Genomic DNA, 60,948 nt, shown 5'->3' with positions numbered 1-60,948 from the left:
TAAAACTACTATACTATACCGTAACAGTAGTATTACTGTTGCTAGTATTACTACTACAGTACTATATTTTTTTTTATAATATTATTCTACGTTTAAATCACACACTTGCTACGCTCAGTTTGTCGACTATATGAAAACATATTATGTACACATCGCATAATAATATACATTAAAACCTATACTGAATACTTCGTAACGAATACTTTTGTTCTTAGAATTCCGTTTGATAGAAGTTTCTATAATTTTTTTCCGCTTTAATACTGAAAACCTGTACCTACACATTAATGTAGTACGTACCTAATTAAAATAATAATTCTATTTTGATAGTAAATGTAATTATTAAAATCGATCAATATTTTTATGAGTGCTTTACAATATATGCTAGCTCAAATCTGTCTTACTTATGCAAGAATGCAACATACATTGTTGGACCTATTTTTCTCAATATTTTTTACTAAGAAACCCTAATACTTCCAACACTTCAGTATAACACAATTGTTTTTAATATAAACGGATAGTTAATTCAACTAGTAAGATATAATAACTATAAATATTTTCATACTAACTTAATTTAGTTCAAATTGTTCAAACTATTTAATATCCGTTTGCGACAAAATATTTTATCAAAATCAATAAATGTTTTGAAGGATGTGGGCGTTATATGATTTTTAAGCAATAAATGTCGCAAATATTGTAAACGAATTTTCAAAATGTATTATTAAACTGATTAATGTTCTATATAACATATACGTATTGTGAAAAAAAATTATCATTATAATTTCAGGTTTCTAATATTATTATTGAAATTAAAATAACCAATATAGATTATGACGTATGGATAATAGATATAGTCGAATATACTGGATTTTTTTGGTATTAATGCAATAATCACATCCTGTGAATTGTTATCGCAATTATTTATATCCCTACGCATTTGTGAAGACGTGGTTTTACCATTACTAAAATTATCATTCAACATTTTAATTTCCTATTTCAACTTTTTTTTAAATACATTGGAGTGTATCTCTTTAAAATATGATAATAATAATAACTTTTTATCAAATAATAATACATACCTTTAATGATAAAATACAAGTACTAATATATATTATAAACCTATTTTTATTTACCTCTGTCGTTCTAACCTTCGATTATTACTGAAAATCGGCAAGAAATCGGATCATAAATGTGTTAATTAAATACAACTTGATAAAATATATTTGATGTAAAATTGTGTAACGTGCCACTACACTTTCGAGTTCAATTTCGACTTAAAATTAGATTTCTACAAATATATTATAATAGGGTGAAATAATTAATTTTGTTAACAAGATATGCATTATTGTCGAACAACTGAGAAGCATTCGATAGTAGGTAATATCAGTTTGATATTTAGATATATTAGAGGTCTCTTGACCAATGTAAAATAGACTCCATGTTTTTTTTGTCATACAAGTGATACCCGTTCAACAGAAATATCTGTTATAATTAATCATAGTTTATTATACAATACCGTACGGAAAGAAAATATGAGGTTTTTCCAAACGAAAATCATTGATTCGATGTACAAACTACACCTCCAGGACAGGTCCATTAGAGTCTTCATATAGGATTGTCAGATAGTATCCTGGGAGTTGGATCGAAAGAAACTAAAGAATGGTCGATTTAGGGCTAGTCGCTGACATGCAATTTTCAGTTGCGCAACAGTTTAATCGCATTAGTGAATTTCACAGCGTTAAATGACGATGAGCTCACGTGCAACTAATTAGTTTGTGTTTTGTCACAAATCGTTTGATTGCGCGATTACATCCTATGTATCATAATGTGACACGAGAGTACAGTTACATTTGTGAGTGCGGTATGATAAAACTGTTGCGCAACTATCGCACAACTGAAAATTGCATGTCAGCGACTAGCCTTACTTAAGGATTTTATGGTGGATCATTTTTGAATATTTTTGTGTTTAAAATTTAATGAAATAAGAAGAAAGGTTTTTATAAATTCTGAATGTAATTTATATTTTTCTTAACCATAAGATATTTTAAAGGCTTTGCAACAGCTGGTGTTGTATCAATTTTCCATATAAATTATTAAGAATTGATTGCTCGTCATTAAAGTTTTTCACGGAAGCTAATTAATGACGAGTCGTGACGGGTAAGTATGCGCTTAAAATAAAGTTCGCGTAATCCAAATCTCCAATGATATGAATTGAAATAAACGTATATTTAAAAGCCGCGATACACCTAACGCACTTTGTTTAGTTTTGAAACCTAGTCTCGTCTTGATACGAGAACACGTACACTCAGTAGTTGTTTAACGTTTTGTCGACAACGTACAGCGTTATAATACGACTCCGGTGCTGATGGTAAACAAAAAATTAAAGGTGCAGCGGTGACGCATGTTTTCGCGCGTGGATACTCGAGAATAATGCACATTTCGATGCCGCTTCGAGAACCAGTGGCTATTACAGCACAGAATCGTTTACGTTCACGTGATACCTACTGCTCGCAGAGCAATAGCTCAATTATTACGGCGTATATTGCGCGTCATCCACGAACGCGGGTATCGGATGTTCCCGGGTGCGGCACGCGCACCTCGAACGCGGTGAAACGGCGTCCCGAGTCCGCACGCGACCGCGTCCGTATCGAACACCCTGTACGTACGCGCGCGTATCGTGTGCCCACACGCAGCACGTACCTGCGCCAGGATACCGCCACACCTACAAACGTACGCCGAAGTCGTTACGAAGCGCAACACGCGCATCGGTGTATTTTACACGTACGCGCGCGCACACGCACGCGAAAACACGTGCACGATCATTCTGGTTTTTTTTTTTTTCTTTTAAAGGTCATCCGGAGAAGACGAAGAAAAATTTCAAAGAACCACCGCCTATAGTAACGACGAGGGAAGTGGATCGCGCGCGCGCTCCGTGTTCGTGCGCGCGCGGTGGCGTTAGTGCGCGCCGCAAGGTGCATGGACACGACGACGGCGATGGATATGCGGTACCATGATTATTCGCGTTCCGCGACGACCGTGCGCGAGAAGTGCACGCACGCGCGCTAACATTGTGTCCCCCGTGTGCATCGCGTCGACGACGGCTTGTGCAACAACTGCATAATAATAGTGTGTAAAATAATTATACGTACGTGTGTATAAATATATATATATATATATACGTACCCATTTACGTATATTGTATACGTGTGAAACTAGTCTATGCGGCCACGTGCGTGTGCGACTGGCTTTTATTTGTTTTTTATTTTTTCTCACGGAACAGCGTAGCGATGACGTCGCAGTCGCGCAGCACCAATCGGCTGTGTATAAATACGGCGTTAACGTTGAAAACAATGTCCGAAGTACATGCAAGACGACGACGACGTACGGAGAGGGGGGAGTGAGAGGTACAACGCGAAATGCATAAATATTTTATACTCGTACGGGTACTACGTGAAAAAAAAAACCACGCGTGCATTGTTGTAAAACTTCGTGCACGTTACAACATTTACCGTGCAACCGTGCAGGTGCACTACGGCGACGTTGGCCCAGTCGCACAACGCTGCAACGACATTATACCCGTTTACCTACTAACCGACCGACGGGTCGCAACAGGTACGCCGTGAAACTCAGCTGTTCGCGAACGTCGGACCGCAGCGTCGGCACCCGCGTCAGTGGAACGAAGCGTGCGTAGCGTTGCGTCATATTTACCTTCGCGCATCGACGCAGCTGTACAGGGGCGAGAAGACCTAAATAGCGATACCGCTTGAACTTCGCATAAATGTCGCGATTCAAGACGACCTCGCCTATATTCAGAAGTTATAAGACCTAGTGGATTCTCTGTCTGTACACCTTGGTCGGCGCCGCGTCCATTGAGGGGATGGGATCCATATTAAAGCGTGAAACCGTGCGGGATCCTCTGGTAGAACGAAAACTGATCTCGCAGTCGACTAGATGATATAGTTACACGTATCACAAATTATGACGTGGATTCGTAAATTGTACTAACACTTGTTAAACCGGAACCCTTTGTAGGAAATGGTTGATGGAATATTTATATTCGTTGTCGTGCGAATTCCATCAGGGGCGGATTTTTTCGTATCATTTAAAAACATTTATGCGTTTGTTAAAAATGTTACTCTTACCGCATTCAGTGGTATAAATTGTACAACTCCCTCTCCTTCACTGGTCACCGGATTACGAATTCATTACATACTCACCACGTATTAAAGTGCGATGTATAATAGTAATATACTATTTAATTTTTAACACAATAATTAAACAATGCACTCGAAATAAATGAATAAAATAAAACTTACATTTCAAATTCTATTCGACAAATGTGTTACTCGTGTGTGGTAACCTATACACAAGCTGTAAATATTATTCAGTACTCTTGTCATTTCTTAATTCAATCGCGTAACGATGTGATTTTCAACACGCATCTAGGTGATATGTTTGAAATGTAGTTAAATTTACCTTACTGGTACTTATTTTATTAGTAGTATCAATTGTTTTAAACTGTGCCTACTGAAATGTACGTTTAAATTATCGATAACTCATAGTATACATTTCTGAGCACAAAACCATAAAATACACAACCTTAATACATTTTTTAGGTCGGGGTACCATTTCGAAAGCAGTTGGATGAGTACTGAAAAGTATGTTGCACGTTATTTTCCATAAATATTCACCACGCCACTGCGATTCGTATTATATGTAAGTGGCATCCAAGTCAGTCTGAAGTAGCAGGGGCAATCGCTTCTCCGATCCGGAAACACCCCCTTTTCTCAAAAACTCGTAAAACTTGGCTAACATAAAATGGATCGGCCTAAGTACTTATAGATCAACCGCCTTGCATGGAAATGGGTTTCGGTGCTCCTAGTAGAACGGTATGTACCTGTTCACAACACGCCGATATCGAACCATAATACGTGTACAATAGAAAACCGCAATAGTGCATGCAATACTGTAACGTTCGTCCATAGGCTGAGGTTGAATCGCGCGAGCTGCCGCCGCGTTACCCTTGGGCAAGTTCAATAAAATATTAAAATAAATGTACATAATATGAGCATCGACGTGTATAAGAGTCCCGCCGCCTTTTCCCATCGTTGCTCCGCGGTCGCCGGATTGCATTGCAATTCAGCCCGCGGTGGCGGACGTACATATTATGCATTTCGTGGAGGAGATGTCGTGTACGGCGAGTGCACGCGTGCAGTACAATACAAAATATGCAATGTTATGTGTGCACAAATAAAGTATTACGATCGCGCGATGTCAATGTGTCAATCAATTTACTAGCCGGCCGGTCGGCCGAGGGTCACGCCCACTGATGGTTTCTATTATTGGCCATGGGAATAGCATTACGTGTGTAGTGTATACATAGTTCTATTATCATTTTATATTGTTGTCTTTGTTTTCACTATTATATATGTAGCATGGTGATGTGGTCGCACAGGGCTTAGCGAGAAATAACGTTTGCAAAGTCGAAGAAAACAAAAACGATAAAAACCGTATGAAATCGCGACCGTCGTGCGTGTGTGGTATGAGATTAACACGATACTACTAAGAAATCGTGGGTGGATATGTTGCACCACTTCTGTTTTATTGTTACGTTTAATGCGCTCCAGTGTGTCATCATTTGTAGCGCTAAGTCTGTTAATGTTTACTGTTCTGCTGTTAACGATTGTTGTTAAACGACTGCTAAAAGTTGTATAGGTTCTGACAGTATTATAATATATTGCATACTACGTGTAGGTATAGAATCTAATGAAATCCGTTTAAAAGCGTAGGCATTTAAAAGGAAAATTAATTCAGGTAAACGTCTTACAAAATGACAACTATAAAATAAAATGTTTTATAAAAGTATTTAGTCTTCATAAATCGTAAGGACCACAAATGTATTAGCAAATGCAAATGGTAACCATTAGAACTGTAGAAACCCGAAATCTATAAAATCATATTATAAGACATAATAATGATATTGATCTACCTAATTTTATTTATTTGTATAGGTATTAATGTTTTTGTTTTATATTTAATTTAAACAGTTTATTTTTATTTTTAAAAAATGTTGTCTAAAATTCTCCTTTTCATTTTAAACTTTTTTAAATTTTTATTATTTTATTGAAAAAAGTATTTTATTTTAAATATCTAAACAAGCTAATAGGATAATATAATATGTAGTATTAAAGAATGTTCTATTCTCCTGTGTTCTCCATAAATCCTATACGCCGTTATTTCAAATGCTTACTCTTCTCAAGTTAAAAGTGTTAATTTTATATATGTTTATTTATATACAATTAATTTAATATGCTCTGTTCAATTTCACGGAAACATCGGTACAAAAAGATCAAAACATATTTTAAAAAACTTGATTGAAATAACATTTTTAATTTTTTTTTTTTAGTTAAATTAGGTAGAATTTAAAACATCCTATAAATTGCTTTACATTTTTTAAACTAAATATTTACTCAATGTATAATAAAAACTGAAATTCTGTAAAAATGTACTTATTATTGTACCGATCTTAATATACTCACTTAATAATTACGCAAGTATAATTATTATACTTTAGACCTTATAAAAAAATCTAAATATATATTTATAGAAATAATAAAAATAACAGTACATTTAAACTTCGATTTAATGCAGAATTTGAGCTATATTTAATACTTTTAAAGATATCAATTTCAAAAATAAATTTCTAATTCATTATACCTAATATATTATGTTTTGACTTATAATTAAAGTAAATCATTTGGTATTGTATTTAAATTATAACTATATTCAAACAAACTTTTTTTTTCGGAGGTTCATAAATGCATGTTAAATACTGAATAAATACGAATATATAAAAATTTAAATATTTTAACTATAGAACTATTTCAAAATATCTTACAATTGTATGTTTATAAAGGGTATATTTACATTATATTTTAAACTGTTACTCAGTGAAATGTTTAATTTATTCCTTTTTGTTAATTGAATAAATTTATCAATTAATCAACTTATTATTGGAAAGTTTTATGCGTTTAATGAGGGATAACATATTTTAAAAAGTTTCCACTGACACTCAATTCTTCCGTTTCCTACGATGGAGATACAAGGACACCGAGTTCTTGTGCTGATTAAATTTGATGCTTGAGAATTGTGATTTGTGTCAAACAAGCGAAGCTAAATAATAGAAACATATAAAATTATGTTTTCATACTAGAAAAATGTACTTGTATTGAATTTCCGTGGCGTAACTAAAGTATGAAGGTAATGTAGGTAGATGTAATCGTGGGAACCTATAGTGATTTACTGTAAAGGTAATCAATACATTTTTGAGCTACATAATTTTTAAATTGAAATAATTCAAAGTAATTGTAATAAAAATCTTTGTAAATTATGCTATACAATTTTAAGTATTATAATTAATTGGATTTATTAATCCGATAGTTAAATGAAATTTAAAACTACCGATTTGTCACCAGACAGTTATTCTTAGAAATCAAATTATAAAAACGAAATAACATCGCAATATTTTCAGAATAATAACTGGTTACGGTTTTGTAATATAAATATCAAGATAAGACTAACTACTTACTATCATAAATATTATTCATGACTAAAAATATATTAAAACATGCAATTTAAAGCGCCATAATATTATTATGAAATTATGTGATCAAAATTATACATACTGCAGTTCATTTTTCATTATTATTATCCGAGTATTAAATATAAGTTTTAAAATATTCAATCAAAATTACAAGAAAAATTAAAATATATTGACATTTTTACTTTTTTAAAGGTTTAATAACCATGAATAATGTACGAATACTCATTAGATATAGCTTTGATTCTCATGACATATTATATAGGTATAAAAATATTACACAAAATCAATATAATTCAAATAATGAACTTCCATATTGTTATGTATAATGAAATCTATAAAAACAATCTAATATCAATTATGAAAAAGCTCAAAGAAATCTGTCAAGGAAAATATGTATGAATAAAACAGTAAAATTATAAATAAACCAAAAGTGACTTTATTCGGTGGTCACATCAACTTGACTTATATTAATTATAATTATGAACAGTGAGTCACTTATATAGTATATGAGGCTTACTTATATGCGAATAATATTAAAGAATAATTATCCAAATAATAGATAAAACAATAATATTTTTAGAGCACACATCACACATTACAAAATCACGAATATTATCAGTTTCTCTGTTTATTGTTCTTATTTCATTTAACAATTCGTTAAAACAGTACAAGACATGTTATTTTTTATATATTTTCATTAAAGTAATTTTCGAATTTCTTAATCGTTTGAAAATACGTACAAAAACTACTGAAAAATTGTAAAAACTATTTCATCTACTTTTCATTTACAACTAATTGAAACAAGTATGTTAAGATGAATTAATGACAAAAACATTTCATCTTAAAATTATTTAAATATTATTTATAAAAAAAAAAATCATATCTACTTTAATACACTAAATAAAATATAGATGGTAGGGTCTTAGAAAATAGATGTAATTATCATAATTCAATGGTTCTTAAACTATTTATCCGGTGCCTTTTTTTGGACCAATTTCAGCAACGGTTGCTCATCAGTGAATACCACAAGGAGCATGCATATTAAATGAGCACTAGTCCACCTCATAGTTTTATGTTTATATGAATCATGTTGGCTCTTGAATGGGCCCACAGTACAGAATTTAGGAACCACTGCCCTTAAGTATTAGTATTTAAATTATGCGTATTTATACATTTAAAGTAAAAAAACTGCATTAATTAATAATTGTTTGATTACTAATTTAATATATTATTTTTTATTCGATCGAAGTAATAGTAATATTAATAATATTATACACGTATTATAATCATATAAACATATTTACCTTTACTATACTTATTGACTATTATTTAATGATGACGGAAATTTTACAATTATCTTTATTTTTATTCATCGATTATATTATAAAAATAGTAATGCTGATAATAAAACGAATATGTTTATACACATGTCATAATTAAAAAAATATATACAATACGTAGCAAACGTATGTATTCTAATATTTCAGCGCCGAATATAGATGATATTGGAATAAGATAATCATACTCTATTGGACAATTGAGCAAAATTTAAAATAGAACTACTATGAATTTAGCATTAAATAATATCAACTTGGACTATTTACAGTTATTGAATGATTTTAAATCAACCCCCGGAATATTCCAAAACTTCAATTAATTTATTTAAATAATAAAAGACAATTACTATACCCTAAAAAAATGATATTAATATATATGCATTGATTTCTTAATTATTTATCTGATACATAGAGTATATTACTGTATGAACTATTATCATTTACAAGGCCGGCTAGAGCAGGGGAGGCCACAGATTCTGCTCATAAAATATATTGAGATATCGAAATATTACGGGGCCCCATAATATCTAGTTACTGAATGTAAAATTAATTTTTTCTTTTTTTCATAAGTACTTATAGAATACTTACTTTACTCCATAGGCGCAAATAGGGGGGGCTTAGGGGGTATTAGCACCCTCAAATAATGTACGTGTTTATGTATCAAAAACTTATTTTCGTCATCAGAAATTTGACTTAAACTTATATTTTGAGTATAAAACTGTAATGAAATATAAATGAAAACAATGTTACTCGACAAACGTCAATTCACATTTTGTCGAGTTCACCAAAACCCTAATTTAAATTAATTTTAAAACCGGAACCTTTATTTGTATTTATTTAAAAATCGGCTCATTAAATCCATATAGTTTTAATATAAATTAAATACCCAATAAATACAGAGCTTAAGCACCCTCAATTTTTTTATTGAAATTGCGCCTATGCTATACTCTATTAAGTATGAACATATGGTTGTATAAATGTTACCTTTGTTTTTTTATCAGTAAATATTTTAAAAATAAGTTTGTTTATTGTATGGCCTTCCCAAAAAATGAGGACCCATGATCTAAAAATGTTTCTAACCATTTTTTCTAAAATACAAATAAACTAATAAAGAAATTCAATTATTCGCATTATAAGTATGTAAATCCATACGTAATATGTTGTAGAGTTTTATATTTATATTATTATAATTTATAGAATACGAATTAAAAATAACTTTAAAGAAATGCCAAGAATAATAAAGTTTAGTTATAAGTTGTAGTGTAAGTTTTTAAACTGTTGTGAGTTTTAATTTATATTGTTTTTATACACCAATATTTACCTATTATTGGTATATAACATGCTAAATATTTTTAATTCTTTGTTTTTTTTTTACATTTTTGTTTTATAAAATAATAGATAGAATAAATAAAAATAAGGCTTCAGACAGATATTTATGTATTTTTTTATTGTAAAATACACACCTACAGTTTTTCTACTTAACTTTTATGCAATTTCTACGCGTTAATACCAAATGAACTTGACAATCACTACGCACGGGCACTGCACTCCAGTACACTATGTTCGGAAATTATATAATAATATTAATAATGTATATATACGTTTTATATTTGTCTATATATCATATCGATATATCATTATATCATAAACACGGCCAATTATGTAGAATTGAACGTTATTTTATTGACATTTCCAAGAACATTTTACGATCTCGCTTTTTATTATATAATAATATTGTAAATTTATTTAAAAATAAATAGCTCATCGTTCATGATTCATAAGTCTAAGTAACTTTATGGTTACTTACAATAATAACAATGATACTATACCCCGAAAGGGTTCTTACTAATTCGGCACTAAAACCTGATTGATAATTATTAGATGTATATATCACATTTTTATTATACTATTGTATTTCTATAGTTATATACTTGAGTACCGTACATTGCTGAATATTCAATTTTATTTGTATAAATTCGTTACCAATGCCCAATATAATAATAACAAAAACAGTTAATATCAAATTGTTTATTATATTCCATCAAAATATTATTATCAACCTTACGATATCAAAATGTGGTTGTTGATAAAAACAATTCAAAGATTAGGTGATTCAAAGGAAGTCAAACAGTTTTTTTACTAAAATTCATTTATCTGTAATTTTTTTGTTTTATATCAATTTTTTTTTGTTCTGAAAAAGTAGTTTCGCAATTAAATGTGATTTAATTACTTTTCAATAATAATACAATTGCATTCGTAAATTTTCATGCCTTTTTGTATTTTTCACAATATTCTCACAGTTCATTATTTTTGGTTTTTTCCTCAATCCCATCACCTTTTTGCATCCACATCGACAGTAAAGTTGACTGTAACATTCGCATCATATTCCGTTGCTTATATCTAGAGTGCGGATTTCTATGCAATTGCATATTTTCTTCCTTTCAATATTTTTGAATTTTTGTCAGTTATCTTCACGAATCATCATAATTTGAAGCTAATGGTGACATATTTTTTGCATATTTAGAGGTTATTGCATATTTTTGCATATTTTGGCAAAATTCAAAATTTATTACATATTGAAGTGAAAATTAAAAAAAAAATGTATACAATTATATTTTGTCAAGTAGAAAAATTAAAACTAAATTTCATAGTCACTAAATAATAATTTTAGTTAATAATATTTAGTTATAAAATAAATAATCGATTCAACGTAAACTTAATCGCTCTTGCTGTGTCAGTCGGTTATCGACATACCACTTGCTTCAAATATGCCCCAATAACTTCGGTTGACATCGAATGTTCGTTTTCAGCCTTTAAAGATATGTTAACCGATAAACGACACAGCTTCACAAAAGATAAACTTGAAATGCATATGATTATTCATTTTAATAATAAATAAAATTTTAAAAATAAATTAAGTTCAGAAAATTCCCTAAATTTTTTTGTATTAAGTATTTAAGTAATTAATTATTATAAGTTGAATTATACATTTTAAATAAATAAAAAATTCTTACATATTTTCATAATTTTAACTGCATATTTTTATGATTTTGACTGCATATTTTTTGCATATTTTCATGATTTTTACTGCATATTATATAGCATATTTCGATACTTTTAAGTGCATACAAATCCGCGCTCTACTTATATCTCATTCAAAAATGCATCCATTATTTTCCCTTCTCTCGTCACTTGGTTACTCTTCAATTTTAATCAAACTTATTTTGAATGTTCACTCAACCCAATAACCACATAAATTATTATGGAATAATATCATGGAATAGTTTCTTAACTTTAAATTGTCGAACTGAATTGTTTTAGAATCAATATAAAAATAACATTAATACTTATGTGACTATCTAATTGTATGATATTTGTAAACTAACAATGTACCATAATTTATAATTATATTTTTTGATATTTTATGTAATGATAAGATTTATGTATCCATAGCTATTATCTGCAAAACGGTACCTAGTTATCAACTTTTAATCTTCAAATAATAATATAACGTTATCAAAATGAATATTTTATTCTGAATCAATAGTTTAATGTCATTAATCAAATAATGGTTTATTTTAATAATAACTATTTAAAATAATAATTTCAGACTTATTTTGTTTATGTATTTATTGGTTAATACTGATTGATATACAGCAATAGAGTGAAAGATATATTTAAATGTATAGATAATAAATATGCATTTTTCATTCCACAAATTTCTTTAAAATTTTAGTGTTCAGTATTTATATAATACAAATTACAATAGTATCTAGATAATAAATAGTTAATAGAGATATAATATGGTGTGTAAAATTATGTTTTAAAAAGTACTCCTTTTTGAAAAATGATGAGAATACCATAGGTTTACCGAAAACGAATTGTTGGTGACTTAGTATGTATTAACAATCGATACATATACAGTTTTAACCAAACATGAAAAAGAAAAAGGAATTACGAAAATAAAGAAATATTGAATGCATATAGTTCTATTAATGATTTTTAAAATTCATACAAAAATGATAATCAATGTAATGTATATTATACTGATTGTGTAGAGAGGAAGACATGATGAGATAGGTACTATGTAGATGTGGATTCGAGTATTCGTATGTGTTACATGATATGAATTATAATGATATATACTTTCAATATATAAATATATACGCAATCTTCACCATAAACTACGATCTTAGTATTTATTATTTTACCAGGGAAAATTAATGTTATATACTATCAAACAAATGCGCTCAGCTTATAAATGTGTGGCGTTAATAGTTTTATCTAGTTGGTACACGTGAAAGTGAAACATACTACTTATTGCATGATTTAATATACAATGTAGACCTTGACAATGAAGAACCTATCCTATAAATAAAATATGTTTTGGCGCAAATATTGAAATAAAATGCATCATTGGAGATGTATGTTTTGATTATCTTATTATAATTTGGAAATCGATAGCCAAACATATTATTCTTAATGAAATATTATATACAAGATAAAAACCAATATTGTTTCTCGTAAAAAGTAAACCCATAATGAAGTATTCATACTTCACAAAGTATGTATTATATACATCTTATATACCTATATCTTATATATGCGACGGTTACATTTTAAAACATAATTTATGTATAATTCTAACAATTTAGAAAAATAACTTGGAATTAAAGTGTGATGTTTGTGTTGCTTTAAAATAATGTCTTCAATTTCCTCTATGTAAGACAATTACTGGATAATCATCTTCTTCTTAATCTTCGCTGGTTCTGATTTCGATTTATAGCTTATAGTGATCTACTATAACTTTCCAATCGGAACCTCCATCATTGCTTTCTACATGAGCAGGTATATTTGATTTATTTTTTCTTTGAAGATATGTTTTGAACTTGTTCAGCAATTATTAATTTAACTAATTTACGTTTAAAATATATAACTGCAAATTGTACATACTACACAACAAAGATATGCAGCAATTGTAGATTATTTTATAGCACAATCGTACATAGAAGTAGTTTCATTTTGTACATTTATGATTGTAAAACGGTTATTCTAATTTTAAAATGTAATATATATTTGTCACAACTGACTTTGAGTTATCTATGATCAAATAGTTTTACATTTGACTTATCGTGACGAATATTGTATTGAGTGTGTAGGAATCTCCTAGAAAAACGAAAAGTATTCGAGTTATCGAGACTCTACTGTATAAGGATTCGATTATTTGCTTCAATTTCATGTAGATATAGGTGAGTAGCTTGTATAAACCGTTGACATAGACCGTCTATTGTATAATAGCTATATATTTGTGTCAACTCTTGAAAATTCTGTGTCGTTTTGTTATAGAGATCTACCCATAGACCTATAAACTAAGATTATAAAGTTTATAGGTCTATGCATCTACCAAAGTGGAATATCAAATGTTATACATAGACAAATCAATGTTTGTTAACAAGTTCCAATCCATGGTTGATGTTTTTATTCTTCCTTGTGATTGATAGTATAGACTCTCTTGGTGATTGAACTGCGTCACCTCAATTTGATTTACTGATAATTGTATGATAAGTTCTGTAAAAATGTTGTGTAACAACACTGACGTTATCAACACGTATAATAGTCCGTTTATTAGTTCGAGTTTTATAGTTCTATCAATCATTTTCCTAGAACAATTTCAACATGAATATTCGAAAAATGGTTTAAATAAATTTTGATGATTTTGATGTTCTACCCTATTCCTTTTTTTTTAATTTTTAATGGTTGGTTTTTTCTAGAATTTCACATGGTTTTAGCCATTTGGGAGCTAATTTATTATTTGAGGATTTTTCTTGTAATCAATTATCAAATATATTATATAATTAATTATTTATTTTGTAATTTATTTATTTCCTACTACGTAATTCTAAGGTTTGGAACAGTGGCGTAACGTGGTAAAAAATCTAGGGAGGGCAATATAATACTTTTATTATTACCAAAACCCTGTCACCCCTCCCCCTCACCAGTTAAAACATATTTTTATTGTATGTATTTTATACAGTATATCTAATTGTTTGATTTTACATGTCTTTAAACTCATTTTATGGTTTAGATAAACATAAATTATAGGTAGCAGGTACTAGGTAGGTACCAATATTGTTAAATACTACCTATACGAGTTCATTAATAAAAGGTGATATTTGTACTGTTGGATTATCTGGGAGGGGAGCAAAACTATACCTTTATCTCTCAAAAAATTGTCAGGGGGGTATTTGCCCCCCCCCACCACAATTACGCCACTGGTTTGGAATATCTGTCATAATGTTCTTTGGATTTTTGTTTGGTTCCTAACAAATTTCTTTTGCAAGAACAAGTGCCTTTTGACCTTGTTTTTTGTTTTCTTATTAATAATCTTGGTAATTATATCTAGATTCTGATTTAATTTGCGAAACAGATACTGATATAGGTTGTCCGTTAACTAACTCGTATGGTTAACATTTTTATAGCTGAATGGATAGGTAATAGAATTGTTGAGGATTATGATGACTTTGTCAATAAATCGGAGATATTTCTCTAAAGTGCGATGACTGCTCGAAATTTCCATTGCTTCGAGAATGATACGGTGTACTTGAAGTTTGACGAATTTTTATTACATACTTCTTAAAATACGGTATATGTTTAGAAATTCTGTACTACGGTCCGATACGAAACTTCCGGGTAAACCATATAAACACACAAATTATGTAATAAAATGATGTGTTACCTTACTGACTATGTGATTTTCCATGGGTGTTGTACAAAACAATTTTGTTAAATCATCCTGTAAAGGAAAGAGAAATGAATTTTAACTCTTGTAGTAATGATCTCACCATGTCAAAAATTATTTTTTTAAAAGCTCTGGAAGTCATCATAGTGATCATCATTGGCTCTTTTTGTGTCTTTGTAAGTGTCTTATTCCTCTGGCAGCTCGGACACCTTTTAAGTAATCTCTGATTTGTTTCATCATTCCCTTCCATTGATACTAAAAATGTATGAAATAAAATATTCCTGTTATTCCTTGATGTCCTAACGAGTTGTTATGGAATTCTAGTAAGCTATCATTCATTATTATTATTATTAGTTAGTTAGCACCCCCTAAAATACAGGTCTGCTCACGCCTATGCCAATAGTGATACATTCCAAGGTCTTTTACTTGAAGCGATTATACTGTTCTCTTTAAGTTTTTGTACTTTTTTTTATCGATTTCTTGTATGTACTTAAATTATAAACGATAAGGTTGTTCATTTATAAGTTGAGCAACTGAGTTAGTGTTGATTTCGTGGTAAACGGTATTTTTGCAGGTTAACTTTTCATCTTATAAGTCGAAAATATCCGAATATTGTGTGAAAATGGTTATTAATGCTTCCCGTTCTTATTTATTTAATTGTTCAGTTTTAATTTCGTTTTGAGTTTGAAGATGAAATTTCTATTTAATGAAGTCGTAAGACTTACTTTAATAGAGTTTACTCCCTTTGAATTTCTGTACGTATATATAGACCTAAATTCTGTGCTAGACAACTTTACTATATGTTCTGGAGCATTGATAATTGATATTAATACTTTCTAATTGGCAACTGTATTGATAGTATTACTGCATCATACACAGCTCCACCGATAGTCGGTATTTAGTATTAAAATGTATCGTTCTCTTGACGACCTGTAATCGGAATGGTAATTAACATTTCCGTCCGAGCTTGTAGAAAAGCATTTATTTCAACAAGGTTCTGTGAAATTTCTGGTGGTTTTAAAAAAGTTATGAAGTTTTGAAATTCTGGATATTTCGAAGTTTCTAAATATTCTGGGGATTCATTCAATGTTGAAATATCCGTAAGGATTAACTCCTTATTTTTGTAATTTAATACTGTTTCTAATCCGATTGACGCGGCACACTGGTGACGGTGTTGTGTGCACGTGTCGCAGATGCGGTGGACACCGTGATGAAAAATATTATAATAATAAAAATAGTAATAACAAGTATGTCTAGGTAATTAAATAACTCGATATATTATGTGTTTCACTGGGTAACAACAAAGAACAGAATAATGGCACGGTAAAACAGTGTTAAGTTTATACAAAATGACACCGAACAACGATGAGTTGTGTCTCCATACACGGTATCAGAAAAATAGCACGGTTCAGATGGTGGTACCTGCGGACGTTGTCGCGACCGCGCGCGTCCCTAGTCCGGTGATGGATTGGGGTGACGGGGTGTCGCGGCGACGTTGCGTGCCGCGGACTGGTGGTTATTGAGAGAGATAAGGGCACGGTCGGCGACGGCCGTTTTGGTAACGGCTGCCGCACGGGTCCGCGTCACGATGATGAATGGTTTACCTAAAATTCCATTTTGAAGAACTGGAAATTAAGAGTATAACTTAAAATGTGTCTGTATGTTTCTCTTTTTTTCTTGCACTACAGGAAATAACTGGAAAATACCTCTTTCTTGTTTGTAAGTGATGTAGTATCGAAAGAATAATGGTGTTATATCCTAAACCGCTGCCACCAAAAATATTACATACACTTGAAAGTAGGAACATTAAATAATTGAAATCAATTCACAATAGTTATTGAAGTTTTATAAGGTTCTGTTATAATATTTTGTGTACATCAAAGGATTAACTCGTTAACGCTTGTGCCCAATTAGCAGTCCCACTGTCCTGTCAAAAGAGCTTGTCAGTATATAACTTTTAACGGATGGTGGTTTGTAAAAAATACAGTATATAACATACAATAATATATATGTATACTTAGCTATATTATCTAAAATATAATTCTATCATATTTCTGACCTAAAATTACTCGATGAAAATCATGGTAAAGAATTTAATTTTAGGTTTACAATATTTTTTTTATGTTTTCATAATTTAGTCAGTCACATATTTTGTAATTAGTTCAAATATATATGATTATTTATAAATATTTTTTGTTGAATAAACTGTAATTATACTGTTAGTTTTTTTATATACATCATCCAAAGATTCCCTGAATTTCAATATTTTATATACATAATACAAAATAATATTCTATAACACAAACCATATAATATATATATATATAAATATAATATAGGTAAATTTAAAATTATGTATTCAGAAGTACAAAAAATAGGGAGAACTTGAAATTGTGAAATTAAGTTAATGATATAAATAGCTTTATATTTACTATTTGTTCTAGTAAGTAGTAATAGTAATATGTAATTATAAACTGTGATTTATTACAGTGATTTTTCATTTTAAATTAACACATAAATACATACATACTACACAAAAAGAATATAAGTTTTAGTAAAAATTTTTATAGTGCAACAAAAACAAAAACACCATCTATTAAAGTAAAGATGTGTACACCTGTAAAGATTTTTTTTAAGGCATTGTTTAATTTGTTATAATTAGGGACCGGATTTATATGCACAAAAAATCCTCAAAATATGCTGTAATATGCTATAAAATATGTATTTATTTTTAAATATGTACTTAAATATTCATTCAAAATGCTGTTTAAAATTATGTACAAATATTATAAATGTAAAAATAATCATTAATTATTACGGTATTAAAAAAAGAATAAAAAAGCTTTTAAAATATTTTGTTATTTTTATCACCATTTAACATTCTTTATCTTCAATCTATAAAGTATAAATACCAACATTAATAAAAAGTGAAAACAAAAATTGAATTCATATTTTACCTTATTGCATTGGATGATATGAGTAAGTAATCTTATCTTTGGAAATAAGAACCGGTTGCAATTTTATCAATATTATGTGACTCTGATCGTGAAAATACGACGAAAACGAATATATGTGCTATTAATAATAATATGCACTATATAACTACAAATATGCATTTAATAGGTAAAAACGTTGAAATATGCAAAATATGCAAAATAATATTAGTGTTATTTTGGTAAGAAAGATCTAAATCGGGGACAATGCTCATCAGATTTCAAAAAGTTTATTTCAATACATATATGCATTTGCATATAAATCCGGTCCCTAGTTATAATTAATATACAATTCAAATGAAATAATTTTTGAAGCCTGAATTACGCAATTACTCAAACTAAATTACACCTCATATTACTAATATAATATTTGTAATAATTTAAAGTATTAGTATAAAATATAAATCTTTTTTTTTTTTTTGTATTAAATTTTATTAATAAATTAGAAAAAATATTGAATCATAAAAATATAAGTAATAACTAAAATCATGATGTATCTTTTCTATGAACTAAAGGAAAAATTTAAATATAATATGGCATCAATTAAATTCAATTTAAATGTATGATTTTAGTTTTTTGAATTAAAAAATATAATATCATCAGCAGCAATAGATGTTGTTGTTCGAGAATTACCAGATTCATCTTTCAATTCACCATACATTATCCTTCCACTAACATGTATACGTTGTCCTTTTTGAAGGTAATTGTATACGGTATCTCGTAATCCAGGTTTAAATACAACAATACGATGCCAGTCAGTCTTTTGAGTATTTTCTATCAGTTTAACAACAAAAATAAAATTAATATTAAAATATATTAGGTCATATTATAAAAATGATATATAAATGAAAAAAATAATTATATTACCTTCATTACTGTTAATATAATTTTGGTGTGTAGCCAATGAAAATACAACAACAGGATGATCATCTGTACCTCGTTTTTGTGGATCTGCCCCAACTCGTCCCAAGAGTGTGACTTTATTAATTGCTAAGTAAATAAATAAAATTATTACTTACTACTATTAACATTTAATTTATTTATAAAAAACATAATCATGTTTATAGTTAATAAATATTTCATATTTATATAATAATAATAAATAGAGCAGAAGAATTGTAGCATTAAAAATATCCTCTTACATTTTTAAAGTGATTTATTCAAAAAGTATATAAATCATTTAAATGTTGCGTAACATTGCATTTTTTCCGCATTCTTTAACATAAAAATGCTGATATATACTATACGGACTTCACCGTCAGTCGAAAACAAATTGACACCAAATTCAAATAAATAACTTTTTAACCTAATGTTTATCTTTTGGCATTTTTGTGTTAATAAAGTACATTAAGATGAAAAGTTGACACAAATTTAAAATTATGTACATAAACAGATAACAGAACTAAGAAAAAAATGAATAAAATATTAAATTATTAACGAACAGTGATTAACAAGTTGGACAATGCAATTTTTTAGTATCATTCATGAAAATTATATAATATAGTCAACGTGTTTACTGTTTATAAGTTAAATTAATCTAATAATGACATAAACATAAATAAAATTAGATGAAATAAGAACTTAAAATTTGTATTTATATACAAAATAGAATTTCAAGACTAGCTCTGTGAAAGCATGAAAGATATTTGTTTCATACTCAGCTATATTTGTGAATGAGCAAAACAAATTAATAATTTTATAAGAGTAAAAATAAAAATAGGTTTATGATTAAAAGTGAACAAACTTTTTTCAATTTTGTTAGGTAGAGAAGCTTCTTGTGTATAATTATTACGAGTAAATTGATTGGTAAATTTAATGTTTTTGAACATATTGGCTAGAACCTGGAAATAAGAATAACATATTAATTAAAAATTTTAAAGAAATTATTCAATTATATAAATTTGAGGCTCAATTTACTTCTTATACCAAAATGTAAAATAGATTTAAAGTTTTTATTATAGTTTTAAATATAAAAAGCTTAAAAACCATCTTAACATAAAATTTGGACGAATTCATATAATCAAAATTTTGAAAAAAGAATGATTATATAAATAATATTACATTTTAAAATATGGGACAGAATTTACTAAAATTATTTGATTAATTTATGATATAAGAATAGATATTAACTTCAAATTACATACACTAACAAAAAAAAATGTTATAAATACTAATGAAAAATAGTGCATTATACGCAGGGGCATCATTTAAATTTTTATAATATTTAAAAAATTATGGTTACCTATATATTTAAATATTTAATATTTGTGGACCATAGACTATCAATAAAATATTTTTTTCAGAACAAAATATGTAAGGATTAGTAATGAATAGAGCTTGGATTTATATGCATTTGTATGTTTATACTAAGTGTATGCAAGTCTATGGAGGTTTAAAATGTCCACGATTCATATCACACCGAATTTAAACACCAAATTTTATATTCCATATTTTGAGGGTTATTGCAAATTTGTTCACAGTGGTGCAACCAGGGGGGTCCTCGGGTCCGGACCCCCCCTTGAACATGTCATATCTTTCTAAAATAATGTTTGGAAAATGTAATACTTGATTCGAAGATTGGTTTAAGAAATTCCATATCAGAAAGGTTAGGTAAGGCTAACCATTGGATTAGCTACTCTCAATGTCTACTACGAAGTTAGTGTAACACTTGAAGAAGTAATACAACATTTAAGCTATAGAAAACATTGCTTTTATTTCAATTTATAACCTTGTACATACCTTTTACTTTTTTTTAACATAATACAATTAATTATCATTCAGTTTCACATTATAATTACAATATTTACATTTATCAAACTATAATTAAATTTGCTAGCTACTTTAAAATAATTTTTGGACTTCCTCCACCTTAAAAAAATGCTGGTTGTGCCACTGTTTGTTTATAAATGCATATAACATGCATATTTAATGAGTTTTTAATAAATTAACTATTTTAATTTAAAGTAAATTTTGTAATCGCCTCAAATATAGAACGAATAGACATGATAGGTATTAAGTTTCAAAAATATTTTTTTAAAAGATTTGTATTTTTATTAATTTTTCTATTAGTTTTTTGAGAGTAGGTAACTGCAAATTATCTAAAATATTTTTTTTATTTTTATTTTTTTTTAATTTGTATTTTCGTTTTTAAGTTTCCTAAAAGTTTTTTATTGATTTAATTTATTTGAATTTATTTTTTTAAAAGTGGATATTATTATTTTTTGTTGTTTTTGATAAAATAATTAGAATTTAATTTTATATAAAAATGTGGGTTTTTTTTTTAAAAAAAAATCACATTTTATAAAGTGTAACATAATGCATATAATTGCATATTTAGCCACTTTTTCTTTGCATATTTGCATCATACTTGACACTTTAAATGAATAATGCTCTAGTAATGAATAATGATGTCATGATGATAAACAAAGAACATGAAATGTTTCAATTTACCAATTAAATAATAACATTAATTTATTTACTAATCCTATAGGTTATATATTACCTATCAATAGGTTTAATGGAATAATAATAGAAATTTAATTAAATAAAAACTTAGTTTTATTATTTGCATATGTAATACTTTACAGAATTTATTTATAAAAACATAAATTGTATCTCAAATATAATGTACCGTAGTTTGGGGTGAATAGGAACAATTTTAACGGTTTTTTAAAGATTATGAGCTCAATTTTCATGGTTTCAATATCATGAAAACTGTTTTATACAGATTACATATATAAGAATATATAATATACCAAAAATAAAGTTTATAAGAATCGTGTAATAGCAATTGTCATTAACTGGGGAGGAGATAGCATTTCCCAACTTTTAATAAACTGTGAACGTGTATTTAAAAGAGAATATTATCTAATTTCTGAGTACAAAATAATAAATAAAAATTTACAATTAACTGATTTAAGCATTTGATCATAGGACAAAGAATTGCCAACTTTTTAAAATTTCTTAGAGTGGGGCATTTACCATAGTCTCCTCCCAATTATATGGTTCAGCTATTATTATCAATTTAAAAGAATTTTATAATATCTAAGAAATAGTTAAATAAGTTAAAATTTTGAAATTTTTGTAATTTATACTATATGTTTCAAAATGAAAATATCAGTTTTAATAATTATTAGTAATAAGGCAATAATAAAATATTATCTTATTAAAATACATTGGTTTACTTAATGCATTATACATGTCATACAATAATTATTAATGTATTCTAGGAATAATTATTATACCTAGAATGAACAAGCAAAAAATATATATATATGCTAATTTTACATGGAAAAACTTGATTTACATGCTGTTATTATTGCAATGTTATGTAAATTATTCATTAAGTATCATTATCATAACATGTTGCACACAGTGGCATCAAACCCAATATTGAAGTCAGGCCTTAGCTTGACATATTTTTAAAATTTTGGATAAGGATGTTTCATACTGGGATGAAGTTAAGGGGCCAAACTATATGAAAACTTCATTACAAAATGAAAGCCTAATATTAATATTTTATTGTTAAGTACTATTTCCCTTTCGTTACGCCATTGCGACGGATATATAGATATTGGGGCCTTTTAATATTTTATACCAGACTAAATTGTTTGGACTTTGGCGTTACTGGCGTACACTTAAGAATATTTCACACAATTTTTAAGTTGTACATAGTAAAATAAAATATTAGTATACTCAATTCATTTATAAAAACCTGAAACCTTGAAACCTGTCTTACTTTATATTTCAACATGTTTTTCTTTTTACAAATATCTGAAACCAATTTTCTTCCAATATTAATAAAAAAAACTGGTCAATACAGCAAAAACTGCAAATAGAAAATTATAGATAAATTTCCAAGTAATTAAATTTAAATAAAGAATAGAGTGTACACAAATTCTTTGTGGTTAATTGTGTACAATACATTTGCATAACAAATAAAGAAAATTAAGTATATTTATAATAGATTGTTGTACTTATAACTACCTATAGGTATTCTTTCTTCTTGATTTGAAAATATACTTCGCGATTACAAAAGATAACCTTCAACTTCAGGTGGTTAGCATTTATTTATAATAGTCGATTTTTAATATTGCATAACTATTTTAAAAATAAACTTAAAATAATATTTTTGTATTCCGGTTTTCACTTTTTATTTGGCGCACTTAAAAATAATTCTGGAAATTTAAATACTTGAGTTCTTTTTTAGGTTATAATGCCAAACGTTTCCTTTTTAGAAAACACTATTAAAAAAAATTAATTAAAAAAAAAAAAAATGAATAGAATTTATTTCATATTAGAACAAAAATGTTGTTTATAATAATGTAGTGAAACACTAATTAACCGAGCACGTAAAAATGAATTAAAATAAGTATAATTTCTTCGAAATCGATTCATACTAAAGTGCAAACGCAACCCCGACCACTACCGGCAACAGCTGTTAATTTGCCCTCGAGCTGTAAACCATAAGGCGGACTGGTCAAAAATCTAAGTTGTATATGGATTCCTACCAATTTTCTGTTTGGATCATGGGTGTCTTTTAGTTGTTAATTTTCTTTACGGTTATATGGGTGTCATTTATAATTATTATAACAATATAATATATGTGTTTAAATAAAATGTAGTTCAATCAATGAACTTGGAGTACGTAATATATTATTATCTTATCCGTTTTTGCGTTTTATTTTAAACTAACCATTTTGAAAAATTATTTTTTATTATTGGTCAACCTTGAATTACGTGTGTAATAAACTTAAGGTAATATTTACTAAATAATGTTTTATGATCGATAAAAAATTCTTATTGCACCACAGTTCACAGGATTAAGTGTGTATTGGTGTAACAATTTTCCATGCTTATATATTTATACTACTATTTAAAAATGAATTGCTATAATATGCCTCGCTGAAAATTACAAAAAACATTTGTAGAGTTTCTATAACGTAAATTAAGAATAGTGTTGATGTATGTTGTTTTATTATCTATTTATTTTCTGAAGTTTGCTGACTACTAGTAATTATTGATTGTTGTTAAGGTTGGTTATTAACAGTTAACATGTTAAAATTGAATAACATATACTCTAAATTTTCCTAAAAATCAACTTTATTTTTTAGTATTTATTGTTGTTTATTGTTTATAAATAACTAAGCAAGTACTTTCATGTGTATGAATTAAATGGATTTTTTTCTTAAAGTGTTTTAATATTTGATTTTTTATTTAAAATTATATATTGTTAAATATTATTCAAAAATTAATTAAGGTATAAAATGTATCTATATAGTGAAGGTTGAAAGGGATATTAAAAAATCATAGAATATTATATCATTATTTTAAATATAAATAAGTGTGATTATTTTCCACTTTATTTTGATATACTTATTGAAAACCAATTTATGGCCTAGAGTCAAGAGATACTAATGGGGGGGGGTCATTAAACAACTACTTCATATACATTTTTACTCTCATCTTATAAGCTTATTTTTCATATAATTGTATAAATTGTTTATGTAAAATAAAGAAAAAAATTTAAAATTGTTTATTAAAATTAATATTTCTAGTTCCAGGTAATAAATCCTTTAGTAAATAACTAACTCTATTAGATTATTTTGTGTATTACCTCCTTTTTATAACTAGAATATGATTTTTTTTTTTATTAATTTGTAAGTTTACTCTTCTGCATTATTGTAAATATAAATCCAATTCTGAATTTGGTTACCGATTTGTTCAATTTTAAATTTTTTAAAAATAATTCCTGTTGTAACATAATCTTTAATATTTTGAATATTTCATCAGTTATAGTTAATTATTACAAAAATATTTGACAGCGATATAGACACTTGAGTTTTTAATAATTTATTAATAGCGTAAAGCTGAGTAAATAGTTTTTTGATGAATTGTGGTCAATATAATTTATATGAAAAACTTCACTTTTTACGATAGTTAAGTTTTTTTTATTAGATGTAATGTTAATAAAATAAATACAAATTATAATTTGAGGTATAAATAACCATTAGTTGTATTATTTATTTTTTAAATTTATATGTATAAATATATATTTATAGAATATTCAAAGTTTGCAAGAATATAAGTTATCATGGGATTTATTGATGAACTTGTAAGTATTTAATAAAATAATAAATCATTTAAATTTAGCTATACATTATATTTTTCTAGGATGAATAATAATTTTCTATATACACTTTAAGTGTTAAAATTATTTATAGTTAATATATTAATTACTTTCGATTTATTATTTATATATTGTATTTATGTACATTAATTTAAACTTTTTTACCTCTAGGTAATTCTTTTCGAAGATTTAATTTAATATTATTTATTTAGTTAAGTTTAATAATTAAAGTTTTTTTAGCAAATCTATCTAATCTAATCTAATCTTGAAACGTTTCCATAATATAAGATAAAACATAACCTATAATTTCCTATGAAATTATAACCTATGAATTTGATATCAAAGATTACATTGCGCACTTAGATCGTAATATATTTGAAGGTTTATTGTATATTTACATTCAAATGTTATATAATCGAAGATATCATCCTGCAATTAATTTTTTTTGTCAATAATTTACTTAAAATTATTTGTTAATTATTTTCGCTTTTCTAAAAGGATGAGTTCTTTTTCAGTTAAAAACTTTTTATCCACATTTTCGGTAAAATACCATATTTCAGTTAATAAATATTAGTACTTAATTTTCTATTAAAATTTATTTTTTTTTGTAAAAGTGTACTATTTTACTTTTAGAGTGTTTCTTCAGTATTAGTTGGTCTTGGAATTGTTGTAACAACAGGCTTTGCCATATCAGCATTTGTAGCCAATTTTCAAAAAAAGAGCAAAAAAAAAAAGAACTTTAGTGGATTCGAATACTAAGATTCCACTGCCACTTATTCAAAAACATGTAATTAGTCATGATACACGAAGATTTAGATTTGAATTGCCATCCAAAAACCATATTCTTGGTAATATTTATTATTATTTATTGAACTTTTTTTATAGTATTAAACATTGTTAGTGTTTTATGATTCAAAAAATATGTTAATTAAATATTATTGAATGGAATCTAATTAATACAATAAAATCCTCAAAAGCTCTATAGTTGATGCCATTAATCCTTATTAATTTTTTAACATCATATAAATATAACTAGTTAATGGTACTTGATATTGTATTTATTTTGCCATTTTTCTCTTCTTGATTTCAATTATTTTATTCATTAATTATCTTGATAACACATTGTTTTTTTTTTTTACACAATTTAATTATTTTAAAGTAAATTCTATGTAGGTTTACCAATTGGGCAACATATACATTTATCAGCAAGAATAAATGAAGAATTAGTTGCACGTGCTTATACTCCTGTCAGTAGTGATAATGATGTTGGATATATGGATTTAGTTATTAAAGTAAATATATTTTAAGTATTGTAAAGTAAACCAAAGTTACCTTATTGAACTTTAAGGATATAATAATGTTAAAATATATCAATTTTTAGTTTTATTTCACAATATATGATTAATGATTATTTTGCGCATTATATTTTTGAAGGTATATTTCAAAGACCAAAATCCTAAGTTTCCTGAAGGAGGTAAATTAACTCAGTATCTTGAAACTATGGAAATAGGAGATACAATTGATGTTCGAGGACCATCTGGTCGTCTTATTTATCATGGCCGTGGAGATTTTGAAATTAAAGCTGTTAAAAGAATAGACCCTTCTCATAATATTTTTGTTAAAAAGATATCGATGATTGCTGGTAATTTAACTTGATAAATGTTTATATTCAATTGTTAAACAGTTTTATATCATTGACCTTAATCAGGTGGTACTGGAATTACACCAATGTTACAGTTGATAAGACAAATCACTAGAGATCCTAAAGATGAAACTAAATTATCTTTAATTTTTGCCAATCAGACTGAAGAAGATATATTATTAAGAGATGAATTAGAAGAAGCTGCTAAAAATCATCCAGATCAAGTTAAGATCTGGTATACTGTTGACAGACCTACTGAAGGTGAATATATGATATTTGAATAAATATGCATTCAATAGTTATTTAATAAATGTATGTAGTGCATAATGTTAGTATTTTATTTTATTAATTTTTTTTTTTTTTTTTACATACAAAACTATTCATTGTTAAGACTGGAAGTATAGTGTTGGTTTTATATCATCCGACATGATATCTGAACATCTTTATCCACCAGCTGAAGATACATTAGTATTGATGTGTGGTCCACCTCCAATGATCAACTTTGCGTGCAAACCAAATCTTGATAAACTAGGATATGATGTTAAGTTACGTTTTTCTTACTGATATGGTTTTTGAAATACATTTGACCATTCTTAACAGTTCAATATATTGTTGATTCACTTTTTATACTAGATTATGATCACTGAATGGGTAATTTGGTTAATAATAACATTTAAAATCTCTTTATTGTTGCTAATAAATTAATATTACCACAGTTATTTATGTATAAATTGTTCAATTTAGCTAAGCATTATAACATATGTTAAAATAAATCACTTAATTTATATTATAGGATGTAATTTCCTAACCTAACCATGTTGGCAGACGTCATAAGTGTATATATTTATAATGTGGATATGTTTAAATATAGCGTTTCTTTCATACATTTAGTAATTATGTTATTAAATATAATTTATTGTTTATCGTTACTTATTACTAGGGTTTGGAAGTTATAGGAGCCAAAAAACGCATAATATGCACGAAAAAAAAGATAAAATATGTATCAAAAAATGTAAAATATGCAACAAATAAAAATTATTAATTTATTAAAAGTTAATTAGTAAATTCTAAAAGTCTATATTTAAAAAAATTGTTATTGAAAACTAAAATATGGCGCATAAACTGTTAGAATTTGAGATTTGATTGAAAAATATTTAAATATATTTTCATTAGTTGTGAAATATGAAATAAATGTATTTTGTATAATACCTGTTGTTTTTGCGTTGAACCACTAATATTTTCGTTAAATGCATAGTAGACAATAAAAAAAATAAAAAATAACAATAAATAATCATGAAAAATAATATTGAGTTGTCCATGATGCACGTTTTCCGCGCTAGTACTGTTGTGTTATGTAACATTATTTAAAATAAATTGGTTAAGAAAGAAAAAAATAATTTTTTATAAAATAAGCAAAAATCAACGAAATATGCAAAATTTGCATTTTTAATTTTCAATTTTTAATCTCAACATTGTATAGCTTGAATTTCCAGCTTAGTCTGCTATAAATCGAGAGCATACAGAACAATATGCAACTCCTATAACATTCGAACCCTGCTTATTACTAATAAATAGAGGTTGGATTTTTATAATTTTATCAATTTATTTCTAGTCTATATAGTTAAATGGGAGTGAGATATCTTTACGATTCATGAAACACAGTATTTACAGATAAAAATTTATTTTGCATAAAAAGCATATTTTAGGGGTTAGGAAATATTCAATACGTTAAAGAATATTTGAGAATATTTTATATAAATTTTTATTTTTGTAGATATTTTTTAAGAAAATAATTTATATTATTTATTATATGTCTGCACATCCACATATTACTTACATCGGCATTTAGATAATACTATTCAACAAATACAATATTCACAGTATGAATTATTTTTATATCCTTCAAGATTGTTATAAAAATTAATTTATAGATATTAAGGATAATCCACGTACAGTTAAAATTTACATTAAAACTGATTTTTTTTTCTTCAAAAATGTTATGGTAAATCAAATTAATCATAATAGTAATTGATAAATTTAAACCAAGTAATTAAAATAATTTATTTTTTTTTTTTTACAGAATATTGAAAGAATATTTAGAGGATTTATTCCTTTTTAAACAACATAAAAACATCATTTTTTAATTTTTTGTCGCATTCTCTTAAGACGAATTAAGACTGATGGATTTCTAAGACTAGGAATAGAAACTACTACAGTATCTGGTATACTCAAAATTATATTATAAACATTCTCTAACATATCTCATTCCATTTTTTTCAAACTATTCAAATGATTTTCTAAATCTGTAATTGGTATCTAAATAAAATTATAAATAGTTTTATAAAAACATTTCTTCATATAATTATACTATAATTCATTTAATAAAATAATGGTTGGAAGGTCTATATATTACTCCGGTTCCCTTTTAATGCTAATATAATTTACTTGTTTAACTAAACCAGTGGCGTAAAGAACATAAAATTATAGAGGCAATTAATACTTTACTGACAAGTGACAACTATAGAATTGGAAGGGGGGGAGTATAAATATATTATTTGACTAGCAAATTTTAAAATTTTTAGTATAAAAGGAGTTTAAAATCATTCAATTTTATTTTAAGAAAAAATTTCGGAAGGGAACTAATCTCTAAGCCCCCTCCACTGGTAGCGGCCACTATATACTTGCCATATCTATGGTATATGAACAATTGTAGATTATAGAGCATAGATTATAATTATAAAATATTTATTATAAAATAATATACTATATTGTGTATTATTTATAAATACTTACATCAATAATTGTCTCAATGATTCAAAATTAATTCATCATCAAATTCATTAGCCAACTACTCATTGTTGTGGATTGAATTTCTTAAAACCAAAAAAATAAAAATTATAAATAATTAAGCTTAAAACAAAAAATAACTAATTTGTAATGTGGATAAATAAACATATACCTGTATCAGTAATAGAATCTGGACAATTTTTTAACGATTCACTAATTACACTTTTATTATTATGTACTGAAACAGAAGAAAGATGCCGTTTTTTTGTAATTATTCCAGATCTTTTAGATTCAGATTTTATAAGTATTGATAGACTAGCAGATGTATCATTATTTACATTGTATTTATTAGTAGATATGTTTTTTTTTTGAACTAAAAATAATACAGTCATCATCAATTCCAATAACATAACAACCATCATTATTTGTGAATTTTTGAATATCTCTTGAAGTTTCGTATGCATGAAATTGTTTTTTTTTTTTGTAAATTTATAATAATTAAATTGATTGAATTATTTGTAAGTGTCATAAATTACATTTAAATATTACAAACTACTACCAATAATGGATTGAAAATAATAGAAGGAACTTTGTATAATAAAATTTTAGTTAAAAAGTCTAAGCTTTACAATACGTCTTAATTATTATTTTTTTAATTAGTATGTCTAATAATTACAAATAATAGTTATATGTGAAGATATAGTATATATTTTTTAAAAAATAATACACATTTTTACTTCCCAAAAGGTTATGTCCTACATAATATCGACAACTTTTTCCTGAATTACATAACAATAATTAAAATTATAACTAAATTAATTTAAAAATATACTTTGTAAAAAATTAAAATTTAATGAAACATATTTAAAAAAGTATTAGAGCTCATTTTAAATTGTACTTAGTATGTTTGAATATTCATAATTAAATATTAAATTAATATAAGTTATTTAACTTTACTAACCTACTTCACTGAAAGTTGTAATATTGTATTTCATATTTTCCTCATCACTATTTAACAAACTCAACATAGATGATTTAGGTTTACTGAAAAAATTCATATATATTTATACATTATATGGTGATTCAGATATTGAAAAATATTGATAGATTAACAATAATACTACCTATAGGTATGTTATTTTATAGTAGACCATGAACCTTATAGCTCAGACATTCACCAATATAAGTTAATACCTAGAAATTAGCACCTTATAGATATTGTAAAATTATTAAATCATGAACCTATACATAGATTAATTGAGTTAGTAAGTACCTAATTTATCATGCACATACTTCATAGCCATAATCCAAAGTTATTTTATACACATATTTTACAATACATTATAATACACAAACTTACTCGTAAGAAATTAATGTCTAGCAAATGAACAGATCACATTATACATTTTCCGAATAACCCCATACACAGTCGACTATTCCACAATATTTTTATATAAAAAGAGCTCTTACCATTGATTTTCTTCAGATCGGAGTTTAGAACCAAAACGTTTTAGAACATAACTAGGTTTTTTTTAAAAAAAATGCCATGCTTTTATAGATTATTTTAGAAAGATGATACGAAAAACTTGTGATCTACATAAAACGGAACGTAGGTAATACATATTTTTAACTCGAATAAAACCGAAATAGCTAAGTTAATATTTTGTACGTTTTCAATCACCTTTTAAATAGAAGACATCCACTCCAAAAACAAATTTTTAGCACAGAAAAATGTATAAGTCATAAGATCTTTTTTCTATGGTATAAGATATAGGTAAATTGCTTACGTCACTTGTAAAATATTTTGATGAATAAACCGGTAACGTTTCCACGAAAATTGCCAACTTCATTGAACACACGGAAAATACCCAAGTCTTACACATCTTGGATGTTCGACCCATGAGTACAAGATATGTTACGATATTTTTTTGCAATATAAACCTAACCAGTAGTTGGCGTTCAATATTATAGTTTTACCAAAAAATAATTTAATAATACCTATTTGACAAATAAACTGTTTATTTATTTATTTATTTTAACTGTTTATTATAAACAAATTAATAATCAATATCCTTTTCAACGACAGAAGCTACATTTGATATTCCTATCTTAGTGGCATTCAATCGTCTCTGCGATACTATTGAAACCGTATATATATGTATGGTAAACAATGTTTGTTTTTTTTTTAGGGTTGCCATACGTCCCGGAAAACCGGGATTGTAATTGGTTTTGGATTTCGCGTCCCGGTGTCCATATGTCCTGCCTTAGAGGAAATGCAGTATTGCTAAATTTTTAATTTCGACCATTTTATTTCAATGTACATTTTTAATCGTAATCGATTTACAATATATAATAAAAACATAATTTCTAATTTACACATATAAATATTTAATATATTTTATTTTACGAAAACATTTTTAAATATTATATTGCCGGCCATTAATTCTTCAGTGGAGTATATATAACTTTTGTATGGGGGAGGGGGGATTAATTGTAAACAAATCATTGTTTTTATTTTATCATTAATTTTTTTTTACGTTTCTAATGCCATCATACTAAGAAATTTATTTTATAACATTTAAAAAAAGGCCTAGGGGTGATCTGACTTCCACATCCCCAACCCTTGTGTACGCAGCTGGTCCTCTCAATATATTAAAAATTTTATAAAAAGTATACTACTTAATATTGAGTTAATGTTGTTCCGGTTTCGCCTTATAAATTTATGGCAACCCTAGTACCTAAACATACTTCTCAATGTGATCCGGAGAAGATATAAATTATCTAATTATTTTAATTTATACCGCGAATTATAATCTTAGTTCGTGATTTATACTATAATTTATTGCCATAGGCATCATACCTAATACGAGGTCTGTTCAAAAAGTTCCCGAATTTTTTCAATTTTTTATTTATGGTGCTTACTTACAAGCTATTGAGATTTATCACCCTCGAAGTATTCTCCCTCTTGGTTAATACACTTTTGCCAACGACGTTTCCATTGTTGAAAGCAATCCTGGAAAGCGGTTTCTGGAATTGCTCGTAACTCCGTTAGCGAATTTTCATTTATTTCGTCTATCGTAGAAAATCTTTGTCCTTTTAACGAATATTTTAGTTTTGGAAATAAAAAAAAGTCTGCTGGTGTCAAATCGGAAGAATATGGTGGATGAGAAAGCACGGTCATGTGATTTTTCACGCAAAAATCACGAATTAACAGGGAAGTGTGCGCCGGAGCATAGTCGTGATGAAGAAACCATGAGTTTTTTTTCCACACTTCAGGCCTTTTCCTCCGCACTTTTTCTCGAAGACGTTTTAATACTTCTTTATAGTACCATCGGTTAACAGTTTGTCCTGCAGGTAGAAATTCGTGATGAATAACTTCCAGGTTGTCGAAAAAAACTGTTAGCATGACTTTGACGTTTGATCTGACCTGACGATCTTTTTTTGGTCTTGGAGAAAATTTACCAACCCACTGTGATGATTGGACTTTTGTCTCAACATCATAGCCATAGACCCATGTCTCATTACCCATTATAATTTGCTTCATGCATCATCGTTAGCGCGATCTAACAATTCTTGACAGATTGTTACGCGGTTGTCTTTTTGATCTTGCGACATCAGCCGAGGGACAAATTTTGCTGCAACGCGGTGCATTCCAAGTTTTTCGACCAGGATTTCATGACATGAACCAACCGATATGTTACAATCTTCCGCGATTTCTTCAATAGTTAAACGTCTATTAGACCGCTCAATTTCATTGACTTTTGTCACATGAGCATCGTCTGTCGATGTCGACGGACGTCCTGAACGTGGGTCGTCATTAACTGATTCCCGACCGTCTTTAATACGTTTAAACCAGTAATTAAAAAATTACTTTTTTTTTTTCGAGTCTGGGTGACAGGTCATTTTACTAGTAAATAAATGTATAATTATCATTACATGTAGACTAACATAAACATATAAAATAACAAAACGTCATCAGGTAAATATATAAATACTAAAACAGGTGCATAAAATAAAATAAAATAAGATATAGTTAATGTACTAAGTAGATATTGGTAATTATCATAATGGTAATGGTAACAACGGGTGATTTTAGAGGTAACGTATGAAATTGTGTTTTTAAATTTCGTTACTCCAAAATTCTGCCATCCTTATGGCCTTGTTATTTGCGGTTTGTAAGTCTGTTACGTCACATTTTATTGGGCATTCATAGCAGTTTAGCAGGTGCGACATTGTCTGCGTCTCTCCGCATACACAGTCCGTGTCTTCCTTCCCATCGCTTATTCCCCATTAAGTTTCTTAAAGTAGGGAAATCTTCATGTGGAAGTTTTGAATAAAATTTTAAAATATCGTTTTGTTTCATTTTTTGAAATTCATCACAGTAAAATGAATTTGTTTACAACTCAATAATTTCAAGTTAAAGAAAAGTGTCGACATTATTTTCATCAATATTAAATGGATTTTCAAATAAACGATTTTTCGTGTAATTTAACATCGGAAAATCGAGATGAAAAATCGGTTTCCGACTTCTTTAACATTTCTACAAATCGATTTGTTGAACATAACGGTTTTGTTTCATTTTTAGACATTTGGCAGTTTTCAAAATGGCTAAAGTCACTGCGCTCAATTTGATCAATAAATAATTTTAATATTGCATCAAATGCTTTAACAGTATTATACATGTCAAATATAAGTTTTCCAGGTCCTTATAATTTTAAATATTTAAATGTAGGTACTTAAAATAACGTACTGATAAAACTAATGTGTACCTACAATGTATACCTCAATTCATAATATTTTCAATGGACAATAAAAGATAAGAAAACAAGCCAATATATAAGATTATTTTTATACTTTTATATTTTGTGGCCCGTTGGAAGATAATTGTTTACCAAAGTGGCCCGCCAAAGGAAAAAGGTTGGGCATCACTGTTTTATATGATAACTATTATACATTTTTACACGATAAAAGTTTTAAAAATGTTGAAAAAAAATTCATTTCAATTCAAAACATATATAATATAAATTGTCAAATACCATAAAAATATTTTTTTATACCACTTTGCATACTACAATAAAATCGTAGGTACACATTTCCGTAGGCCCAAAAATGTTCGTAGGCCCTAGGCACAGTGCCTATAATGCCTATGTGCTAATACAGCCCTGATGGTGGTCCTATGCGCAGGGGCAGATTCATGGCAAGGCGTTCCAATGAATTTACTTCTTACTCGAGGGAGAAAAGCACGTGAATGAACCAACGACTATTTTGTGGAATTCCTGTAATTTAAATTTGGTGATGTGAATGAATATAATGAATATAATGAATAATAATAATAATTAATTATCTTATTATTATTTATAAAGCGAAATGCTTTTGTAGATACTGAATAGTTATATTCATTATGATGGCCTAAATGAAAGTAAGGGTAGTGAAATTGTGCCAGCTTATTATTTATATAATTCTGTAATAACATAAAATAAATAACATAAAAATTGTGGAAAAAAAAAAAATATATATATATATATATATATATATATATATATATATATATATATATATATAATACCTATATAGCTTTATTATATTATAAAATTTAAAAAGTATATACAAATATTATTATTAATATGAATGAAACTAATAATAAAATTGATCAATGGTTATGGTAATGGTAATACATGGTAATTCATGTAATGGTCATTACAAAACCGGTTATATAGATTTTATAGATTATATTTTACATATTTATAGTTAGTCATCATTATGTATAAAAAAAATGCACATGACCACTCTATTTTTTAATACATTTAAGTTATTCATACCAAATGAATACAAAAACTTGTATATTATTTATGGGGATTCCAAATGGTTAGTTTTTAAGGGGTTCAGTATAGGCAATAATTTTAGAGCCTTACATATTTGTGAATAATAAGAAATCGTTAGTTAAGGGGATCGCATCACACATATTTCTCGTACGTTGTAAACCAATAAACGGTAGTAAATAACACATACTTCCAAATTTCCTATTTCAATTTTTAATATATGCATGAATTTTTTAACATAATATCTAGGATTTCTAGGGAGCCGAAGCCGATTTTCAATTATCAATTTTAAAGGACCTTAAAATTAAGATATATTTATAAAAATCTCATGCAATTATTGCATTACATTTGTATTTATTTTGGGCACATTTGGTTCTAAATCAAAAAAGTAATTCCTACAAAGCATAGTCAAGAAGCTTACGAGTATAATCATTTTTCGAAATAACAATCGAAGTTCAGGAAATATGTTTAATTTACTACCGCTTTTAATAGTTTTTATAGGTTATGAGTACAAGAATATATTTAATTTTTCACGGTTTATTGATATGTATATTGACATGCGCGTACGAGAGTTGCTTTCGTCTGCACCTCATCACATGTACCACCACCTTCCTCTATATCATGGCCGGATCGTTTCGTATACAAATAATATAATTTTAAAATACTATTATTTATCTGTATTCTGTAATCCTGTTATTGCCAGTGACGCATTTAAGGGGGAGGGGGCGAAAGGGACAAATGCCCCAAGCGGAAAATTTTTGGGGGCGGCAAAATATTCTAACTTTCATTATTGATGTGTTCATGATTTTTTTAATTTTCACACCTTTTTCAGTACCTAATGTTAAGTATTTCGAAAAATATTGTTGAGCATCTAATAACAAATTAAAAAAATTATGCTATACCTAGTTACCTAGGTATTACTGAAATAGCAAAATAAGTATATTACATTTATTATTCGATAAGATATAATATTTTCGTTCAATGTTTATAATACAGACTCGGGTACACATAACGTGGTATTCACTTTAGGGCACATTTAAAAAGTTTACAAAAGGATTAAAATTGAACCTATAAATGTTCAATGTATGTTATAAAAGAGAATAGTTTAGTTGAAGTATATCCTTATATTTATATTGCTCTCAGGATGCTACTATTTACACCTTCAAGTAATTGTTTAACGGAAAAATCATTTTCTAAATTAAAAAGGGTCAACACTTATTTAAGATCAACAACGGGAGAAAGTCGTCTTAATTCATTAGCAATCCTTAACATCAAAGCCGATTTAACAAAAACTATTAATTTTAATATTATTGAAACTTTTGCTTCTCAAAAATCAAGAAAAAAATTATAAGCTATCGATTATTTTATCGCAGTTAACAAGCTGTTTCCCCACAAAATTATTGGTACACGAGTTGTATCCAGACGAAAAAAATAACGATACACGAGTTATGTCCCAACAAAAATTTATATTTTAATAAGTTTTACTATTCGTATTATACTTTATTATCGTGCAGAGGATAAGGTATACATATGTCACGTATTATTATAGATTTTTAAACAGCGATTCATTTTGCAATCGCCAAAGTGTGGTCATCAATAGAAATTAAAGGCTGTTGCTTCCATTTTGATCAAAGTTGATGGCGAAAAATTCAAGAAATCGGCTTATCATCAAAATATAAGGATTAATCTTCGGAAATAAGCAAATTTTTAAAGTAAATTTTTAGTTTGCCATTTCTTGATCCAGATGAAGTAGAAAATGCATTTGTGTTTCATTTGATGTCATGTAACGTTTCAAATAATTACGAAGTTCTTCAATTTTAAACTTATTTAATGGATAACTATGCCATGGATTATTATACTATGCCGTATTTTATTCTTGTGAAAAATGTTATCTACGTATTATATGTGTAATAAAGTAAGGGTAGTGAAATTGTGTCAGCTTATTATTTATATAATTCTGTAATAAGAGGACGCCACACCAAAATTGAAACGTGTACAACGACCGAGAGAACGTTCTGTTAGATGTTTTCGTGCACCGCAAGCACGCGATACACATTATAGACACGCCCATTATTCGCGATAGCGAGGTCCGACAAATGTTGATTTGGAAAAGCAGTTTATTATATTATAAACATTCGTCGTAAATACTATATACTTAACACTATTTGCAGCGTGCGCGCGGTAACTTCGTTATCAGCAGGCCGGAATCGGCTATACACGTATATTAGGCCTACACGACGATAATTCATATCTTAATATTTTTAATATCGACCCTTTTACTACAGTATATATGTATTATAAAATCTTTCTTCCATTTTACCTTTATGTCAAACACAAATATAATATTATATAATAAAACTCGGAGCAGTTATTATACGTTTATACCATACATACACAGACCTAATATACATAAATTATAAATCAATTATTAATTTTTTTTTTTAACCAGTGACTTCTTAGTTTTTTGTGCATCTTTTATGTGTTTTGGCTCTCTGATGTCGGTTACTAGAAGTCTTAACTTGAAAAGTGGGTGAACAATTTCCGGCAACATACATTTTAAATAAAATCTGTAAAAATATAAGTAAGATATTGCTGAGAAATACTTTTACAAATACAGATTTAATAATAAAGAAATTAATACTTACAGTTTAAGTTTTTTCACCATATTATTTATCCAAAACTCTTTATCATTAACTCTTTATATTAAATGCGCCACTGTTTATTGCCAGAGAGACAGTTCTGGTTTGGTGGTGGACTACAATACTTTTTCAAATCTTCGTGCTTAATGTAAATTTATTTCCAATAATGATTACCAAAATTACATTAATAAAATTAAAAAAAATTTAAAGACTAAACCGTATCAATTTTGAAAATTCATTATCAGTAAATGCAAAAACCATTTTTTACCAAATTGTATATATTTAAACACTGATCAATTTAATACTTCTAATGATATTGTTAATGATTTTGCTAATTACTTCTCTAGTGTACATGAAAATTACGATTATGTCAATGTAAATTTTAAACCATAAACTCCACCTAAAATTCTTCTTTCTTCATTACACTCTTTTTGCATTGACTTAATTGAGGTATTTGAATAATTTAGCTCCATAAATTCTAACTCCATTTCAGGTTCTGATTTAATACCAAACATATTCCTAAGAAACGGAAAATTTATTATTTCTTCACCTTTATCGTACTTATTTTATTTATCTCTACAGTAGCGTATTTACGGGGGAGGGGGTTCCAGGGGTACTGGACCCTCCTCAGAACCTCTCCAAAAAATAAACTAAAATTCTTACATATTTGTAAAATTGGCTATGTTAAACATTCACAGGGAAGTTGAAATTACTGTTGATGAAGTAATTGAGGAATTGGCCAAAAAATCGAAACAACTGGAATTTATTTTATAACAATACTTTACAATATATAATGTTAAATACAATATATAGGTACATATATATATATATATATATATAATATTACATAAGACTATACGATTATTACATTATATATTTAGTTCAACTTCCTCCAAAAACTGCACAAGGACGTAACTATTACAATATAATATATAGTTTAAATTAATTATGTATAAACTGTGGACCCCTCCCCCAGAAAAAATTGAAAATACGCCACTGTATCTCTATATAGGTACCGGTATTTTTATTGATACTTGGAAAACTAGTTTAATTCGACCAATTCCTAAGTCTTCTTCTAATTAACCTAACCTACCTATATATTGTAAGTTAGGGATTTATCCCCGGGCGTAAGATTTGAGAGTGTATTTTTTGTAATTATTAACATCTAATTTGATATTTTTAACAGTGTGATTGTATATTAATTATTAGAAAATATTCATAAGAAGAGTATTTGATTATTGGTCTATGATAGGGCGTAATTTTAACATTTTCTCCAGGCGTAAAAATTCCTAGTTTCACCTCTGTATATATATCAGAAAATAAAGTAGTTAGCCAGAAAACTCGAATCCCAGTATGTCAAGTTAAAACGTAAGTTAATAAAAATAAAAAATGATTATTAAAGTAAACGACTTTTATACGATATTCACCTTTTATTATTTTGAAAACTCGAGCACGTGTACAGTCAATAAAAACTCATCGACTTTTTTTGACGTATTACTATAACGATTAGAGTTTGAAACCATTTATAGCACTTTATTAAACCGATAAGTTTATAGGTAGAAACGATAATGATAAAACGAGGTACTATAAATCGGCTATGATGCGTGGACGTGAGGTATCTTGTAACTTCTAAGTTTTAACAAAAGATTTGGATTTGGCATGGTTGAAATATTTTTACATAATTTCATCTAACTATTTTCCGCTTATTACTTTGTACAGGTTAGGAATATTTCATATGGAATTAGACATACACAATACATAGTTCATAACATGTTAAAAACATTTTTCAGAAAATATTTGTAAAATAAAATACATTTATTCTCAAACAAATACAATAAAATGTGTAGCGTGTTCACATTATAAGTAATTTGTGTATATGTATTATGTATTAGATATTTAATTTATATTGGACATTGTAAGTATACTGACGAAATAATGTTTACAATACATAACTAATTCAAGTATTCAATTATGCAATATATTAGATGTTACTCATCCCATTAAAATAAGTTGAATAAAATATTGATTATTGGTGAGAGGAAAATTTTATATTATTATCTGTTTAAATTGTTCAATATATATTTAACATTGGCGTTGTCGATGTTTACAGGTTTCACACTCCCATGTAATTATCATTTTTGTTAAAATATTACTCATTGATGATATAAATAATAATATAAGGCCAACATAATTAGTTATGGTCGTTGCTCTTTCATGAATCTACTCCGTACTCATGTACACAAGATGAAGATTGTGACCTGATAGGGCCCATTCCAGATAATTTTCATTAATATATACAAACATTTAAATATTTTTAAAGCTATCTATGAACAGTATATACTATATCACAACATATGTTAAAACTACGTATAATTTAGAAACTTTGTTCGATGAAGAATAACATAATTGTTATGTAGGCGGTTTGGTTAGAAATATATATTATTTGTCACTGAATAACAAATGTCAGATTGTTCTTTAAAAGATTACTCATGTGTAACTATATACTATTCGAGCAGGAAACGATAACCTTCAACATAAATACATATTCATTTCTTACCTCCCCCCACTCGTTCCGATGCGAAAGGGCAGAATAAAAACACATTGCCATGATGACATCGTAAGTATTATACACATTCGCGAATACTGAGTGAAAGCATTCACTATACAAAATTAGTTTTCATGCATATTTCAGTTAAAATGCAATAAATGTATTTTTTGCGATATTTTTCTAAAAATATCAAATAAGTAAATTGGAAAGTCGGTCTTAATTACCTTAGGTTTACTTACCTATACCTACACACATTAATATTATTATATTTGCACAATGTACACACATTTATGTTATGATTTTTGACAGCTAGTGGGTAGACACTATTACTATACTAGGTCTTGTTTGTTAGAAAAAAAATAAATATTATCTTACTAATACTATACATTTTACTAAACAATTTAATTTATGGTACGTATTGTTCATAATTTCACTTTAACGAATATATTTGTTTTTAACTGTGTGCACACTATGCAATAAAATATGATATACACACATTATACAAATCACTAAGGTTAAAATAATTTGTCAATTAACAACTCGCTAATAATAGAACATTATTATTATTATTTTTTTAGTTTATTGAAAAAAAACTTGAATATACACCAATTATTGTTAATAAAAACTAATGGTTATTAAGTTATTTATACAGTCATAAGTTTGTTGGTAACATTGATTTTCTAATCATCAAAAGCCCTTATAATAACATTGAGATTTCGATGATTTGAAGTTTTATTTATTTTTTTATGAATTCGTAGATTAACAATTATTTTATACTTAGCTCCATTAATAATTACAATATTATAATTTATACAAAAAAAACTAAATAATAATCATAATTTAACTATCGTAATTTCTTAAGATTGACTATTAATTATTTAACGTGCAAGTTTACGTAACTGCATAATTTGTCAATATTAAATTGCATTGCATTACAGTTATTTTTGAATGTATCAACCATTTTAAAACTGATTTACTCATATGATTATTATTTATATAAAATTTAAGACAAAACTTATTTATGACGAAAATTAAATTACAGATTTTAGTAATATGTTCGATATAATTATTAGAGTAAAATATTGTGTATGGTCGTACTATAATGTATAAAATTAAAAAAAAAAAAATTTGAATGCGATTTTAAACTTAATACGGATACATGTGTATTATGTTTGACTTAAAAATACAATATTGTAAAAGATCGGTCATGTAAATTTGTTCAATTTTTCCTTTATTGTAAATATTGGCAAGCCGTATATATTTATTTTACCAACCTTTTTAATGTAAAATTGATCGATCGAAGCGTGATAAAGTTTTGTTCTATGATACTGAATATAATAATGTATAAGGATATACGTTGCAGTCTTATAATGTTTTTTAATCTAAAGATAAGGTTCGTTTGACGTTTTTATGTATGCATGTATTGATATATAAATTAGTAAAGTTTATACACATACGTATAGCCAACGCGTACCAACTAGACAGCACACAGAGAATATAGAGTGCTCAAAAAGCTGTTGGGACATTTTTGCCGCATGTTTTCAATTCGAATCGGTTGCGAGCTCTTTTCAACACCCCGTACATAATGTTTCACTCGATTTACCGTGTTCGCACTCCATTGTTGTTACCGTTGTCATCGTTGTTGTCGTCTGCAGTGATAATGACCGCGGTAGTCTTGGTCGTGTTCCTGTTGAACTCGTCGCTCATATTCAGAAACTTGGCTAGCGTGACGGTCGGCGGCTGGCACACAGTGGCGTTATTGGCGTCACCCGGTACCAGCACGGCCGTGAACCCAGGTCGGCACTCGCACTTGCCCATCTTCCAGCCCCGGCCCCTCCTGGTGCCCTTGCCGCGATCCGGTACCACCCACTCACCCGGGTCGCACGGCCCCTGCATATATAGCTGCTTGCACGACAGATCGTTCCACGCGATCGTGCCCCGCCGGTGGCTGCACGGGTCCTGCGGCGGCATGACGTCCGCATGCTTGCCCGCCGCCACACTGCCGCCAAGTTTTCTGGCAGCGGCCGTTTGAGGCGGCGGCGGCTTGCACGTCAACGCTGGGTCGACGGCCACGTACGGCGACGACGCGTAAAACGACCGGGCCGCGGACGTCTGCTGCGCGGCGTCCGCGTTTGCGCAGCCGCACATGCCCAGGTACGAGACGCCCTCGATGGACGTCTTGACCGTGTCCTGGAACATAACTATCTGGCCGGCCGGGCACGGGCCCTGCGTGCCCACCCGGTGGCACCCCTTGCCGCCCGGGAAATACAGCTTTCCCGCGGTGCACGGTACGTCCACGCAGCCTACGGCCATGCCGGTGGCCGTCGTATTCACGCTGTACATGTTGCCCGCGGCGCACGGGCCCCGCGTGTACGGTCTGTAGCACGCGCCGTCACCGAACCACTTGATGTAACCTTCCTTGCACATGCACTCCGCTTTTGAACCGGCCGGCGGCACGAGGAACTGGTGACCCGGCGAACACGGGCCGATGCCCCCCAGCTGGTAACACTTGCCCGTGCCGTTGTGGAAATGCGGTAACGATGGGTCGCATCCGCATTGGCCGCCCGGCAGGAATATGCCACCGCGTTCCTGGCACGGCCCCATTGTGTAATGCTCGTGGCACGTACCTGAAACGCAAACCACTGTTCATACAAACAACGTTCGAGTACCACGGCACGGCCGCGTACACTAACTACACCGTGTGCTTCTCGTGAAACTTCATGCGTGAAACGCGAGTAATAGACATAAACACCGTGTTATACGTCGAAAATGTTCGATCGGTGAACTTCAAAAATCGTTTCTCGACAATTTACGATATTTAATCTTCGGAAACGGAAGAGGAGGTCATTGTGTACGAGTAATATTATCGCGTACAACGAGATGGAACAAGTGTAATTAAAAGTATCGAGTAGTATAAAATTTTAAATTTCAAAACCAAAATTAATCTTCGCAGCGAGAGAAAACAGGAAATTACCTGTAGTAAAATGTTATGTAGATCATTGTTTTGGTTAAGCAAACACCGCGTGTAAAAACATACAACATAACAATATCCTCTTATTGTTTAATTTTTTTTTTTTTTTTAGTTAGAACTGCTGATCAAAGTATTCAATTGATTAAACTATTTGTATGAGTAATGATTAAAATTGTTTTAATACATTTATCAAGTAATATCTAACCTGTTGACGCCCAATAGTATGTTGAAAGCTCTGGGACGTTTTCGCACTTGCAGTCACCAATCAAGTCATTGTAAGCACTAGATACTAATAAATGTCCTTCAGTGCATGGTCCCTTAGTGTATTTACGATAACAACGTTTGTCTTTGGGCCAAAAAAGTTCATTTTTCTCAGCACAAGGTGACGGATCCTCACACGTACCCCACCTTTCTCGGTCTTCCCTAAATATGATAGAACCGATATGTTTAATATAAATTGAACATTTTCTGAGCTTAATATTGTTTTTAATTACCTTTCCGGTCCGGGTGCAAAATATTGACCATCGTCGCAAGGATCGCCGAGTCGAAACAGTTGATGGCAACGCGAATCACGAGGACTGCGGACACTTCCGGGCGGACACGCGCATTCAGCGGAACCTTTGCGGTCTGGTCTTGGTACTAATTCCATCGTCTCCGGACATGGATATCCACGTTGAAAAATCCGATAACATTTCTTATCTTCTGGCCAGAAAAGTAGCTGCCATCCACCCGATGGTTCCGCAGCACACGGATTCTGGGATGGATCTGCCCAGGGAGGCGGCAATACCGCACCCATCACTGTGGCAGCTAGGCATGCTAAGCAGTTTAGAAATAGCATCACCTATAATAAGATATAAAAAAAGTTCTTTATTAAATATATATAAAGAGTATGATTAATTTCATTGTTTATAACAAAATAAAACTTAACTGATAAAATATATTGAAAATGTGTCATTAACATAGTGCAATAACATTACGAAAATGTACACGCGATCCATTATATACAATGGACCGACTTTACATTTTTCGAAATATTCCAACATGATTATATGCAGTATTATACACTCATGTTAGAATATAAAGCAAAAAAGGAATTTCAAAATACTAGAAAAAAAAACTAGAAATATATACGCTTTATATTATTATATTATTATTTATGACAAGTGCAGCTAATTTATAAATTAAATCATGTAGGTTATCCTATAGTTGGTTCATTACAAATTGTATTATGTAAATTATAATAATATATAATAATAACAGTGATTTTTCCACGACTTATTAATTTAAAGTACTAATAATTCTGTATACTGCTGTTCAACTATCATTTATACAAAAAGTTCGATTTAAAATATTTCCAATTATTGTGTATCATGGCCATTATTCATTTATTATTGTCAATGACCTTGAGAAAACAGTCGGAACCTTCGAATAGTTTTAGAAAAATTCAAACTTTTTAACACTGTATAAGTCTATACTCGTATAAGTGACTAATGGTATCGACAAAAAAAAAAAAAATTTTCTTTTTACCTGCAACACGCTATATTCAGTTTATGTTAGAAACTCTTTATCGCACAGTTGAAAAAAAAAATTTAATTGGTACATGAATACGGTAAATTTTGACTTTTGAATCATTACCTAAAAAAATATAATATAATACATTCACACAAATATATTGAAATGGAAATTAGGTTTTCACTTTCGTTCCGTTCGATAAGCAATGACGACGATGACTGTGTTATGGTTTGGCTATCAATTCTATATCGGGTTATATTTCCCTCCTGTCTTCTATATATCAACCCACCAGTCTTATTCATTCATGATGTCGACATTGTATTATAATTTTTTCTCCCATTCTTCTAGTTTAAATCACAACTATAGGGTCATTTTTCTTTTCCAACACTTCAAAACGGTTGTTTTATATACAATTTTAATCACCAATAAAATATCTATATCTGTATAAACACATATAGTTAGGTGTTTCTGTAACGGTTTTATTTTGTTCTTATATTATAATTAATAACAGTAAAAGGAAGACAAATATCATTATTGAATATCGTATAGGTAACCTGTTATTTCTAGATAAATTTTTTATATAATAGAACATACAAAAATAATTCATTGGACATAAAGACAAAGACATAGAAAAATAAAATATTCACATTATGTCAGCACACACTATGTTAAAACAATAGAAAATAAAAATAAAAGTTATACTGTTTTAATTTCTCCCACGCACGTCATGAAGAATATTATATTAATTTTAATAAGCCGCTATGGTTATTATATACAGTATAAACTACATTTCAAGACTAAACTATTTTACTAGGTGGTCAAAAATATTTCTTTAAAATAATAATAATAATAAAATATTAAAATAATAATCTTTAAAATAATTTTATAATAATAAAAAAATAACTAGAGTTTAACAATAAATTATTACCCAACTAAATATAAAACTAACATTATAGTCCAGCTATTTAATCGAATTGAAAAAAAACTTATATTTTCTCGTTTGAAATTAAAATTAATTTCATGTCAAATAAAATTATATGTTTAAATTATAATAATATAGAAAATAAATTATTATTAAAACAATATATTACATTCAAGTAGTTTACTTCGTCATATTTTTGTACATCATAAGTCACATCTAAACCAATAGGCGACACTAGAGTTTTATTTTTGGGGGTGTTAACTTTTATTTTGTATCACTTTGGTAAATGTCTCTTATTTTTCAGTTCGTTTTTGTACCTATTATGCGGAAGATAGATAAATATTTGGGGGGGAGGACTAGACATATATTCAAAGAGGCTAAGCCCCCTAACCACTACCTATTTGCGCATATGAACACCAAACGTTGTAACATTATATTGTGAACATTACATATTTATTTCGTACAAGGTATGTAATAAACACGTTGTATGCCAACACATAAACATCGTAAGTTGATAATAAACAACGGCCAAATTTATGATTGATTCTAATGTAAAATATATTAAAAACAAATTACTATTTATCGTATTATATAAAAATATGCTCATTAATCACCGTATAAAAAATACTAAAATATAAAAATCAAACATTTTTTAAAGTACATTAATAGTAATTTTTAATTTAAAGTATAAATAATTAAAGACACATCGTACACCCTACACGGTACACTAGGCTATTGGCGTATTTACGAAGAGGGTATATGGGGAATTTATCCATCCCCATGAGATTTTTCTTCTTATTTTTAATAAATTCTATGATTTATACCAGGATAATATAATAGAGGAAATACGTATTTAACGTTTAAACGCTCGTTATTTTTAAAGCACTTCGCAGTTGAACGCGTATGCAACGTAATTCTTAACAAATCCGTTGGGTCAATATAAATATTCTACATTGTTCTATTGAACATTACTATTGTGTCACATTATTTTTATATAACATAACTGATTGAATAATTTACTAACTATAAAAAAATATTTGAAGGTAATAAATTACAATAATCTCTATTGCTAAAAAATCAAAAAAAATAGGTGTTTAAAAAGCTAGTCGAATTTTATTCACATATAATTAACTTACATATTGAACTAAACATGCAGAGACATAAAATAATTACAGAAAACACCAGGGGCGTGACAAAGGACAGGGTTTGAGTGTTTAACCCCCCGCCCCCAAGTTTTAATGAATTTAGAAAAAACATATTGTTTAGTATTTTTTATATAATTTAATTTCTATCTATTACTATTAAATGAATTATTACCAAAATTATTGTGAAATAAATACATTTGAAATACGTGTTAGGAAAAATATTGAACCCCTCCCCTCCATTAAAAAAAATTTCTAGGCAGGCCCTAGAACAACATAACTTCATTCTCATAGTTACACGATTTAAATATTTGTGATAAAGAACTTAATCCCAATATTCAAATGCATCTCAAAATATTTTGCATATTACCAGTGTTTACTAAAACTCTGGAACGATAATTTTCTTCTTTAAAAAAAAAAAAAAAAAGTCGAAGGTAAGGGAGCGAAGTTCTCTTCGTTCAATGAAATATTGACCAATACATATCCTCTCCCTTGACAGAATTATAAATTCTACTGAACTAGACGCATGTGTATATCTACATAACATGCGAATATTATTCTTTTTATGTATTCTTTATCCTATCTTACTGATTTCAAAATTCGTTGTGCGTATGTGAAGTCTAGTGTTAAAAATCGACTTCTGAGTCAAAGTTATTTATAGTCCTGTTTAAATTAATGTATACCAACAAAGCAAAATAAATTATTTTTATATAAAGAAACTGATCCACCCTTTCTCCTTACTTAGAATGGTCATTCGAACCCAATGATTTCAAACGTGTAAGAACGATTCACCTATATTTGTTACCCAGCCCTGTATCTTACTCGACTCATATATCTCACACGATCTCTGTATATTGTTAATTTTATAGCTTTTATCTTATATCACATTTTTTTTAACATTTATAAATAGTTTGAACTCTGTGTGTTGTATAAAATTACAAGCCACGATTATCCTGTGAGTAGATTAAACGAAATACTGAATTTTTTTTTTTATAGTTTTTTTGTAGGTACTATACTTTTACATGTGTCAATAAAAATAATTATGTATTTATCAATTTCACATGAGGAAAATTAACCAGGATTTACTTTCGAAAACATAAAAACCAGTTAATTTTTTAAGGAATAGCCATAAATAAAATTATTAAAATTATATTGAAAAATATTTACACTATTCACCCTTAAATTTCGAACCCATACATTTACAAAGATTTGTTAACTTAAGAAGTATAAGTAGAAATCATAATCATTAATAATCTCATTTAAACAATTAAATTTGACTCTAATCAGTTTTTAATTTCACATAAATACAGGTATACTAAATTATTTTATCTTTTAGTAAGTGTAATATAATTATACAACTACATAAAGAAAGAAGCAAATTTTGATAAATACTCTAAACTGTTATGAGTTGTTAATATTACGAACCAATATAAACTATGTTAATAGTTGTAGGCATTTAACTCAATAAAACACGTAATATTATTCATAAATATATAAATATTTTATATAAATTAACCATAATCTGAAATTATTGGTATATATGAACATATTTCTTAATTCCCAAAAGATATACTACCTATTAGAAACCGTGAAAATAATGGTACAAAGAATCTGGGCCACAATCCACCCCGAAACGTATTATGTCATGGATTATTTAATTTATTTGAGATTATATTGTAATATAATATGATATAATTATGATATAATTATGATATAATTATATTATATCACTATCGAATTAGATATTATTAATAATTTATTATTTGATAATTTTCAAAAATTCGTTCATTATGTGTACCTGCTCACTTTACTGTCGGAAGTTGGCAAATGCGACCGGTTTTTTCTATGAGCGCCCGTCAAGATATCAAAATATATAAATATATATATATTTAAATATTTAGTTAAAATTTTATTCAAAAGTTCACTTTTATAAGCTATTGGCGTTATTGCAATTAAAATGTAATAATACATGCAACTAAATACGAATAATAAATTTAAATAAATTAATAATTAATACATCTTGATCAAAAACATATAATTTGTATGTACGTTTATAAATGGATTATTATAAAATACGAAAACCGATTAATAATTGATACACGTATCGATATCCGTTTAAGAGCGTTATGCATACGTCCGTACCGCTTTTCATCGATAATAGATTTGCGCAATAATTATGCTTTGTCTAGAATAATAAATAATGTAATCGAATGTAATCTTTTCAATTTTCATCAATTTTTTAATTTCAATATCTATCATTGTATACGTAACCGTATGTACACAAATATTTTGTTGAAACATAATATATATATTGGTTTTTGTGTATTTTTTTTATTTTTTTCGAATTACTCGTGTAAATATTACGAAAAATCGTATAGGCGCTGCACCGGTTTCGATTTAAACAATCGTTCCCTAATATAATACTCAGTTTTGCGCAACGGTTACCATAATACGAATATAATGTACGCACCCACCCCAGCGTAGCACATATATATATATATACCACAGAGCGCTATTTGATTGTAAATCGGTGGCGGCACGCGAATTACATTTGTTACAATTATATAATGAGGAAAAAAAAATAAATACCTATAAGTAGGCGCGCAGCCCAATTGACACGCGTCCTTGTGACACCGCGCTCGAGACTTATGTAAATAATAAAACGTTCGTAAAAATCGAGATTATGCATAATAGCAATAACACGCAGCGTTAGCACGAGCACGCGACACAGCTGGTCACTAACTACGGCGTGTTATTGTGAACTGTAAACGTTGCCATTCGTACGGTGCCGCGTAGCCGGTACCCGTGCACGTGGATGCGATAGGAAATAACAGTTCTACAACCGCACCGTGTGCGTCAATAATTTTATTACTTGTACTCACGTCGTACGTTTTTGCCCGGTCCCTCCGACGGCGATGCGCGGCCGAACTCGCGGGCCGTGCACGTGAAGCGATGACGATTGCGAGTGACGCACGAGAGAGCGCGCGAGTACGAAGAGGTGTACTCTCTATTGCACCCGTCAACGAACGACGAACGATGAACGATGAACGACGAACGATGAACGACGACGACGACGACGACGACGACGACGCGCGTATTATGTCAAACGAGCGGTTCGCGTCCCGGGTTTTGTATCCGAACGCCGCCGCACTCGGTTTACCGACCACCGAGATCCGGTTACGCAATGGTCAAGGCTCTGGGGGTTCCCCTGTCGGCCGCGTGAGCACGTACCGCGGTGCTGCTGCGTGTGCGTTATGTTACGTTACGAGGCATTACAATACGCAGTGTTATTCCCCGCACAGTCGCCCGGTGATCTTGACCCGAAAAATAAAAAGCTTTTTCAGCACGACGACGTCGACTCGAAATTACCTACACCCGCAGCGTCGTTTCGCGTTATTGGTACTCGGTACATACGTGTCGACGCGGTTCGCCGTGTATCGCGTGTTTACTGGTTTCTGGGTTTTTTTTTTCGTTCGTTCCGCCCCCGGTCTTCCTATATGTCGTGTACCGAACGGTATTACGATTTTCGGATTGCAATAATAATAATATCATTATCGTTACGTATTATACATGTACCGCCGTCAACGTTCACGGACAAACGACGACCGCCGCGGTGTAAAATGCATACAAATGTAAATGGTATTATGTGTGTTATAAATCGCTGCCCGCGCGCACATAACGTACGCGCGTACGTTGACGCGCATTACGCGCGGGGAAAGTGTAGTCGGTCGGCTATTATTAACCGTGTAAATCCTACGTCGCGCGCGGTACCGCTTACATGTACACGTTGTATTAGAGCTGCGCTGGTCGTTTTGCGCGCGCGGCTTAACGACGCGGTTCTTAAAAAAAGAATTACTGTTCAACGCTGTTTGCCGAACGTCGACGCCCCAGGGTTATCGTCCTGACGCGGCGGCCGCTGAAACACACGTGCGCGTACGTATCCTGCAATCGTGACGCCGAGTGTATCGCCTGTGTGATAGGTATATTCCTGTGCACGGTGTACGCGTAACTTTTATTAATGTTGTGCTGCGACCGCGTGGCGTTATTATGTACTCGTTTATCGACGAATATAAATATTATGTACGCCTATTTAACACGTGCGTGCACACACACAAACACATACACCAGTGGCATCATTTCAGTTTTTCCTGAAGTGTAGGACAGTTCTTACGAAATTGCCTGCTCGGCGGTTCATTTGACCAAAATTTCGCTTAACGCGAGGGCAATGAAACGTCAAACTAGTCTAAAAATATAACGAACTGTACTTTATACGTAAGTATCATCTTTATAGTAATAATATTTTTCCGGATTTACAACATGTCAACGGTTTTATAAAAGACGTATTTATATTTTGATGATGTACCAACTTTAGACAAGGTAAACTCTAGACTATGGTAAATGCACAAGTTGCCTTCCTTCTCAAATAACGCCACTGATACGCATAAACATGCACACGACCGTACACAAAAACGTCCCGTTTTGACATCCACATGAGACTGCTCATTTGAAGATCGAAAAATTAGAATCTAATAAAATAATATTCTACATGTACATAATTTAACGATGTGAGTTATAAACGTCGAATATATACGGCAAAATCTCCGATTACCTATTGTGGTGTAAACGAGATGTATAACAGAGTGAATTGTTAATAATTGAATCATATTTTTGTCTCGAAACATTCCTTGCATTCGGAATTGTTTAAAAAACTCGTGTATACATAATTTATAAAAACGTTTGTTATTCATAATAATTACGTCTATTCTCCCGGTAAGCGAACCCGCCCTTTGATGTAATCGATTGTTATTAAATTATTTCTTGCTAATCATGGCCCGTTTATGCAAAAAAATTCGCAGCATTGACAAATGAAATTAATCCATGATATGACGATACATTGCTATTTTAATAATATCCTCGAATACTGACACTTAATACATACTTCATATATACTAATAATTAACAACTGGTCCCTTATAAATAAACATAGTTTGGAAGAGTATATACTAGATACAGATATGAGAAATTGGTATTGGAGGTTTTCTGGTAAAGTTACGATGTTTTAAAAAAAATCCCTATAGTTAATACATAAATTAAAACGGATTAACAGGACCACAACATAATTTAATTTACACTAATAAATACGTAAAAGAAGAAACTACCATAATCTTTGGAAGATATTGAACACACGCATGACGTACTATTTATTACGTGTGATTAAACGTTATTTTGACAGTAGTCGTGACGAGCGTAAAATTAATTAGGTTACACGTAGTTTATTTTACTTAAATACTATTCAACAAGAATCAATGGCAGGATCAATGGTATTTAAGAAAATATTGTGCAAGAATGAACAAGACAATAATATTATCATATTATTCTGATTTAATCATTCATTTGGTATAGAATAAAAAGAACGTGATTTAATAAATGTTAGTTATACGTATATATATATATATATATATCCTTAAATATAAATATCTCTAAAGTATGAAAGTATGAACTAAAAGAAATAGTATGTATAATGTATTAAAAACCTTCCTTATTTACTACAATTATAAATGTGTGTCGTTCTAGAATTTTACATCATTTAGCTACACCAAAGAATACCTATATTCGTCACAGTCAAATTATAAGATTGTTTCGTGACAAAAAATTACTTCAGATTCGTTCTTCGCAAACCGTCATTCAATGAATTCCGTCGAACAAAAATGATTCCGGATATAGTATTTAACTATTTTGTAAAAATATTTCATAATATAAAGTCTAGTGAGTCATAATATTTTACCAAAATCAACGTGTAATATTACTGTAATTTATTTTGACTTAAGAAAATATAATATGTAAATTTATATTTCAAAGATTTATTATGAAATTTATATGCATTTTTAAAATATCAAAATTGTAATCTCTGTATTTTGAAAATGCGATTATTTTTGAATAACAATTTAAAATAATAATCCATCACCTATTTAGGTATCATGCACTTAAAATTTAAATAAATAGTTCTAGACGGAGAACAATCAGGATATGCAATATCACTGTTATAATGTCAATTATATTATAATGTTCATAATATAAGAAATCTATGTAAAACAGTTTATAATATGTTCATAATATAAGAAATCTATGTAAAACAGTTTATAATGGTAACTTATTTATTTATAGAAAGTTGTTTAATAATTTATATACTATTCCTATCATTTTTTAAAAATACAATTTAATTTTGGTAAACATATTTAAGAAGTGATTAAATAGCCTTAAATTAACAACTATAATTAATTTATTATATCAAGGCAAAAACATTTATTTGATTATATTAAACTTAATGTTCTAATGTATATTGTTTATACATGCTGTTTTTGCTCTTTAATTATTTTTTATAACGATAAAATAAATATATATTTTTTAAATTATGATCATTAATGTGCAATATATAATTTGTTTAAAGTATAAATAAAATTTGTAGGTATAGTAAGTATCAACTATTTATTTGACTATATAGATTATAGATAGCTATTAATTTATGTTTTGGCGTATTCTCAAAGTAACTAATACGACTACATAATCCATATAAAAATGAAAAATGCCTATACATTTATAACAACTTTGCCAAATTAATAAAATTTAAAAATTATTATAAAACATTCTTATAATTTGTAGTATGTATGTTCGTAATATTCTATTATCCAATTGCAACCTTGTTCGAACTGGACCAATTTTGAACCATAAAATAATTTCATTCTGAGAAAATTTTATTCCTACTGGTATCAAACTATTACCAACCATTCACCGCTTTTAAATATTCTTATCTTTTAAAATATTTTTTTATTAAAATTATACGAGTTCCTCTTAGGTATATAAATTACTTATATTTATCTACCATAAATGTATAAAAGCTTTTTGTTACTTACACTTAAATAATTTAATCGTTTAGACAAATTCTTGATAGCATCTCATTCACGTTTTAAATTGTTCATTCATTTTCAAAACTTGGGTAACATACTTTATCGTCGATTGAATTGTCAAATATTTATTTTATGTATAATACAAAATATTATAAATGTATAAATTCATACCTTATACTGACATACGCGTCAAGGATTCGCAAACAATTATTATAATGATAATTAAAATATAATCATTTGAAGTACCTACTAAATTGCAAATTTTCAAAAAAAATTTTTAAATGAAAAATGACCATTACATGCAACTGCTAAAATAAATAGAATCTAAGAAATTTCTTTGAAATGTCAAGAAAAAATTATATTCTTCAAATACAAATTTTTTTAATTTTTTTTATTTATTTTGCATTCGTTAGAAACATTACATCAAAGAAATTAAATAAACATAAATAGTATTAATAAAATATATATATATATAAAATAACTAAAATTAATTAATTAAGTACATATACTAAAATATTTTATTTGTGACTTGTGAATACTACTTAAAATCAAAAAAAAAGTTTGTTAAATTTAAGGTTTTATATTTTTACCTATTACATGCTTGTTTTGCATGCAAGATTTACTTTATATTATAATTTATTATTTCTTAAATTAAAGAAAAACTTTAATTTTATAATTTCTTCATAATTACTTGCAAAAAATAATGAATTAGTCATATAGTCTTTTAAGTTTTAATACTGTTGTTAAAGTTCAAAAATATGGCTTCATTTAATACAATAAATGGAAAAATATTATGGTTATAGAAACAGAAAAAATAGTTAACTGATTTGAAACGAAACGTTTTATGGTAATATATATTTAAGAAATTGATATCTATTTGACATAGCTCGTATAATCAATTTGTACTTGGGTAAACGATTACTAGCTGTTCGTGCATAATGCATTTATCTTTTGGTATAAAATATAGACGTAAGTACCGATTAACATTGACATAGCATGGAAAAACATTTAGATATAACCTACTAATGAATAATTCCATATTTAAAAATATTGGTACTCAGAATAAATAACAATTGCATGGATAAATTTAAGCCTTAAGGTAATAAACTATTATATGTTATGACTAGGGTTCGGAGTTTAAAGCATAATAAATAACAAAAAAAGCAAAAAAAAAAAGCATGACCAAAAATTAATATGAATTAGGTACTTATAAAAATTAATAAAAAAAATTAATTAAATTAAAAAAATAATTAACTATCATATATTTTAGTAGTATATTTTCAGTAGTGAAACTGTCTCTATTATCTGACAGAATGTTTTTATACAAAGAAAACGAATGCTTTACATCCACTGAAGTTATCGGTACATACTTCATGCAAAAGGTTTCATTTAAATCTAACCTATGATAATTAATTTCGTTTGATTAAATGCCACCAGTATATTATTAATGTCTAGTAATTGTTTCCAACCTTTGTTTTTCACAAGAACACGATTTAGTTTACCCGAAATTGTAGTTGCAATATCTCCATTAGCTTAATTTAACATATTTTCTGCATCTTAGACAACATTTATACATTTTGTCAATGATCTAACTATCTGCAGATCGATAGATATATACGTTTAATAAAATAAATTTAACAATTAAACCGAAAACAATAATAATCCAATACAACCATTTAGTCCATATTTTAGGTTTTCACATTTGTTATTATTTAAATATATTTTTTTATTACTATATTATAATAAACCTACACATATGTATAAAAATTCCACAGCTGGAATAACTGAAAAAGCAATAAAAATCAAAAAAGCATTCACCCAAAAAAAAGCAAAAATAAATTGGTTTATTTGGTAACAGAAAGACGTGAAACGAATTTATATTTAAAAATTAAAGTTCTATCTCATATATAAAAAAAGAAGCATTTGCTTTAAAATCCGTGTCCTAATTATTTTAAGTTTAAAAAAAAACCTTAATTTTTATCATAAACCTAAATATCAATAATAATTATACGTTAGAATTAAAAATGTATTTAATGTGCAAATACTTGATGTATTTAAAAATATTATTAACGACCAATACTGAAAAACAACTACGAACATTATTTGTTAAGCTTGGAAAATAGTTATAGCAATAATTCTAGTAACTGACCTCCTATATTCGTATAGTGCTCCAATCGGAAGGTTATATTAAAATGTATATTAGTTACCTGTGTATGCTTGGTTGTAGTCGCGTCACGGTTTATTCAGCCACTGCGCGTGTACACATTGATTTCACTTTCTACTGGTTGTGATCCTCTTCCTATGATGTAACACGATCACCGCAGTAGGAGTCTGTGATCTGCATAATGTGATTATCGTACTCACCCGACATCATATTTTTATACTTATTGTATAACTAAAAAAAAAATATATCATAAATAATATAATCGGTTTTTTCATTTTTATTTAATTTTCCACATAACGTTATGTTTTATACACCACATTACATTTTTAATGTACAACATACAATAAATCAGCATTTCTTAGAACATTCTAAAATACTAAAATAGTGTACAAAATACAACATAGATCATAATATGTCATACAAATTATTAGTCAGTAAAGTTATCTAAGTTTTTTGATACAACAATGTATTATCATTAGCATACAAATTAGGTACCTTGAAACATAAAGACTTATACAATAGAATATGATATTTACTAATATTATAATAAACATCAAAGACTAAACTTATACAATTTTTATTAACACATTGTATTTTTTCCTACTTATTTAGAAAAAAAAATACTGACAATACTAAAAATATAGAATAAGTAATTTTAACAACAATAGTACATTAAATGGTAAAAAAATCTAAATTAATTATTATAGCAATTATGTTGTGATAGCGATGGTTCGAAAAAATTTAATTAACAGTATTAATCTGATACAATGAATTAATATTAACTTGATACTAACCTTTTTGTTTATTGTTGGATGTGGAGAACGAAAATAGTATGAGTGATTAAAATGATCAAATTCATATAATGATATTTATTTTCGAAAATGTTAACAATGTGGTTATTGGTTATTGATTTTCAATACGTGTGAAGGCTATTACTATTTACAATACTAACTTGCAGTGTTAGACCGAAGTCGGACGTACATATTAGATGGCCATGGTCTATGGCCATCAGTTTTTCGTTGTCTAGGGCAGGGGTGGCCAACTTTAATAGACTTGTGATCGACCTCTGAGATTTTTCTAGGTTGTCACAATCGATTAAAAAAAAAAAAATACTGTCCAATAAACAATAACATATGTTTATATTTATTCAAAATTCAAATACCACTTGCTCACTAATCGCTGCATCTCAAAATCGACATAACGTATGAACTTTGAAGTACCTAGTGGAACCTATTATACTCTGAATTATAAATAAGTAGAGTATATAATAATACTCCAGACTAAGCTTTTATTTATTTATTTATTTATCTATACATATAAAAATTTCGTGTCACGATGTATGTTCGCGATAATCTCCGAAACTACTGGACCGATTTTGATGAAATTTTTTACACCGTGTGTAATTTGGTCCAACTTAAAATATAGAATAGTTTTTTTTCAAATTTTTTAATATTTTAAATATTTTAATTAACTTTTTAATAAATGTGTATAATTGCATGGTGTATTTCGGTGTATTTCTATCACCGGAAACATCGATGAAAATTTAAACGCCAATGACATCGGAACTGCATGTATTTTACCTTCAAGCTACATCGGCAGTCCACGGAGCATGCAGGAATACATACAAGATGCGATGACTTATGTACGTCATTACGGTCGACCTAATTTGTTTGTTACATTTACGTGTAATTCAAATTGGGAAGAAATAAAAAGTTTGTTATTACTAGGCCAACAATCAATACATCGTCACGATATCGTTACACGTGTGTTTAAATAAAAGTTAAAATCTTTAATTAATTTAATCGTAAAATATTCAGTTTTTGGTAACACACGTTGCTGGCTGTATTCTATTGAGTGGCAAAAGCGAGGTTTGCCTCATTCTCATATTTTGGTTTGGCTTGAAGTTAATCGCGCCGTCTCGAGTTTTGTTTGTTATTTTTATTTATACAGTTTAATTTGTACCGGTTTAGTGTTTTCGTATTTTACTTTACCTACACACTAACCATAAATACTTGGTATTGTGTTATTATTGTGCAGTGATCAGTATTGAATATTCTGTAATTTTTTTTAAATTTAGTATAATGCCGCGGAAATCTAACCTACACAATCAGTATAGTAAAAATGCACGACGTATGCGTGCTAATAGAGCTCATGAATCGGAAGAACAAATTGCAGCAAGAAACGCAGCTCAACAAATCAGAACAGCAGAAATTCATTGGCCTACGAAAATGCTAAAAAACCAACTAATACGCGGGCAACGCCGTGTCGGGACAGCTAGTATGTATATATATATATTTAGGAGTATTAACCATTTAATAATTCTTAATTTTTATTTTATTTTTTATTATAAATAAATGTATTTCGAACGAAAATTTAGTTTTAATTCTACTAAAACATAATGTTACAAACTATTAAATCTGAATTAGTTCAAAAAAATACTGACAATCTTCTGAACTTATTATTACACTTCTATAATATATTTAGCTAGGCACTGCTAAGTAATTTTAAATATAGTTAATTATTACTAGATAAATCTTACAAATAATTATTAATAATAATTATTTATTTAATTTAACTTAACTTTTCATTACCCCTAATTCAATGACCAAATAACTATTAATATTTACTACTTACCAACCTGTTATTTAATTATTTTATAACTAATATTAACTATATTTATGTATTACCAAATTATTCTAAAACAATTAATTACTGCTAAACATAGGCGCCCGCAGGGGGGGGCAAGCTGGGGCATTTGCCCCTCCCTGGCTTTTTCAAAGTATTATTTTAAATTGAATGTTTTAGATAAATTACTATAGGTATACTCTACAGCAAATTTAAAGTGGTTATAAAAGTAATAAGTTACCATTATAAAAACATTAGATTAGATTTTATTTTGCAGTCGATTGATAATTGTATTTTTAGATTAGTCCTTTCTATACCTAAATAACTTTATACGTAATATTCTCTATCATCTATTATATAAAGTGATTACTGATATGATTAGTAATTGTTTACCCATATAATATTTTATCATCGTGATCATAAGTCAGTCGTTATTCGTTATTCAATGTATTTGTAAATCTATCGGTTCATCTAAAATATTTAACGGTTGTTCGAATTTGATAGAAAATGGATTTAAGGAGATACTTTAAAAAACCTCGTTTAGAACTAGAACCTGACAATGCTAAAATAAATGAAAATGAAACCGAAACTAGCCAAATAGAAGTAGATCAGTCAACTTCTTTAGGTGAAACATCTACTTCGTTAACTATCGTAGAAAAGGTAAGACAATAATTTTTATTACACTATTGACCCTAAGGTTTTTATAAATATATTACATTTATTTGGAAACAATATAAAAAAATAACGTATTTTAAAAGTTAATTAAAACGTTTAAAAATGTTAAACAAAAAAATATATTTTTAAAATTAATAAACAATAACAAAAATGGAAAAATTAAAAATGTTTTCCATCCCTGGTTTTAATTGAATAATTAATTTTTTAGGATTTTGCAAACATTGATTTCTATGATATTGGAAATTTTATTAATCATGGTAAATTTGCAGACGAGATCATTTATAAAGCATTAAAAAAAGCGTGGGTACCCGATAAATCGTACGATTTTAAAAAAGACTCCAATACTGGAAATCGTTTATTTCGTCTTCAGTGGTTAGTAGACTATCCTTTTATTTCATATTCTTCAAAATTAAAAGGAGTTTTATGCCGTTATTGCGTATTATTCAAACCTCAACTGGATCGAGGAGTGCAAGGTCAATTTATTATTAATGAATTTACGAAATATAAAGACTTCCATGGCTCTGTGAAACTTCATCTTAAATCTAAATGGCACCGTGACTCAACGAATAGAGCAAATAATTTTTGTAATATTATAGAAAACAAAAAAAAAATGTTGTTCAACTTATGAGTTCTGCTCAACAACAAACAATAGAGTCAAATAGAGCAAAACTAATACCCATAATCAAAACAATAGTTTTTTGTGGTATACACAATATGCCTCTAAGAGGAAAAACTGACGAGACTGCTGCTATCTTCAATAGCTTATTAAAATTTAGAGTTGACGCAGGAGATACTATTT

General features: G+C 28.5%; 4 protein-coding genes across 9 annotated transcripts in view; 2 read left to right on the top strand and 2 right to left on the bottom strand.

Moving 5' to 3' along the window:
- Positions 1–18,907: 18,907 nt before the first annotated feature.
- LOC112687965 (single-stranded DNA-binding protein, mitochondrial) lies at positions 18,908–23,830 on the bottom strand. Of its 3 annotated transcripts, none has more exons than XM_025560968.1 (5): positions 23,656–23,830; positions 23,384–23,497; positions 20,414–20,510; positions 19,537–19,659; positions 18,908–19,443 (listed from the first exon to the last, which is right to left on the bottom strand). In XM_025560968.1, the coding sequence occupies exons 2-5, from the start codon at positions 23,420–23,422 to the stop codon at positions 19,238–19,240; spliced, it is 465 nt and encodes a 154-aa protein (XP_025416753.1). In that variant the 5' UTR covers positions 23,423–23,497; positions 23,656–23,830; the 3' UTR covers positions 18,908–19,237. The 3 variants fall into 3 exon arrangements, with proteins under 3 accessions (XP_025416753.1, XP_025416754.1, XP_025416755.1); XM_025560969.1 differs by having other exon boundaries at positions 23,408–23,497; XM_025560970.1 differs by lacking the exon at positions 23,384–23,497 and having other exon boundaries at positions 23,656–23,829.
- A 362-nt stretch (positions 23,831–24,192) lies between these two features.
- Positions 24,193–28,326, top strand: LOC112687963 (NADH-cytochrome b5 reductase 2). The gene is given in 8 exon segments (XM_025560966.1): positions 24,193–24,312; positions 25,731–25,783; positions 26,432–26,521; positions 26,523–26,646; positions 26,972–27,090; positions 27,233–27,440; positions 27,507–27,701; positions 27,832–28,326. Coding segments are annotated over 7 exon segments (930 nt in total). The 5' UTR covers positions 24,193–24,312; positions 25,731–25,762; the 3' UTR covers positions 28,005–28,326.
- Positions 28,327–42,253: 13,927 nt separating this feature from the next.
- LOC112687928 lies at positions 42,254–57,031 on the bottom strand. 4 transcript variants are annotated; one of them, XM_025560921.1, is made up of 4 exons: positions 56,893–57,031; positions 44,699–45,045; positions 44,410–44,627; positions 42,254–43,860 (listed from the first exon to the last, which is right to left on the bottom strand). In XM_025560921.1, the coding sequence occupies exons 2-4, from the start codon at positions 45,040–45,042 to the stop codon at positions 42,833–42,835; spliced, it is 1,590 nt and encodes a 529-aa protein (XP_025416706.1). In that variant the 5' UTR covers positions 45,043–45,045; positions 56,893–57,031; the 3' UTR covers positions 42,254–42,832. The 4 variants fall into 4 exon arrangements, with proteins under 4 accessions (XP_025416706.1, XP_025416708.1, XP_025416707.1 ...); XM_025560923.1 differs by lacking the exon at positions 56,893–57,031 and adding an exon at positions 50,370–50,622; XM_025560922.1 differs by lacking the exon at positions 56,893–57,031 and adding an exon at positions 45,732–45,926.
- Positions 57,032–60,041: 3,010 nt separating this feature from the next.
- Positions 60,042–60,948, top strand: part of LOC112687971 (52 kDa repressor of the inhibitor of the protein kinase-like) — a 2,512-nt gene continuing 1,605 nt past the window's right edge. The window contains exons 1-2 of the mRNA XM_025560977.1: positions 60,042–60,134; positions 60,358–60,948. The exon at positions 60,358–60,948 is cut by the window's right edge and continues 1,605 nt beyond it. Of these exons, the coding sequence (XP_025416762.1) occupies positions 60,774–60,948 (175 nt within the window). The 5' untranslated portion in view covers positions 60,042–60,134; positions 60,358–60,773. The remainder of the gene's footprint in view (positions 60,135–60,357) is intronic.

The sequence above is a fragment of the Sipha flava genome, unplaced genomic scaffold, assembly GCF_003268045.1.
Source record: "Sipha flava isolate LNK unplaced genomic scaffold, YSA_version1 36_pilon_pilon, whole genome shotgun sequence".
NCBI lineage: Eukaryota > Metazoa > Arthropoda > Insecta > Hemiptera > Aphididae > Sipha > Sipha flava.
This window is presented reverse-complemented; position numbering and strand designations above follow the sequence as displayed.

Coding starts and splice junctions, on each gene's coding strand:
- LOC112687928 (XM_025560921.1), bottom strand. CDS start 45,042: ATGCTATTTCTAAACTGCTTAGCATGCCTAGCTGCCACAGTGATGGGT. Junction 44,628..44,698: donor TTTGCACCCGGACCGGAAAG/GTAATTAAAAAC, acceptor TATCATATTTAG/GGAAGACCGAGAAAGGTGGG. Junction 43,861..44,409: donor ATACTATTGGGCGTCAACAG/GTTAGATATTAC, acceptor TTTGCGTTTCAG/GTACGTGCCACGAGCATTAC.
- LOC112687965 (XM_025560968.1), bottom strand. CDS start 23,422: ATGTTGAAATATAAAGTAAGACAGGTTTCAAGGTTTCAG. Junction 19,660..20,413: donor ACCTAACAAAATTGAAAAAA/GTTTGTTCACTT, acceptor TTATTTACTTAG/CAATTAATAAAGTCACACTC. Junction 19,444..19,536: donor TTATATTAACAGTAATGAAG/GTAATATAATTA, acceptor TTAAACTGATAG/AAAATACTCAAAAGACTGAC.